Source organism: Mesoplodon bidens, assembly GCF_964165515.1.
Source record: "Mesoplodon bidens genome assembly, chromosome: 5".
Lineage (NCBI taxonomy): Eukaryota > Metazoa > Chordata > Mammalia > Artiodactyla > Ziphiidae > Mesoplodon > Mesoplodon bidens.
In genome coordinates, this window is record NC_138161.1 from 12,850,781 (window position 1) to 12,911,728 (window position 60,948).

At 41.1% G+C, this 60,948-nt stretch overlaps 1 protein-coding gene across 3 annotated transcripts; it reads left to right on the top strand.

Moving 5' to 3' along the window:
- Positions 1–39,191: 39,191 nt before the first annotated feature.
- EPCIP (exosomal polycystin 1 interacting protein) lies at positions 39,192–59,582 on the top strand. 3 transcript variants are annotated; one of them, XM_081235381.1, is made up of 2 exons: positions 39,192–39,245; positions 56,154–59,582. In XM_081235381.1, the coding sequence occupies exon 2, from the start codon at positions 56,213–56,215 to the stop codon at positions 56,870–56,872; it is 660 nt and encodes a 219-aa protein (XP_081091507.1). In that variant the 5' UTR covers positions 39,192–39,245; positions 56,154–56,212; the 3' UTR covers positions 56,873–59,582. The 3 variants fall into 3 exon arrangements, with proteins under 3 accessions (XP_081091507.1, XP_081091506.1, XP_081091505.1); XM_081235380.1 differs by lacking the exon at positions 39,192–39,245 and adding an exon at positions 55,776–55,856; XM_081235379.1 differs by lacking the exon at positions 39,192–39,245 and adding an exon at positions 55,818–55,946.
- Positions 59,583–60,948: the final 1,366 nt, after the last annotated feature.

The window sequence follows — 60,948 nt, forward strand, 5'->3', positions numbered from 1 at the left end:
AAATTTACACAGAGCTGTATGTCAATTATATCTCAATAAAACTGGGGAAGAAAAAAGATTTTACCATGAGGTACCTCCTACCTTCTGGTTTGTGTGTGACACTTTGTCACATGTTATGGAACAGTTGCCACCACCCTTAGGGGGCAGCCCTAGGTCCATAGCCCCTTCTGTGTCTATGCAGAGGCAAACACAACCAAGCAGGTAGGGAATCTTTGAATCACAGCCTGAAAAAAAAAATCTTTTTCTTTTGTATTATTGAAAAAGAAGATATGATTGTTTTCTAAATTTTTAAAATATACTGTAGAGGATAAAATAAAAAGTGAAAGTTTTGTCAACTGACCATCCGCTCTGATCATCCTTCTCCCTTCTGCCTAAGGACACCGCTGTTACTGGGTATGTTAGGTATTCTGAAAGGGATCCTAGATGGTGCCTCATCAATTTCCCAATAGTTATTGGAATCTCCTCTATGATGCTGAGAATGAGCGAAAATGTCCCTGTAACTTCATCCTGGTGAGAATATCTCACAAATAACATAGCCTTTTACACTGGAAGTTGGGAGATACTGATTTTTATCTTGAAAGATTGATTTTTTTAAACTCTGGTAGGATCATAGGGATGCTATTTTACTCTTCATAAAATGGACATGATAAAACTCACCACCTTCTTACCACAGGGCAAGAAGCAATAAATAACTAGGTATCCAGGATAATAAAATCCAGGACAGTGGCAATTTTAGTGACCTCAAAATTCCAAGTTGTTTTCCTTAACCCAATGAAAGCTTTAAAAATTTAAATAGGCAGAAGTTGAATAAACAATCTTTAAGGTCGTTATCTGCCAAAGAAGCTATTCGTAGAGTAAAAGGATGATTTTAATAAGAAATAAAACTCATCTACTGGTCTATTAAGAAAATTCAGCGTGGAGAGATATCATTACAAATGTGAGGGAAACATTGTGTTCCTGCTGGAATAACAGGGACGTGTGTGTCTTAGAGTGGAGCGTGGCCCCTCCATTACAAGGCTCAGAACATAACACAAATCTATGCCCTCAACCACGACAGGGGCAGGACCTAAAGACCAGGTTGCTCCTGGTGTGGGATTCATGGGGTTTGGTGTGCCTGTAAAGCCTTTGTCACTCAGCTGAAATAATAGATAGTCTTAACCAATTTAAATGACCTTAATAAACTCGTAACCCTGGTGTTTTGGCCACTTTGGGATCTGCTGTAGCTGAAGCGTAGCAAACAACCAACCTGCTGGGGGGAAGGTGCTACTGAAAACACACCTATGATTAGTTATTTTTTGGTATCCGTTTAAAGCCCAAACACTGATGCAATTTGGCCCTCTTTAGAGCCAGGCTGCATCAGCCGCTCTCCCCATTAATTAGCGTGAGCACTAAGATGTTGCTAATAGCTACACATCTTGTAAACATGTTGAGTGGACCCCGCCCCTGAAGGCTCTCACTGTTAAGTGATATCTCAGCTGGGGCTGGCAGAGCCAGCGTCTCTACCAGGGAATCGCAGAAAGGTGTGCAGCCTCTGTGTAGAATCAAAACATCGTGCTCTGAGCGCTCCCTTTCTGGTGTGGTTCCCATAGAGGTGACTGCCTTTTGGTAGTAATGATAGTAATACTGAGGAGAATAAAGATAAAGAAGAAGGGGAGGCGCAGGAGACAAAACTTGCATTTACACTCACTAGGGAACATTTCTGATGAGGCCGGGTGGTGGGATTTTGGAAATACTGGTTTCTTGCCCCCAAGGTAAATGGGGACATCAGCCTTGCAGAGAAGAAAGTCTCTTGGACTGTTCCTTAGTCAGCTGAGATAACCGGCCAGCCGCTTTAGAGCTACTAGCTACCAAAACTAAAACCACAGCCGAAGATGATGAAAAACAGGTTTGCAAACAAGCTTTCAGCTAGGAAACTGCTAAGGGAGAAGAAAGGATGAGTAAAGAGGTGGAGAGGCCGCATGGCTGCAGCATGGTTGGTTTGCTAACTTTATGCTTGAGTTCTTTTGTAGGATTAGGTTCCATTTTAGGTGTGCAGTGGAATATGGGGAAGGGTGATGGTGGAAACCAAGGAGAGAGGAAGCCTGAATTTGGGGTAAACTCATCCCTGTTTGTCAGTTTCAGCTGAAACTCTGCCAGTTTCAACACTAGAAGTCCAGTGCCTAGGGAAACCTCTCAGCCCCAGACCAGGACAACTGGTCACCTTCCTGGAGTCACAGAAGTGCATAGTGGACAGGGACCCCAAAGACAATCTCATCCAACTCCATCTTATATAAGGGGAAACTGAGGCCCAGTGGGGTCCATGAGCAGCACAGCATGGGGCTCAGGTCTTCTTAATAAAGGATGAATAGATCCACTGTCTTGTCACGTGGGTAAAATCACCAGAGATTACTAACTGCAAATATGACACAAGACAAAGGACAGGCTCAAAGGAAGTTGGGTTCTAATCCCAGTTCTGCCACTAAATGGGGACCTTGGATAAGATAATTCCCACCTACCAAGCACTCTCCAAGCACAGATTATTTCAGAATCTGAATGATAGTCCTTTGAGGGAGGATTAATCTATCCATTTACCAGATGAAAAATTGGATTCAGAGAAATCAAGTAATTGGCCTAATGTCATAGTAAGAGGGGAGGTTTGAAGGTGGGCTGTTTTGACATCAAAGTAAATATCCTTCCCAGAATGACACTTAACTGGTATGAAACTGCAGGCAAATTCCAACAGCCCATTGCTCCCACTAAACGAATCATCAAATAGGAACGACTGTTGGAAAAGAACTTTTTTCTGTTTGTGCACTGCAATCACAGAGGTAACCCAATCATCACAGAATGCCCAAATGGTTGATAACTGAGGGATAAGTACCTTGCTACTTCCAAGAAGGATTTAGCTTAGCAAGATACACGTATTGACCTGAGCTTTCATTTCTTTTCTTTTCTGAGAAACTCAGTATCTGATAGACTTTAAAAATTTTTTATGTCATCAGTTTCTTATCTCTACCAGAATCAGAATATAAACTCAATGAGGACAAGAATTTTGTTCACTGCTATAACATATATACCTGGCACATATTAGGTTTTCAGTACATCTTTGCTGAATGAATGAAAGAAATTCAAAATTAGACATATAGAAAAGTTAAATACTTTTGCTATACATTTTTATTTTATAGTGTATTCAAAGTTGATTACAAGCTCAATAGAGGAGGAAGTAGAAATTAGGGAAGCAAAGATGTATCTGCCAGAAAAATTTTACTCAAAAAATTATTGGATGGGCTCTTAAATGAATGTGTGTATTTTTAATTTTTGTAAATTAACTATTTTAGTTATACTAAAGGAGATTGCTATTTAAATGAATCAATTTTTTTATGTGTGTGGGGATCATATAATGAAACAAAGAAACTAAATTTTATGGTAAAGTTAAGTCTCACTTCCCTTTGTTTATACGGTGATATATGCATAGGGAGCACAAAGCTGAATGGTGTGATATTTTATAATTATTTTTGCCTTTTGCGTATTTATCAAGTATCTACTGTCAAAACAATAATAAATAAACCGAATTTTTCAAGCTGATTTTTAAAGTAAATCTTTAGATCTTTTCTAAATGATTGACATTTATAAAATTAAAAATTTCTACAAACATATACAAGCACCTCTGTTTTTTCAGCATATATGTTATATAGAGGTTTCCTCTGATACTGTGGATGAAGTGGGTATGCAAAATTAGGGTTTGGGATTTATGAATGAAGCTTTATATCACTTACCAAGTTTTATGTTCCCTAACTAGTTAGCATTTGAAAATGATAACACATCTTATAAATGTATATTTGACAGTGTCGAGTAAATAAGAATAAATCACATAACTTCAAAAATGTTATTAAAATAGCCTCAGCCCTTAAAACACATTTTAGAGGAAAAAGTAAACTCTTATACAGAGTTAATCATAATAAAGCAATAAGTCAGGTTTGATGGCAGGAGATCAGAAAGTAAGCTTAAAAGCAATATATGGTGTTTGGAGTTTCTGTACAAATGTAATGGTCTGAGAAATAACTTTCTGATCGGATTGCACTGCCACTCTGTTTTAGATGTGCTATTAAGATACTGATGGAACATCTTCTTTCTTTGTGGATACAAGAGGTCTAGTACCATAAAGAATTGATTAAATCTGTGACCATTTCAAGACAAACAGTGCATGAAATACCCATACTACAACAAGGAAATGTGTCAAAGCCAGGTTAACAGATGCATGAAGCCATATGAACTCTGCTTCTTTTGGCTTAGTCTTTATATCTCCCTAGAACTATGACTAATCCTCTTTATGTGAACAACTTCAAAGACTCTGATTCAAAACACATGGCACACATATAACAGACAAACTTAGTTCCTGCCAGCAGGTAATCAGAGGCAACAAAAAGTGTCTCTTGATGAGGAATTGCCTTGTTGTCCAAGGCACCACTTCAGTTTATCCAACAGAAATTCGTCATGTCACAGTCCACTGCTCAGAGGCAGAATGAAGCCTGGTTTGCTGAGGCAAAAAATAATATAGCCTATCAGACTTGGAAGTGTTCAATTTCATCCCAGTGTACCTACTTATAGAAAAACCTATTAACTTTTGTATAACTAACTTTGTAACCAGGCACTTTAGTTAGTTATCTTATTTCTAACAGCTTTTCAATTGACTTTTATGAATTTTAGAAATATGTAATAATATCATCTGCAAATAATTCCTAACCCCATATGTATAGGGGTTTTTTGTTTGTTTGTTTCTCTTCTCTTTTGTCTTCTCTTTTCTTATTGCATTGGCTAGTACTTCCAGAATAATATTAAATAATAGTTTTCATAGTGGTCAATATTGTCTTATCTTTGATAATAGGAAAATGTTTTTTCCCATTGTGTCTAGGATCTATTCCTAATTAAAACTTTTTAAATTAAAAATGGCTGTTAAATTTTGATAAAAAGTTCTTTTGGCCACCAAAAATATACTTGTGGGGTTTTTGCCCTGTGACCTATTAATATAGTGAATTTTGATATCAGATTTCATATTGTCAAACTATCCTTACATTCCTATGACTTTTTCATTTTAATAAACTCCTGAATCTTATATGCTAATATTTTCTTTTAGAATTGTACCTAAGGATATACAATATAAAGAAATAGTATTATCCCTCTCCACACTGATGTTTCAATTCTCTTTGGCACTGTAGGAAGGGGGATGCTGTTAATACACCTCTAGAAATTTTTGCAAATAATAATAATAATTGTAGTTCACACTTATATAGCGTGTATTCTGTGACAGATACTAATCTAACAGATTTGCATGTATTAATACCTTCAATCCTCAGAGCAGCCTGTAAAGAAAGTACTGTCATCATCATCATCATCATCTTTGTTTTTCAGATGAGGAAACTGAGCTTAAGTAACATGTCCAATGTCACACAGGTAGTAAGTGACAAAGTCCAGGCAATTTACCATGAAAGTTTATGCTTTGATTCCCTAAGTCACTCATTTATTCAACTGTAACATGTACTTACTGAGTGCCTACTATTATGAAGGCACTGCACAATGAACAAATGCACTGCACAATAAGCAAATGAATATTTAGGCCTATGTAATGAATCTAATATTTATATCCCTTTAGTCCAGGCAGTATTTCCATAAATCTTTCTCCCCAACCTTTTAATATTTCTGTCCTGCCTACTGAGACCCAGTATGTAGACTGAGGGAATATTAAGTTAAGTCCAAGATACTAACTTAGTCTGATGGCATCCTGGCAGATCCTGTGTGGGTGCTCATGGTGACAAGGGAGAACTAAATACCAAATGTCATCAAATATCAGTTTGATAAAGAGGCTGCTGGTGATGCTGCCAGACACAACATGTCGTGTCTGGAAAAGGTAGAAAACTAGCTAGGCTAAGATGTGCCATAAGACACAGCGTGCTTGGTCGGGAGAAGGGTAAAGAACAGGGAGAAAGTACTTCCTCACATCCATCAGCACAAGAAAATCACTGAGTGCAAGTTCCAAACAAAGCTTGAGAGTGGAGCCGTGGCCAGGAGGTGGCTTTCACACCATATGTCTCTTCTCCTGCCCCAGAGCCCCTGTGGCATTTTTGAAGTGTTGGTCCTTGATACCTTCTATTACCTGGTTTTAATTAACCTCCTGAAGCCCCTTTGTCTGGGTGGCAGTGTCAGCTGTGAGGGCGATGAATAGAAGGCAACCCTGTCAATATTTTTTGGAAGGAGCCTTGTGAATGGGCCTGATGAGCCGAGGTTGGGGGGCAGGGAGGGTTGGAAGGAGTGCTTCCTCTTTAATCCGGCATTTAATCACTGGAGCTGAGGACAATGGAGGCTCCTCCAGCCTCCCAGAGCCTAATTCCATTTGGCAAGACCAGCCCTCTTTCGTCAGCCTCCCAAGGAGGCCCCACCTCCCCACACTCCACACAAGATTCACTTCACAAGTGTCATTGAGATGAAACAGCCAGTCCATGGGACTTAGGACTGCGGGGCCCAGGCTCTGCGACCAGCCCCAGCCCATCCTTCACAGGCCTTTGTTACTCTATGGATCCATAATTCCCTGAAAAGCTTTATTTTGATTTCCAGGCATTTATATTTAAAGTTCTCAAAGCAAGTACAACCCAGTGGAGTTATTTTCGACATATATTATTTTTCCTAAGAAAATTACAATTCCACTGAAGAGTTAAGGGTGCCAGGTGGTTCATAGCCATATGAAATTATAAACCCAGTGGCACTAAAATAAAAGGAAACTTCTTAGTGATTTTAATCTCTTCTTTTTCCTTCTAAGTCCTTAACTGCTATGGCTATCTAATTCTATATATAGAATATATTCTATATTCTATCTAATTCTATATAATAATCACAGCAAAGATGGGAGTTTTGTATTTTGCATTTTTTCAGCCACGTGTTGTTGAATATTGCCATGCTACTTTTGTAATGATTGTTTTAGTGTCTAGATATTTATTTCATCAAGCTCATATAGTTAACCTGTACCCTACTGCTGGAGATATATATACAGATATATATACAGATATATATATATATACAGATATATATACACATATTTAACCTGTACCCTACTGCTGGAGATATATATACATATATATATGTACATATATATATATACACAGATATATATACATATATACACATATATATATATATATATATAAAGGGATGTTATACTATAGGCGAGACAGCTTCAGCCCTGGGCTGTCTTTTTCAACAGTGTGATCTGTGTACCTTAACCACTCTGAACATGAGTTTCTTCATCTATGAACTGAGGGTAACAGCACTGTACCTCCCAGGGCGACCATAAAATCAGAGACGATGTGCATGAGAGCTGTTTCTGAGCTGCAGAGCCCACACAAGTGGTAGTTATTATTAGCTTGTTTCCAAATGTTCAACCTTAACAGTAAAGGTTATAGTGAACATTTTCAAACACATAGTATTCAACTTCTTTTGAATTCTTTGCCTAAGACAGATTCCAAGAAGTCTGGTTACTGGATCAAAAATTATGAACGTGAATTTCATGTTATTAGATCTTAGATCTGAATTGCTGCCTGATTTTCAAATGCTTTGAACCAATTTACATTGTAACTGGCTATGTAGCCTTTTGCCAAGGCCTCACGGACACAGCAAATTTTCATCCTAAAACATGTTGGCTAATCACATAAGTTGCTGCCATTTCCATTGCTGGACTACTGGTGAAGTCTGAATATTTTTCATGTCTTCCTTTATGAAAAATAATTCCTTTTGTGTGTGATTGCTTATCTATTTCTCACTAAGTGAGCTTTTATACAGTTTTAAGACCATTTTTTAAAGAACACAAATTCCCCAAGGTAGCAAGAAAGAGACTACAGCATGTAGAGAAACCAACTTGAGCTTTAAAACATCACTTATATACATATTTGCAGGATTCTGTAGTCAATGAGCTCTCAAAAACCAAGAACACAAGTCTCAACTTTTTTCTTGAAATGCCTCCCTCCACTATGGTTTATCCACATCTGATGCCTGACCCTGAATCTTTGGTCCTTTTCTGCAGTGTGGTGTAATCCGATGGTGTTACCTCTATGCATCCCAGGAGATCAGGAAATTGGGAGACCATGTAGCCTGGATTGAGTGAGAAAGTCTTTTTTTTTTTTTTTTAACATCTTTATTGGAGTATAATTGCTTTACAATGGTGTGTTAGTTTCTGCTGTATAACAAAGTGAATCAGCTATACATATATCCCCATATCTCCTCCCTCTTGTGTCTCCCTCCCACCCTCCATATCCCACTCCTCTAGGTGGTTACAAAGCACCGAGCTGATCTCCCTGTGCTATGCGGCTACTTCCCACTAGCTATCTATTTTACATTTGGTAGTGTATATATGTCCATGCCACTCTCTCACTTCGTCCCAGCTTACCCTTCCCCCTCCCCGTATCCTCAAGTCCATTCTCTAGTAGGTCTGCATCTTTATTCCCATCTTGCCCCTAGGTTTTTCATGACAATTTTTTTTTTTAGATTCTATATATATGTGTTAGCATACGGTATGTGTTTTTCTCTTTCTGACTTCCTTCACTCTGTATGACAGTCTCTAGGTCCATTCACCTCGCTACAAATAATTCAGCTTCTTTTCTTCTTATGGCTGAGTAATATTCCATTGTATATATGTGCCACATCTTCTTTATCCATTCATCTGTCGATGGACACCTAGGTTGCCTCCATGTCCTGGCTATTGTAAATAGAGCTGCAAAGAACATTGTGGTACATGACTCTTTTTGAGTTATGGTTTTCTCAGGGTATATGCCCAGTAGTGAGATTGCTGGGTCATATGGTAATTCTATTTTTAGTTTTTTAAGGAACAAGCAGGAAAATCTTGAGAGAGGAGCCAAAATTGCCCTGCCTCGGATCAATGACAGCAGAAAACAGATGTGAGGAGCTGGGCCACCTAAAACATTTAGTGCTCAGCTGTCCTGTCTATGGGGAACTTCCATTCCATCCAGGAGATGGGTGTTCACAGAGTCAAAACTTGGAAATAAATGGCAAAACACAAAACAAAGAGATAACTATAAGAAAACTCAAATGATAGTATTATAATCACAGTATGTGAGTGTAAATATAATGGTATAATATTTGAGTGCAGTGTTAAAATTACAATATTTGAGTATTAGTATATTAGAATAATATCTGAGTATGGCATTATAATATGTGAACACTTGTCCTATAGTATATTCTTTGAGTATGGTATTAATCGTATAACATTTGAGTATTAGTATTTCAGTGTAATATTAATATTATAACATTTGAGTATAATGTTTAAGAATAGCATTATAATTATAATATTTGGGCTATATCCTAGCTGGAGGACTTCACATTAAGGTACTTGAGCCTCAATTTCCTCATCTGTGGGAAGATATTTTTTCTCAAGGTAACATGAGAAAAATGTGTGTTGAAAGATGCGTTTGTAATATTATTTAATGCTTTACCATTTACAAAGCACTCTCATGACCCTGTCTTGATTGAACCTATGGACTCATTTTACAGATGAAAACACGGAGGTTCAGAGAAGTCATGTGAATTGCCTAAGGTTACAGGAGCCAGATTAAACCCAGGCCTAGAAGTCTACATCAAATGGTATTTTATTTTGTATCTCCTAAGTATGTGGCAAGCTTACATTTACTTACGTTGTCTCGTGAAACCCTCCAGCCTCTCCAGATGAGTGGTCAGTCCTACTTAGCCCTGGCCCATAGAATGACACTGAGGCTCAGGGAGATGTAATCGCCCAGGGAGTTGATGGCAGAGCAGGATGAGCTGTGGTCTATCTGACTCCAAAGGCTGTGCTTATTCCACAGCACATCCAGCCTCCCCAGGAGATGATGCATCTTGGTTGGGAGAGAGGGTCAGGAGGCTGTTGGACCCACATGAGGCAGGGGCACTGTGACTTTCTGCAGAAATGCTGAGTGGGTTGGGGACCACAAAGGCCAACAGCTTTTAGCTATAGCTCAACCAAGCAACAGGTTGGTTCTCAAATGTGTGCTCCCATCTTCATAGCACATCATTGAAAACGAAGCCAAAATCCTGCTACTTATTATTTCGTTTGGGGCGGACAACGAAGATGAAACGTGAGCAAAAAATTCTTTGCCATTTGAGCTAATCACTGAAAACAGATTGTTTGCTTGCTCAAGGTAATGAATCTCTTTCTTTTTCTAAACCTTAAGACACACACAAATAAACAATGCACTATCATTATTAGCTTGTTGATAAATAGGTTTAATGCAAGTTTCTATTTCTTTGGTTTTTGCCTTCTGATTATGGTGTACTTTGTAAAACTCCAACAAAGTAAAGTAACAATTAACGGAGTAAAAAGTTTTCGAGTAAAAATGAAAATGTTCTTCTCACCTCATTTAAATAGAGAAAATTTATTCTTCAGGTTTAGGGTTCTGCTTTTTAAAGTGTGTGGTTTAGGACTTCCCTGGTGGCGCAGTTGTTAAGAATCCACCTACTTAATGCAGGGGACAAGGGTTCGATCCCTGGTCAGGGAAGATCCCACATGCCACTGAGCAACTAAGCCAATGAACCCCAACTACTGAGCCCGCATGCCACAACTACTGAGCCTGCGTGCCACAACTACTGAAGCCTGCGTGCCTAGAGCCCGTGCTCCGCAACAAGAGAAGCCACTGCAGTGAGAAACCTGTGCACCGCAATGAAGAGTAGCCCCCACTCACCGCAACTAGAGAAAGCCCACGCGCAGCAATGAAGACCCAACGCAGACAAAAATAAATAAATAAATTTATTTAAAAACAATTTTTTAATACAAAAAAGTGTGGTTTATTAAGAAGGATTTTTGTATTATTCTCACAAATTCCATGTTAATTTGCATTCCTTCCTTTTTCAGGAGATGTAACAACATTGTGATTGTATTAATCATATGAATTAAATATAATATGCTTTGTTATTGACTTTCATTTCATTCCTTAGCATCCAGTACAAATATTAGAAAGTCCATGCTTGAGTTATGATCATTGCAAATGACTGTAGGTAAACATTTAATATTTTAAAAACAAAATCTTTTCATAAGGTTTCTTTTTTTAAAAAAATACAACTAAACTGTTAGTCCTCCCATATTGAAACAGATGCTATTAAAATATAATTGTTAGTTACAAAGGGAAATGGAAGTCATATTAAATTAATATCATATTATAGAAAATTAACTTGAAATCTATTTATATTATCAGTTTTCATTTTATTTACAATTTGATGGCTTTAAAAAATTATGCCACCAACAGACACATGAAAGAATGCTCAACATCATTAATCATTAGAGAAATGCAAATCAAAACTACAATGAGATATCATCTCACACTAGTCAGAATGGCCATCACCAAAAAATCTACAAATAATAAATGCTGGAGAGGGTGTGGAGAAAAGGGAACCCTCTTGCAGAGTTGGTGGGAATGTAAATTGATACAGCCACTATGGAGAACAGTATGGAGGTTCCTTAAAAAACTAAAAATAGAACTACCATATGACCCAGCAATCCCACTACTGGGCATATACCCTGAGAAAACCATAATTCAAAAAGAATCATGTACCAAAATGTTCATTGCATCTCTATTTAGAATAGCCAGGACATGGAAGCAACCTAAGTGTCCATCAGCAGATGAATGGATAAAGAAGATGTGGCACATATATACAATGGAATATTACTCAGCCATAAAAAGGAACAAAACTGAGTTATTTGTAGTGAGGTGGATGGACTTAGAGACTGTCATACAGAGTGAAGTAAGTCAGAAAGAGAAAAACAAATACCGTAGGCTAACCCATATATATGGAATCCAAAAAAAAAAAATTGTCATGAAGAACCTAGGGGCAAGATGGGAATAAAGATGCAGACCTACTAGAGAATGGACTTGAGGATACAGGGAGGGGGAAGGGTATGCTGGGACAAAGTGAGAGAGTGGCATGGACATATATACACTACCAAACGTAAAATAGATAGCTAGTGGGAGGCAGCCACATAGCACAGGGAGATCAGCTCGGTGCTCTGTGACCACCTAGAGGAGTGGGATAGGGAGGGTGGGAGGGAGGGAGATGCAAGAGGGAAGAGATATGGGGACATATGTATATGTATAACTGATTCACTTTGTTATAAAGCAGAAACTAACACACCACTGTAAAGCAATTATACTCCAATAAAGATGTTAAAAAAATTATGCCATTGCTGTACACCTGAAACTTACACAACATGGTGAATCAACTATACTTTAATGATTTTTTTTAATTACGCCATTTCTCCATGTCCATCATTAGTTGAATCTTATGCAAAAACAAAATTTTTTTAAAGTCTGTTAAAACCAGAGATGATTTTGAAATAAATTGAAACAAAAATTTGTTTCATTGTGTCATTAATAGAGCAAGTTACAAAACACAGTTTGATCTTGAACTGTGGATGATTAGCATATGTTGAACACGGTGAAGAACAGTTTACAGAATTAAGTTTGCCCTGGGAAAAACATGTTAAAGACACAATTTTAAAACAGATTTCCTGCATTTTCAACTAGAAGCAGGAGAGGATTTGTATGAATCACAGAGGATAGGACTGTGGTCTCTGGAGCTGCAAACTGTGGCCCTTTGTAAGTTTTATTTAGCATCCTTGCAAATCCATCGAACAAGCACAGAAATATTTTAGATTTTTGAAACAATTGATTTCTTGAGTTTCAAAATATTTTTCCCATATTTCAACAGCCATGAAATTACAAAGAGAATAATAACAATATTCTGCCAAGAAGTGTGGTTTTTGTATGAACATAGTTTTCAAAAACTTTACAGTCAGATTTAACTGGCTGGGCTCAGTTTACGGTGCGCGTGTATGGCTGATGAGTATGTCCTGAAGGAAAAATAAAGTGAGTAATGATTTGTGCTTGTTTGCTACCTGTAACCACATTGACAGCATCAGCGCATAATGCTGGTGACATAAGTAAAATACAGGAGAGCTATGCAACCCTCTGGGGAGAAATCAGAGCCCGAGGAAGGGTAATCTCCCAGCGCCAAGCCCCAGCTCTGCCAGGTTCATTAGGACACCTCGGTCTGGAGCCCTTCACCCATCTGCCAAGGGGGGCTGGGCTTTGCCCACCTTTCCTGGTCCAGCTCCAGAGCTGGGACCACAGGGCTGAAAGACCACGTGCAACAGGCAAACATGGGTGAGTTCTCCGGTTTATCTTGAATGCCCATGGTCTCTTTTCTCATCCTTTGAACCCCTTCGTAGTCCCAGCTCTTGGTTAAAAATCTGATACCCACATTTATGTCCCCCTGTCTTTTTTCTTTTTTTGCGGTACGCGGGCCTCTCACTGTTGTGGCCTCTCCCATTGCGGAGCACAGGCTCTGGACGCTCAGGCTCAACAGCACTGGCTCACGGGCCCATCTGCTCTGCGGCATGTGGGATCTTCCCGGACCGGGACACAAACCCGTGTCCCCTGCATCGGCAGGCGGGCTCTCAACCGCTACGCCACCAGGGAAGCCCCCCCTGTTATTTTAAGTAGTTGGGTTGCTTCTTCTATTTAAATCTGAAAACTTATCTCTTAAATAGATAGAGGGGCTTGAAGCTATAGTTCACTCATGAAACTATGAACACAGATGGGGCCCTGGTGACCAGGCCTGCTAACGTCCCAGGTCTCAAAGCTGCAAAGGCCTCCAGGGGCCATCTGGTTGGGCCTTCAGCTTTCAGTCTTGAGGCAGGTAAGGTGATGGGCCTGGTGACTGCCTAGGTTTGTCAGTCCACCAGGGGAGTAGCATTGGGGGAGTAGCACCGGGGGAGTAGGGCTGGGGCAATGCCAGCCCCCCGACACCGGCCCCACCCCCTGGTGGAGTGAGCTCCTCCCTGTAATGAGCTACACAGCACTTACTTTCTGTGGGTTTCGTGAAGACTAGAATTTCCGTGGCAGCCCTGAGAGGAAACAGTAAAATAGCAGGTGATTACATACAGGCTGTAATCAAACAGGCCAGGCCCTTGTAGACAAAATGAAGAGCATGGATTAAATGACTTCTCAGGTCCTTCTGAGCCCTCCAGTTCTGAGACTCATAACAATTAGGGCAAAGACTGCTTTTTTAAAATTTTTATTAAAGTATAGTTGATTTACAATGTTGTGCCAGTCTCTGCTGTACAGCAAAGTGACTCAGTTATACACATGTAGACATTCTTTTTTTTAATATTCTTTTCCATTATGGTTTATCACAGGATGTTGAATATAGTTCCCTGTGCTATACAGTAGGACCTTGTTGTTTATCCATTCTATATGTAACAGTTTGCATCTGTTAACCCCAAACTCCCAGTCCATCCCTCTCCCTGCCCCCCCCGCCACTTGGCAACCCCAAGTCTGTTCTCTATGGCAAAGACTGCTTTTATTTTTTTTTATTTTTTTAACATCTTTATTGGAGTATAATTGCTTTACAATGGTGTGTTAGTTTCTGCTTTATAACAAAGTGAATCAGTTATACATATACATATGTTCCCATATCTCTTCCCTCTTGCATCTCCCTCCCTCCCACCCTCCCTATCCCACCCCTCTAGGTGGTCACAAAGCACCCAGCTGATCTCCCTGTGTTATGTGGCTGCTTCCCACTAGCTATCTATTTTACATTTGGTAGTGTATATATGTCCATGCCACTCTCTCACTTTGTCCCAGCTTACCCTTCCCCCTCCCTGTATCCTCAAGTCCATTCTCTAGTAGGTCTGCATCTTTATTCCTGTCTTACCCCTAGGTTCTTCTGACCATTTATTTTTCTTTTCTTTTTCTTTTTTTTTTTTTTAGATTCCATATATGTGTGTTAGCATACGGTATTTGTTTTTCTCTTTCTGACTTCCTTCGCTCAGTATGACAGTCTCTACGTCCATCAACCTCACTACAAATAACCCAGTTTCGTTCCTTTTTATGGCTGAGTAATATCCCATTGTATATAGGTGCCACATCTTCTTTATCCATTCATCCGATGATGGACACTTAGGTTGTTTCCATCTCCGGGCTATTGTAAATAGAGCTGCAATGAACATTTTGGTACATGACTCTTTTGAATTATGGTTTTCTCAGGGTATATGCCCAGTAGTGGGATTGCTGGGTCATATGGTAGTTCCATTTTTAGTTTTTTAAGGAGCCTCCATACTGTTCTCCATAGTGGCTGTATCAATTTACATTCCCACCACCTCTGCAGGAGGGTTCCTTTTTCTCCACACCCTCTCCAGCATTTACTGTTTCTAGATTTTTTGATGATGGCCATTCTGACTGGTGTGAGGTGATACCTCATTGTAGTTTTGATTTGCATTTCTCTAATGATTAATGATGTTGAGCATTCTTTCATGTGTTTGTTGGCAATCTGCATATCTTCTTTGGAGAAATGTCTATTTAGGTCTTCTGCCCATTTTGGGATTAGATTGTTCGTTTTTTGGATATTGAGCTGCATGACTTGCTTGTATGTTTTGGAGATTAATCCTTTGTCAGTTGCTTCATTTGCAAATACTTTCTCCCAGTCTGAGGGTTATCTTTTCCTGCTTTTAAATCGAGAACACCACATAGCTTCCTGCTCCCCGGCACCACCTACATTCCAATTTCTTAGCTAGAAAATTCTCTGCTTCCCCCAGCCCATCCCCCATCCCCACCTCCAGCCCTTATGCCCCTTGTCTCCAAGTCTTATTATTTCCTCCTTCAAATTGTTTCTCAAGCCTTTAGCTTCTCCTTCCAGTTATATTATTGCACACGCATCCTATCCCCTCCCCCACACATCAGGGCCACTCTTAGGTACTTAATATGAGACGAGATTTGCCTGCCTAAAATGTCACCTCCATCACGTCACTGCTCCGATCCACAGAGCACCGCCCCTCCCCATGCTCTGGCCTTCGCCCCTGCCCACTTGTACTCCTTGTTGCCTCCCTGATGTCAATCAACCCTCTCCTCCAGGACTCCACTCTCTAGCTCACTACACCCTGCTCGCTCTTGATCAGCTGTTTGTTCACACTGTTTCTTTTCCTGAGAAGTCGTTCTCCTTCCCCAACCTTTCCAAGTGTTATGGGCTTAACTGTTCCCTCGAAGTTCATATGCCGAAGTCTTAACCCCAGAACCTCAGAATCTGACTCTACTTGGAGATTGTGTTTTAAAGGAATAATTAAGTTAAAATGAGGTCATATGGGTGGGGCTAATCCAATATGACTGGTGTCTCCCTAAGAAGAGGAGAGGAGGACACAGACGTGCACGGAGGGAAGAGCATGGGAGGAGGTGAGGAGAAGACAGCCACCTACAAGCCAAGGGGAGAGGCCTCAGAAGACATCCATTTTGCCGATACCTTGACCTTGGAGTTCCAAGACCTAGTCTCCAGATTTGTGAGGAAATAATATCTGCAGTCGATGCCCACCCGTCTCTGGTAGTTTGTTACACAGCCCAGAACTCACACGTCAGTATCACCCACTCACCAAAGGATCCGTTTGAGTCCCACATTCTCTGACTGCTCTTGTCTATTCTGTTCCCCCCTTTCTCTGAATATCATGATGGAACTATTGAGAGTTCAGCTGGACAAGGAAAGACATGAGGATGTGATAGTGATAAGAAGTAGTGACAGGGACTTCCCTGGCAGTCCAGTGGTTAGGGCTCTGAGCTTGCTTCCACTGCAGGGGATGCGGGTTTGGTCCCTGACTGGGGAGCTAAGATCCCACGTGCTGCACAGCGCAGCCAAAAAAAAAACAAAAAAAAAATGTAGTGTCAAATCGATAGCAACAATGGATTACAGGTCCGAGTTGGGTCAAAAATTGTGGGAGTTGGGTGTTCCCAAGATAAGTGTTCATAGTCGGAGATTGGGATGAGCAGGAGTGGCGGTCATGACAAGGGGTCACATCCAGTGGTTTGCTCTTCAACTGGCACTTATTAAGTTGTACTTATGATCAATCTCTCAGAGGTGAGTTGTTAACAATTTTCGAATTGTCCCACTTGTTCGGGCACCTCCAAGTTACCACATTCACTATTCAGTACTTAGTAGCCTCCAGCGGAGCAAGGGAAAGGAGATTTGTCAAAGGGCTCATCGATTCAGGGCTACAAGTTGAGTATGAAGGCTGAAAAACAGAAGATTAGGGGAGCACAGGGAGCTAACTTACACCTACCCCGGCGCCGGACACTGGGGGTACAGCAGAGAAGAAGAAAACCAGTGCCCTCAGTGAGCTTACCTACTAGTAGGGGTTGCAAATGCTCCAGGGGCCACTGGTGACAGTACATCTATTCCCACAGAAAAGTCAAAATAAGGCATGGCACATTCCCAGTCCAGCTCATGAAAGTCTATTTTGAAGTTAGAAATGAGTCAAATAAACCATACATCTTTCAAATACAGCTCTCTTGCAGTCATCAAAAAAAAAAAAAAAAAGACTAAGGTAGCCTTTTATGTACTGATAAGAAATGAATTTCAGAAATGTTAAGAGAGAATCCAGGGACGAAACAGTATGTGTAGTATGCTTCCATTATGTAAAAATGGGCAAACATACACACACACTTGGACTTACACACACACGAACTTGTGTATCAGAATAATTCTGGAAAGTTATACAAGAAACAGGCGACACTGACTCTGAAGAAGGGAACTGAAGGGCCAGGGTGAGAAGAGAACTTAACTTTTTTTTTAATTGGAGTATAATTGACTTACAATGTGTTAGTTTCAGGTGTACAGCAAAGTGATTCAGTTATATGTATATATCTATTCTTTTCCATTATAGTTTATTACAAGTTATTGAATATAGTTCCCTGTGCTATACAGTAGGACCTTGTTGTTTATCTATTTTATATATGAGTCTGGATCTGCTAATCCCAAACCCCTAATTTATCCCCCCACCCCAGCTATCCCCTTTGGTAACCATAAGTTTTTTCTCTATGTCTGTGAGTCTGTTTCCATTTTGTAAATAAGTTCATTTGTATCATACTTTAGATTCCATATACGTGATTATCATATGATATTTGTCTTTCTCTGTCTGACTTACTTCACTTAGTATGATAATCTTTAGGTCCATCCATGTTGCTGCAAATGGCATTATTTCTTTCTTTTTTATGGCTGAGTAATATATATATATATATATATATATATATATATATATATATATATACACGTCATCTTCTTTGTCCATTTATCTGTTGATGGTCATTTGGGTTGCTTACATGTCTTGGCTATTGTAGATAGTGCTGCAATGAACACTGGATGTATATATCTTTTCAAATTATGGTTTTCTCCAGATATATACCCAGGAGTAGGACTGCTGGATCATATGGTAACTCTATTTTAAGTTTTTTAAGGAACCTCCATACTGTTCTCCATAGAGGTTCCACCAATTTACATTCCCACCAAGACTGTAACAGGAGAACTTACATTTATTGTATTTCCTTTTTTACTGTTTGCATTTTTATCACACAGTGTTACTTTTTCAGTTTAAAAAAAACTAATTAATAAAAAGTAAATATCCACACTTGGAAAGAATAAAGTCAGTTTAACTTTTCCTCTCATACTGTATTCAAACCAAAGTCCAGATGGATTAAAATTGTTACATTTTAAAGAATTAATTATATGTTGCAATCATCAATGAAATAATTGATTCAAGCACGAGCTATCAATGGATTTAAAAAGCAAATAGTGAGAGTTTTTTGAGGGGAACAAGAGAGTCACACAGTCTCAAAGCTTCACCCCACAGATTACTTTTTTATTGTGGAAGAAAATTTAACCTTATCTTTGGGTGAGGAAGGATGCTTTCAAGCATAAAAACAAAAAAGACGAAATCCACCCCCCCACACCAACACACATACAAATTAAACAGGTCTGATTGCACACAAATTCAAATTTTCTTTCCCTCAAGAAAATTCCACTGTAAGCCTAAGAAAAAGTAATCTTCAAATTTCAAAAAATAACTACTATGAATATGGCAATGAGTTAGCATATGTATTATATAAAAAACTGACACAAATTGGCTTTTAAAAAATAAGATCACAATAGGAAAATGGACAAAGGAAAAAGATATTTCACAGAACATATGATAATAGGAAAAAAAAATCTTGCCACATCATTGATCAAAGTCATGCCAAGTGAAACGAGATTGCACTTTTTACTTTTCAAATTAGCCAAAATTTGAAATGGGAGAGTACTTAAAGTAACAGGCACTCTCACTGAGGCTGGAGGAAATATAAATCAGTTGAAATGCTCTAAAAAGAATTTAGCCAGTGTAAATCAAGAATTGAAAAACAGTTCATAGGACTTCCCTGGTGGCGCAGTGGTTAAGAATCCGCCTGCCAATGCAGGGGACACGGGTTCAAGCCCTGATCTGGGAAGATCCCACATGCTGCGGAGCAACTAAGCCCGTGTGCCACAACTACTGAGCCTGCACTCCTAGAGCCCGTGCTCCGCAACAAGAGAAGCCACCGCAGTGAGAAGCCCACGCACCGCAACGAAGAGTAGCCCCCGCTTGCCGCACCTAGAGAAAGCCCGCGTGCAGCAACCAAGACCCAAGGCAGCCAAAGAATAAAAAAACAAACAAACAAAAACAACAGTTCATATACATCAACTTAATAATTCCAGTTCTATGACATTAATCTAGATAAATAAGCCAAATGCAAACAAAGCTTTATATCTAAACTATTCATCACATCATTGTTTATAATAGCAAAAAACTAGAAGGCACTCAAACATCCAGTAATAGGGAAATAGTTAATTACAATACTTCCGTACAATAGACTATCTTGCAGCCAATAAAATCAGGATTTTTTTTTTTTTGGTGAGATAATGATAAGTCAAATAGCAGCAAACAAAACCATACAGTAGGACCCCTATTTGGATTTTTTTAAGAAAACCGTTAAAAAAGAATTGGAAGATTAACAATGATCATCTCTGTGTAGTGAGACCATACGTGATTTTTATGTACTTATTTATACTCCTTTGACTTTTCTAGACTTTTAATCGATTTTATAATAGGAGAAAATTTTATGTGATAATGGTAATAACAACATAAAAGCTAACGTTTATTGGGTATTATTTACATGCCGGGAACATTACCTGTATTACCTCATTTATAGATAATCCTGCGTTGGAGGGATTCTCATTACTTCCACTTTACAGATAAAGAGATCAAGCTCAATGTTAGCTCCAGAAATCAAATCAGGCAGTCTCTCTCCAGAGTGCACATGTTTGAAGAATTTTAATTGATGAAGCGAAATGCTCCTGATAATTAAAAATTATGACAATGTTTTTGTAATGAACAGGGAAAAATATTGACATCAAAATGTTAGCAGTGGTTATCTCTGGGGGTGGAATTTGGGATGATTACAGTATTTTTATTTATATTTATATTTTTAAAAATAATCAGGGCTTCCCTGGTGGCACAGTGATTGAGAGTCCGCCTGCCGATGCAGGGGATGTGGGTTCGTGCCCCGGTCCGGGAAGATCCCACATGCCGTGGAGCAGCTGGGCCCGTGAGCTATGGCCGCTGAGCCTGCGCGTCCGGAGCCTGTGCTCCGCAACGGGAGAGGCCACAACAGTGAGAGGCCCGCATATCGCAAGAAAAAAAAAAAATCATAGATTACTCTGATGATAAAGGAAAATGATAAAAAAATATGAAGTATTAATATTATGGGTTAATTCAGAAAACTGACAGCCATGTAGTAGGAACATTTTAATTAGAAAGTATATTTTGAGTTCCAAAAAATTTCAAAATACAGCCCCTTCATAGAGAGGTGGCTGGCTGTGCCATTTTTGACAACCCAATATGCTTATACAGCAAGATAATAGCACTTTTTCAGTACCTACCAAGTACTTCTTTGTATATACCAAAGTGCTAGTGCAATTATTTTTTATTACTTTCCCTTATCTCTCTTTTTGTTATTTTGTAAATTTATTTTTTTTTATTTTATTTTTTTTTTGCGGTACGCGGGCCTCTCACTGTCGTGGCCTCTCCCGTTGCGGAGCACAGGCTCCGGACGCGCAGGCTCAGCAGCCATGGCTCACGGGCCCAGCCGCTCTGCGGCATATGGGATCCTCCCGGACCGGGGCACGAACCCGTATCCCCTGCATCGGCAGGCGGACTCTCAACCACCGCGCCACCAGGGAGGCCCTGTACATTTATTTTTTATTGAAGTATAGTTGATGTAAAATATTATGTTAGTTTCTGGTGTACAGCAAAGTGATTCAGATATATACTTTTTCATATTCTTTTCCATTATGGTTTATTACAGGATATTGAATATAATTCCCTGGCTAGCACAATATTTTGAACATAGAATTATCTCCATAAATGTCTATTGATGAAAAGTGACAATACTACAAGAAATGTTCTGGAAATTTTTTTTTAAATTAATAGGCACAATAACATAAAGTAAGCATCTTATAAGGTGAATTGATTCCTAGCTGAGTCATATTAAGACCTAAAGCTGCACTGCCTATTATTCAGATTCTTTCCAAGACAATCGGATAAAGAAAGCTTGTGAATATAGAACATCAGAAAGAAGGAAAGCAAGATTCATTCTCAAATCCAAAGTTAGGTCCAAAGACACTTCCTCAGAAAAGTATCTGCTTCCTGCTGTGTTTTCACTGAAGTGTTTGCTGTAATTAAGTATACCTTCTCTTCTCTTTCATACATTCTCTTCCCTTCCCTACTTCTAACTCAGTCTCAGTCCTCAGGGGACCGTTAGTATCACTCCTTCCTCAAAAAATAGAAGCTTGTACCACTTCTAAATTGACTTCCTGAGTCAGGAAAGCTACTGAGAGAGCTTGGGCACCTCCTAGAGGAAGCTGGCTAGCCTGTCAATCTGGTTTGGTTTGCAGAGAAACACTGCCATCTAGTGCAAGAAAAAGCAATGTTTCCTTTCATTTTCTTGAGCTAATGGTGGATAAAATATTTATAGCACAATCTCAATTTTAAGCTGAATCACATTTAAGCTTTCCCAGGAAAATGTTTGAACTTCTTTCTACCTTAAAACGTATATTTCAGTGAATTGAAAAAACGCGTGGGACTTCCCTGGTGGCGCAGCGGTTAAGAATCCGCTTGCCAATGCAGGGGACAATGGTTCGAGCCCTGGTCCAGGAAGACCCCGCATGCCGCGGAGCAACTAAGCCCGGGCGCCACAACTACTGAGCCTGCGCCCTAGACCCCGCGAGCAACAACTCCTGAGCCCACGTGCCACAGCTACTGCAGCCCACGTGCCTAGAGCCTGTGCTCCACAACAGGAGAAGCCATCGCAATGAGAAGCCCGCACACCGCAACAAAGAGTAGCAGCAACGAAAGCCCAACACAGCCAAAAATTAAATTAAAAAATTTATTTAAAAAGAAAGAAAAAACACGTAATTGGGTACTTCTTTCCTATAGAAATCACCAGAAACTTGAGCTAGACAGGAAAGGGAATGAGGAGAGAATGAAAGTATCTTTAGTTCATGATTAATTTGCTGTTTCCCTCATTATTACTATTACTTTCCCTTGTTTGTGTACATAGTTTGATTCTTTGTCGAAAGCTTCACCTAACCCAGTCCCATGGACTCAAGATTACATATGTGTTCATGTCAGCAAAACTTCCTGAGGTAATAGTCTGCTCTGGTAATCTCGTTTGGGGCATATGGTATTAAGAAATGACTTTCAAACTAGAGATGAACTAACACAACATTGTAAAGTAATTATACTCCAATAAAAATTAATTTAAAAAAGACAGATGAACTGATGATCCAAAACTCTGAGTAAAAACTTAAGATTTATGGGCTTCCCTGGTGGCGCGGTGGTTGAGAGTCTGCCTGCCAATGCAGGGGACACGGGTTCGAGCCCTGGTCTGGGAAGATCCCACATGCCGTGGAGCAACGAGGCCCGTGAGCCACAACTGCTGAGCCTGCGCGTCTGGAGTCTGTGCCCTGCAATGAGAGGCTGCGACAGTGAGAGGCCCGCGCACCGCGATGAAGAGTGGCCCCCGCTTGCCGCAACTAGAGAAAGCCCTTGCACAGAACCGAAGACCCAACACAGCCAAAAATAAATAAATAAATTAATTAATTAAAAATCACAGCCGAATTGGGAATGATAAGCATTATTAGATGTGACCTATAGGCCTTGGCAAAGCAAACTTTGGAAAGTTTAGAATAGAAATAGAGGATGTGATGGGGATAAAAAAAATAAATAAATCCTGTACAGAGAAAAGTAATAAAAACAAATCTAAATATAATAATAATAAGACTAATATTACTGGTTCAAATTATCACGTTAAAACAGTTTAGATTAAAAATTTAGCTATATTCTATTGACAAAAGATAAACCCAAAACATATGGATAAGAGAATAGTGATGATGAATAAAGATATGCCAGACCAAAAATCTAAGATAGCCATATTAATTATAGACAAAACAACAATTTGGATATAAAATTCAATTTACTAAGAAAACAATTCTAAACTTGAAGGCATCACATAAAATAACATCAAAATATATAAAGCAGGGCTTCCCTGGTGGCACAGTGGTTCAGAGTCCGCCTGCCGATGCAGGTGACACCGGTTCGTGCCCCTGTCCGGGAAGATCCCACATGCCGCGGAGCTGCTGGGCCCGTGAACCACGGCCGCTGAGCCTGCACGTCCGGAGCCTGCGCTCCGCAACGGGAGAGGCCACAACAGTGAGAGGCCCGCGTACCGCAAAAAAAAGAAAAAAAAAAAAAAAAATATATATATAAAGCAATCATTGGAAAACAGGAGATTCTAAAATTAAATGGGACCGCAAAAGTCTAAGGGGAGCCAAGCAATCTTGAAGAAGAGCGAACTGGGACATATTTATAAAAGACCTATTGTAAGGCTACAGTAACTAAGACAGTATGGTACTGGCACAAGAATAAACAAATAAACCGATGGAACACAATAATGTGTCAATAAAGAGACCCACCTATATACAGTCATCTAATTTATGAAAAGCTAACACTGGGACAGTTGAATAAAAAAAAGTCTTGATCCCCACCTCACATCAAATATGAATATCAATTCCAGATCGATTGCAGGTTAAATATGTTTGGTTGAACCACATGAAACTGGTGGTTTTGTAGGTTGACTATCGGTAATTTCATATAACGCAACCCAGTAAAACAATAAAGCTTTTGAAATAGAACATAGCAGGATACTTTCATGTATTGAAGTAGGCAGAGATTTATTAAACTGACACATAAAATGTGATAATAGTAAAGAAATAAAATAAGTGAATTAGAAAACCTTTTAGCTAAGAAATTTTGTTTCTTAAAAGACACCATTTAGGGACTTCCCTGGTGGCACAGCAGTTAAGAACCTGCCTGCCAATTCAGGGGACATAGGTTCGAGCCCTGGTACAGGAATATCCCACATGCCGCGGAGCAACTAAGCCCGTGCGCCACAACTACTAGAGCCTGTGCTCTAGAGCCCACAAGCCACAACTACTGAAGCCCGGGCACCTAGAGCCTGTGCTCTGCAACAGGAGAAGCCACTGCAATGAAAAGCCCACACACTGCAATGAAGAGTAGCCCCTGCTCGCTGCAACTAGAGAAAGCCCACGCACACACAGCAACAAAGACCCAACACAGCCAAAAATAAATTAAGTAAAAAAAAATAATAAATAAATAAATAAATAAGATCATTGAGTGCTAGTCCAAGACACTTATTAAAAAAAAAAAAAAGAAAGACACCATTCAGTGTGAAGGGGTAAGCCACAGAGTGGGAAAATATATTTAAAATACATGTACTCAACAAAGGACTTATATGTAGATTAGTAAAGACCTCCTATAAAGTGATGTTTTACAAGCTAGAAAACCCAATAGAAAAATGGGCAAAATTATGGACAATGATTCATTTCACAAAGAAGATATCCATCAAATAGTTATCAAGAAAAGGTCAACTAATATGTGGCAACCTGGATGGGGGGCAGTTTGGGGGAGAATGGCTACATGCATATGCATGGCTGAGTTGCTTTGCTGTGCACCTGAAACTACCACAACATTATCAATCAGTTATGCTCCAATATAAAATAAAAAGTCTTTTTAAAAAATTTGGAAGAAAAAGGTCAACTAAGTCCACAATGCTATACCACTATATACCCACTAGAATGACAAAAATAAATAAGACACTACCAAGTATGGATAGGATAAGGAAAACCTGGAACCTTCATATACTCCTCGTGGGAGTGTAAAATGGTCCAACCATCTTTGGAAACTGCTTCACAATATGTACTAAAGCTGAAACACTTGTGTACTCTATGACCCAGCAATTCCACCCCTAGGCATATATTCAACAGTGATGTATACCAATGGTCACCAGAAGACATTCGTAAGAATGTTCATGGCCTCATTATTTGTAATAGCCGAAATCGTAATATAAGCCAAATGCCCATCAGTAGAGAGAATGGGTAAATATATTGTGTTGTATTCACACAGTGGAATAATGTAAAGCAGTCAGTGAGAATGAGTCATTCATAACTATTGAAATGAATAGATCTTATAACCATCACGTGGAGTGCAAGAAACAAAATACAAAAATAATGTTTCCATATATATAAGGTCCAAAAACTGGTATAAAATCAATCTAGGGTGTTATAAGTCAGAGTAGTGGTTATCTGGGGGAGGGGGAAAGACTGGAAGGGGACTTCTGAGTCTGGTAAAGGTCTCTTCCTTGACCTGAGTGCTGGTGACAAATTCATATTCAATTTGTGAGAATTCATGGAGCTTATACACAATTAAGACCTGTGAACTCTGTTGCAAAGAGGTTTTATAAACATTTAATAAACATTTGCTTGATCAGTCTAACGAACAATGTGCAAGATCTCTATGGAAATGTCTCAAACTCTATTAAAAGACATTAAAGAATATTCAAATAATGGAAGTGTATGTCATATTCACAGATAGGGAAAGTCATTATCACAAAATTCAAATTCTCTCCAAATTTATCTACAGCTTTATTGCAAGCCTGATTTTTAAAAATCCTTAGGGGGTTTTCTGGGAAATGAGAAAAGCTGGATCTAAAATCTTTAGAGAGGAGCATGGGTCTAGAGTAACCAGTACAGTACACTCCTGGAGAAGAGGAATAAAGTGATATAAAGAATCTATTGGGGGCTTCCCTGGTGGCTCAGTGGTTGAGAGTCCGCCTGCCGATGCAGGGGACACGGGTTCGTGCCCAGGTCCGGGAAGATCCCACATGCCGCGGAGCAGCTGGGCCCGTGAGCCATGGCCGCTGAGCCTGCGTGTCCAGAGCCTGTGCTCTGCAACAGGAGAGGCCCACATACCGCAAAAAAAAAAAAAGAATTTATTGGGATTTAAATCAATTAAGGCAACTTGATATTGGCACAGGGATACACAAATTTGCCGGGAGAATAGTATAGAAAGCAGAAACAATCTCAGACATAGATAGAAATTTTATGTTTGCATACCAATAAATGGAACTGGGAAAATGAGTTATTCACATAAAAATGGATACTTACATCATATCATGCTCAAAATTCGTTATAGATAGATTAATAACTCAAATGTGAAAAGCAAAACTTTAAAATGTTCAGAAGAAAATATTAAGAAATATCTTTAAAACTTCAGATTAGGGAAGGGCTCCTAGGGATCCCAGCCCTAGGATTCACTAGCTGTGAGATCCTGGGCAAGTTACTCCCTGTTCTTTAGTTTCCACATCTGAAAAGTAAGGATATTTGTAGCACCCACCACATAGAGTTGAGAGGTTTCCATGAGGAATACGCAAAAAGTGTTGAAAACACTGCCCGACACTTATTAAGTGGTATATAGGTTCTTGCTTTTGTCATTATTATTATTTGTTGTTGCTGTAGAAGTAGTTACACTCAGTTACAAGGGACAGACATTCTCAACTTGGCAGATCTATGCCTAACAAAGTTCAGAAATTTTAGTAACTAAGGGAAGAAAAGGATATTCAATAGTGGAGGGTAGCAAAGAAGATGGAAAAGCAACAGAAAAACATAATAAAGAAAGGACAAATGAAGAATTTGTGATCCACTCCTATCAAAAGCCAAACATATGTAAGTGGGTTGAATTACTCTATTCATCATTTCATTTAATCTTGATCTGTGTGCATCCCTGCTACTTACCCCCAAACTGCCCCCACCAAGAATAAGCTCCATGGGGGTGTATTTTTGTCTTCTCTCTGTCTACTTCCACATTCTGAAATGCACAGTGCATTGTGGAAATCCAATAAAAATCATTTGATCAAGGGGACAGAATCTCCAACCTTGATGGTGCAAACATGAACCGGACAGTGTGTTCTTTGTCTATTTGGAGGCACATTTTCTGGTAAGATGCTGCAGAAATCAGAAACATAGCAAAACAGAATCTTCTTGGAGGTCCAGTAGACTTTGCAGTAAGTCTTTTATGCTCATCTACTATAACAAGTAAATATCTATGACTACCTAGAGTGTTTTAAATAGTTCTTTACTTTCACAATATTTTTACTACATGTTCATAAAACATAGAAAAACTGCAATGTACAGAATTATGACTCACCTGCCCAAACAAATGACATTATGCAGATACAACATTTTGTGATTTTGCCGCTATAAGGGTGTGTTTTTTCTGCAGTAATTTTACTGTTATACCATGCTTTTTATTAAAAGATTTATTACTGTCATCCTAATTTTATCAGCCAGTTGAACACAGCATTTCCTGCTTTTGCAAGTGGCATTTAAAACACTGAAAAACTGATTTTTAAAAAATTCTGTGAACCATAACCCTTAATTTCATTTCTAACTGACCAAATAGTAACATTGCTTTGTCACCTAAAGCCAGTCAGATTCCATGAGTTTATAAAAACATTATTTTGGGCAAGTCCCACAAATGATAGTTCTATGATCTGAAATATCCAGTGTTTGCTAATTCCTCCCCAATAAACTTGAAGGGTTTATAATAGACACCCAAATCACCATTTGAGAGCTACCTATTAGGAGAAATCAATCAGAATTAGTACAAGGCTGAATAACTAGTGCCGTAGGCCTTTCTTCCCATCCTCTTGACTAGCTGGGCCCTTCTCCCCCTCCCATCAAAACAAGAAGCTGATTTTTGTTTCTGGTTTCATCATATCAGTGTCTGGTTTATAACAAAATTAATCTCTTATTGCTTCATGGATAGCATCTCTAACAGAGATTAAGTTTTTGTCGATAGTTTGACACCTTCTCGAAGAAATTAGATCCAGCGGGTGCGAGCGCCTCTAACAGAGAGTTTGTTAAGGTAAGTGTTGCTGGTAAACCTTTGGGACGGCAGGGTTTAAGGGCTGATTCGGCGAGAATCCAGTGTCACCAGTAGGTGGCATACCTGGTCAGAAATCCATAGGCTGTGGGCATGTATGGAGGCTACAGACAGCTACAAGCGTTGGAAGCAGAAAACTGAAGAGATGCTCATGGTCCAGATAGATTAGCAAATATCAGGAAGTGGGTATTTAATAACTGAGGCACGATACTAACTGAAAATGTAGGCTGTAAGTGAAGGATGGCACCCCAAAGCTGGAGCAGCCCTCCACTTTGAGTGCTACAGGCGCTCTCTCTTGGGTGATGGAGCCCCAGTCTCTGGTCCTCTGGGCCAGGGCTCTCTCCGTCTAGCTGTCGGTGGATTCCAGCCACCTGCCCTTGAGCAGGCAGCCAGTAGATCCCCAGCTTAGCTGAAGGCACAGGCTTGGTGGGGATTCAGGAACTAGGCCCAGCAAGTTCCCGCATCTGGGATACGTGAACCTACAGATACCATTACACTGGTTGTTTAAATACCTGGGCGATTCATCTCCCAGGTCTCCTAAGAGTCCCCTCCCTCATGGATATAGATTTTGCTAGCTGGGCTCTCTGTACAAAGTTGATAAAAAAGCTAATAGGTGTCCATTCCCTTCCCCTACCTTCCCCTGCCTTTCATTAGCTGTACCCTGCCCCAGGCAGTCAAATGCCCACCAGGTTTATACTTCAGTCTCCTAAGACTTTAGGTAGCTTGAGCCAGTTCCTCAGAGCATGGTCACTTCCAAGTTCACTGAATAAATGTAATTTCTGTTGCCTCAAAATTAGACTAGATCCTGAACCATGATCACCTTCTAAATGACCAGCCATCCACTTCTGTGGCATCTCTAAAATATCTCTATGTTCACAGCATAAAGGGTGTCCTTCCATTATCATATTCCAATTTTAAGTCCGCTTCCAGTAAAAAGAGGTGATACTGGTTTTAATGAATGATTCCTGCCATCGGCCCCCAAAAAGATGGAACAGTTATGCATGGGGGCTGCTGACGGTCAATTAATGGATATGCTGTTCCCTGGTTATACTGCCTTGAAGAAAAGGAAACTCCAAACTAAGCCAAATCATGAATATATCCAGAATTTTAAAATATTACAAGCAGGTTTTAAGAGAATGGATGTTGACAAAATAATTCTTGTGGACAAATCATTGAAAGGAATGTTTCAAATCTTTTTAAATTTGCTCAGTGGTTCAAGAAAACTTTTATGCGAGTACGATGGAGAAGACTATGACCCTACTGTAGCTGCTAGACAAGGTCAAGATATATCAGGAGCATCTTCCCTTGTTGTTAGAGTTTGAACAAACCAGCAGTGCAGCTCCTTGGAGGCCAGTTAGACTCAAATACTAATACAGTTCTAGCTGGGAGAAAAGATCTTGGCTTAGGCAATGGGTATTATGAAATAGTGAGATTAATGTCGCAGGTGAATGTATTGAAAGAGCTGACAAATAGGAGAAGCAAAGGATTTCTACTTTGGAAAGCTAAGGAACTTTGAACTGATTGCCAGGAGAATGAGGAAGAAGATTGCCCTGTATTGGGAGTGTGGCAACTCTGTGCCACAGATGAAGCTTTGTGATTCCTAAGGAAGAGGCCCCATGGGAAGGACCAGCAGAGCATTAACAGCCTGGACCAACAAAGCAGCAACATCTGAATGCTTCACTCCAAATCGCGCTTAACTGTAAAACACTCTCCTTTATTATACTTAGAGGACTTGCTGGTTTCTTTCCATAAACAAAAAGCGCTTCTTAAAGTGCCCTTTGCAGCAGTGTTATTTCTTTTCCAATTAGTTTGAGTTGGGATCATTTTTCCTTACAGCTCAGTATTAACATCTAGTGGGTTCATCTCAGAAATGAAGAGGTTGATCTTGGGAGCTCTCCTCTGTGATCCTGGTAAAGGATGATTTCTGGGGAGGATGTGTTATGAGGTGGAGACTTCATAGAGAAATGCAAAGACTGAATTGAAGTAAGCTACAGTGCAATCTGGTTACAGGACATTTTAATGACTTTTACCACCGTTAATAAGAGGGAAAAAAGAAATCCAATGAAAAATGTTCAGCTCTTCATTTAATCTCTCTGCCCTTTTGAACACCATATACTCCTATCTCATTTGAGAAAGAATTTAGGATAAGGTTAATATTTTTGGAATGTATGATAATAGGTTGATATTTTCTTACTTTTTCAATTACTTTTTTAACAGCTTTATTGAAATATAATTCATATGGTATACAATACCCTTATTAAAGTGCAAAATTCAGTGGTTTTAGTATATTCACAGAACTGTGCATCCATCACCATAGTCAATTTTAGAAACTTTTCATCACCCCAAAAAGAAATCCACACACATCAGCATTCATCCCTATTTAACCCCAAGCCCCCAGCCCTAGGCAACCACCAATCTACTTTATGTCTCTATAGATTTGCCTACTCTGGGTATTTTATATAAATGGAATTATACCATATGTAATATTTTCAGACTGGCTTCTTTCACTTAGGTAATGCTTTTAAGGTTTATCCATATAGCAGCCTGTGTCAGTACTTCATCCCGTTTATTGTCAGATAATACTCCATGGTATAAATACACCACATTTTATTTATCCATTTGTCAGTTGATGGATGAAGACAACGTGGGGTGTCTTCACTTTGGGGGTATTATGAATAATGCTGCTATGAACCTCTGTGTACAAGTTTTTGTGTGAATGTGTGTTTTCATTTTTCTTTGGTACACACCTAACAGTGAAATTGTTGGGTCATATGTTAACTCTGCATTTAATCTTTCAAGGAACTTTCAGACTGTTTTCCAAGGTGGCTGCACCATCAATTACTTCGTATCTAAAAAGTTTCTCAGTGTTCCAGAGATTTAATCACACCATCCAATTAAGTTTCTCCTTATTTTTCTATGATATTATATTTTAAATTCACTAATCGCATATGGACTTCATTCAGTAAATTTGAAGTTTGGATTTTCCTCCAAATTCCTCACCAGTGATTCCAGAATCATTGCTGAGTAATCTTTAATCTCCTCTTTGATATGTATTCTCTTCTTTTATATATCACATTTTTATGTTTAATAAATGATAATTCTGAGTTGTTTATGCTGTTCCATTGATCAGTCCAAGTCAATACCACATTATTTTAAAGACTGTAACTTTTTTTTAATAATGCATGTTACTAATTGCTCCTTATCACTCTACATTTTTGGAATATTCGTTGTTTATTATGTCGTTTGAACTTCAGAAAATTTGTATTTACTCCTTTGAAAAAAAATTCAACGGGATTTTATCTCTATTGCATTAGCTCTGTAAGTTAATTTGAGATATAATTATTTTTACAATATTTAAGTCTTCTACCTTGAAACATGCAATTTCTGCAGGAGAAACTTCAGAACAAGTCTTGAGTACTTAGTGACTTGTTTCCTCTATGAACTAAAGGAAAAAGAAGAATCAAAAATGCTTCTGAGAGGGCTTCCCTGGTGGCGCAGTGGTTGGGAGTCCGCCTGCCGATGCAGGGGACACGGGTTCGTGCCCCGGTCCCGGAAGATCCCGCATGCCGTGGAGCGGCTGGGCCCGCGAGCCATGGCCGCTGAGCCTGCGCGTCCGGAGCCTGTGCTCCGCAACGGGAGAGGCCGCGGCAGTGAGAGGCCCGCGTACAGCAAAAAAAAAAAAAAAAAAAAATGCTTCTGAGATCCGGGGTCTGAGTGACTAAGAGGACCTTAATACAAGCTGACAGAGTATTGCTAAAGGCTATCAGAAAGAAGAGGGAAATGTTTTCAATGTACTTTGGAGGACAGAAAAACAGTCCATGTCTCAAAATTATGAGGAGATAGATTCAGCCAAACATACTAAACCATTTTACGTAGTAGAGCTCTCCAAAAATGAAAAAAAAAAAAAAGCTGCTGTGTGAGAAGGTAAACCCTTCATTTCCGGAGGCATTCGAATGAAGATGGATTACCAAGTATCAAGATGACAGCCCTCCTATTTCTAATAGTTTGTGCTGACTACTTGTTCTCCGAATGGCCTTCGTATAATTGAAACAAGGAACTGGAATTTATGAAGAAGAAACATAAAAGAAGATCAGAGTCAAGGATGGGCTTTGGGTAGTGCTCAAAGGAAGGAGAAAGAAGAGACAAAAGAAGAGAAAGAGATGATTCCAATGATGAAGTAAACACTAGAGAAAAATCACAGACCCACGGATGATAATGGGGGACCAAGGAAAGGCTGGCTCATAGTCAAATACAACAGAGAGGCTTAGAAAGTAAAGTAGTAAGCTTTACTTTCTAGTAAAGCTTAGAAAGAGTCACTAGATTCAAAACTAAAGTCATAGGACAACCTGGCGAGTGAAGGTCCAGTAGATCTATTTGACAATAGAGTCATAGCTGAGTGACACTGTAAAGTCAAGTGAAGGTTTATTTTTTCCTGTTGAAGAGGTTGTGCACATCCGAAGTTCAAAGTCCAGACAATACAGATTTAGAGACAGAAAGTACAATAGGCCCTGGCATTTGTAACGTTGATACTCATGGTTCTTACTGTTTGTCAATGACCCCACGATCCAAGGCAAGTAGTAATTTTTAAATGTTGCCAAAGCACACACTGGAATCATGTCTGCTGTGAAAGTGCTGTGCAGGAGTGAGTCACTTTTTTGGAGAGCAAGCCTAGCCAGCTGCCCAACATCTGTATCATATCATGGCTTTGTTATTCTCTACTAATCTCTGAATAGGCTGTAACTGTCATGAAGTGGCAGGAACTCTTCTTCTTCATAGATCCAGACAAGCTCATGGATAATGTGGCTATTACGGTGATGTTCTATGACAAATTACTTTAGTCCAGGTGACGCTTGAAGAAGGTGGGGTTTAGGGGCACCGACCCTCCTCGAAGTAGAAAATCCTAATATAATTTAAGTGGACCCTCGGCATCCACAGTTCCTCCATATCCTCCATTCACAGTTCCTCCTCCACAGTTCCGCCCATAGATTCAACCAACCATGGATCGTGTAGTGCTATAATATTTACTAATGAAAAAGAATCCACGTGTAAGTGGACCCACGTAGTTCAAACCATGTTGTTTAAGATCACCTGTACTTTACAAAGCCACTGAAGTGACTGAAGACATCACCATGATGTTCTGGATATTCTCTCCATTTTCTGGGGGTAATCATACATGAGAGATACTCAAAACAGTGCGATTTTTGAAGCTCTCAGGACACATTTCTTAAAATTATTAAGATTCTACTTACTGGAAGACGTGAGGCTATCACTGTAGAAGAAAGCTCTCTCAGGAAATGGGAAGGGCTGGTTTTTAGCTCAGAGAAGGAAGAATTTGGAAAGAAGAATAAAAGGTGTGTCTCAGACATTTTCCCCAGAGAGCAGACATCAGAAAAAATTGTATCTGCATGTCCTTTATTGTATCTGCATGTGATCTCAAGAAGGAGTAAAAGAGAGTGAAGCAGTGAGAAGCTGCACAAGATATGTTACTGAGTTGCTTGATCCCATGGACCTCTTGAGAAGCCATATGACATCGTATCAGGACTGCCAGTCTGGGATGAGAAAGGAGGAAGCATTTATCCAGCAGCTCGCATCCCTCACTAGTCAAAGAACACTCCAGGAAGCATTAGCTCTCCAGCACTTCTGGGTTGTACTTATGAGGATGCTGAGGGGTGCCTACAGAGTCCCAAGCCACAGTGAAAACAGATAAGTCCGAGGATGGGAGGCAGGAGGTGCTGGCAGAATGCCTCCATGTGCAGTTGGTTGGGTGGCTGGAACAAAAGATAAGTGTGCCTGAAAGGATCTGAAGCGGTACATGAGAGGTGCCTGATCCAAGATGTTTGTGGTTTAAGAAGACGTGTGTTGGTGTGAATAGGATGATAAGAAAACTCAGACCAGGTCCTGGCTCCTCTCAGGGCAAAAAGATGCCAGGCGTTCTTACAGGAATGAGGATGCTGTGTTAGGAATGAGTATTTGCTGTAAGTAGAGAAGAGTTGTCAAAACCACGGGGAGGAGCAGACTGAAAGGATGATGGGATAGGGGTAGGGGTCCATCTGATGCCAAGCATCATGAACTTTTTAATTTTAATTTTTTTTTTCTTTTTGCGGTACACGGGCCTCTCACTGTTGTGGCCTCTCCCGTTGCGGAGCACAGGCTCTGGACGCGCAGGCTCAGCGGCCATGGCTCACGGGCCCAGCCGCTCCGCGGCATGTGGGATCTTCCCGGACCGGGGCACGAACCCGCATCCCCTGCATCGGCAGGCGGACTCTCAACCACTGAGCCACCAGGGAAGCCCCATGAATTTTTAATTCTTTGCACTTTCTCCATGAGTGCCTTCACCCTAAGAGTAGGAAATGAGAAAGCAGACTCTGTGGGTTGGGTGGAGTGGTCTGGGGCGTCTAGCAATGGTTGGGTGGGGAGGTCATCAGAGTGGTGGAGAGGGCAGCATGGAAGCAGCTGATCAGAGAATCAAGAGTAGGTACAACAGACAAAGTAAAACCAAGGCCCCAATGTATAGAGGTTTCTGTGACAAAAGCAGCAGAGCAGGAGCATGGGAGAAAGAATTAAAAAGGAAGCAGTGGCATCTGGAAGGTGGAACAGAGCCGTACGCTGATGACAAAGTCTACAGCACGCTCAGTGCTACCAGGTGAAGACATGAGTGTCTGTATCCTGCAGTGAATTGAGTAATATGGTTGTTGACAGCGCCAAGAAGGAGTTGAGAAGGAAAGAAGGCAACTGACATGGTTCCTGAAGTTGTCCAGGACAGAATAAACAGTATTAGATGATACTGGTGATGATTTGGAGGTGGCTAAGCCAGTGGTAGTAGAGACCTCAGATGATAATACATAGAAGAAAGCCTGTTGGAAGCGGTGGGGTATGACCTCATCATAAAGGAGTTTAAGGAGCCAGCACGTTAATGAACAATCAAAGCAGCTGCTGAAGTTTAAAGACAAAGCAAGATTTGCTTCAATAAAGACTTACACGAGCACTATTTCTCCAGGACGTGTTGGAGAGGTAGATGTAGATGTTCACTCTTACTTAATACACTGGGTATCATTTGAATGTGCTAGCAGGAGCCTGCATTGCTCTTGTGATGAAAAACAATGAAAGAAACAAAATTAGTCAACGACAAAAGTAGGATTCAAGCCCACAGGGAACAAACACTTTTCCACCACCCCCTTGACGCTGCAGCTGAACAGAACAGGCAGTGGAATGGTTTCTTTAGTCTTCTGAACACTTATCTTTGCTAAATCAACTTAAACCATGTGACCCCATTAACACAAAGAGCAAATGGAAGTGAGTGTTTCAGAAAGATGGAGAGATATATAACCTGTGGTAAATGTTTAACATGCCACCCACAGAGATCCAGCCATATTTCATCGGCAGCTGTCTTTTTTTTGGACTTCAAGTTTCCAGGGAGGAACCCACCCCTACACTCTCTGTGCCTTCATTCCAGCCCCTGACTCGGCAGGAGGTCCTGGAAAGCATCCATGTCATAAAGAGAGATGGTGACAAAGGGTAATGATTATAATAGCTACCATGATTGAATGCCTCCTCTGTGCACAGTTTAGGCTCAATACTGTGTGTAGTTTATCCCAGTTAGTCATTAAAATAACTGTGAGCAGGTAATATTAACTCTGTCTTGAAGACTGGGCGGTACAGAGCTGCTGTAGGGATTCAGCAATGTCCTCAGGGTACCAGCCTCCTTCACGTTCCTGCTCTGTCCTCAGCGATAGGAATTACTCCCCCAATCTGTGTCCGTGTTCAAGCAGGAAGAAACAGCAGAAGAGGTAGTACCAGCAAACTTACCTTGTGTTGGCCAGAACTAGTGTTTCATTCAGGGATCTTGTCGATTAGAGCCAACAGAGTCCACTTTATCTGGTTTAAACACAAGGAGTTCCTTAAGATATACAGAGAGTTCTTAAATCATTGGGGAGGGCTGAAAAGACTTTAGTTGAACTCAGAATGCCACCGTAGAATTGAGTCATCAAGGGAGCTGCTTCCCCTTCCATAATCAGGCAGTTGCTGAATTAAGAGGCCATCTTCTCCTACAGGAAACCAGTGCCACTGTCATCGGCTCCAAGGCATCTGCCACAACCTGGAAGCAAGTCAATCAAAAAACACCCCCCACAGCACTAGCTCCCAGACTAGGCCAGTTCTGCCGAGACCCAGGCCAGCAACAGAGATGCTCATAACCCTTCTCTGGCTCCCCACTGAACTCAGTTCCCAAACAAACGCTCGTGGTCCTCTCTCCTTGTGACTCAGTTCCAACTCAAGGATAAAGGATCAATAAAACTTAAATCATGTGTGGAGCCCCAGCTGCCATGGCAGTTGAGAACTCTGCAAATTGACTATTTTGGTTTTCCAATCTCTGTAGCAGAGGCAAGTGAGAGAGAAAAGTGTTGGCACAGAGGTTGAGTGCACCAAGGCATTGTATTAGCCACAATTTTTCTGGAAAGTTGGAAAAGCTGGTGTATGGACATTCATCCTTCCCTTTGTCCATCCTAGGCATCCCGGCCACACATATCATCTCATTTAATCCTCACCTCAACCTCTCAATGACATATTGCTATCCCCACTTTATAGATGAGGAAACTGAGGCTTATAAAGTTTAAATAATAATGTTCAATATCCTTTCATAACCTCAGTGGAATATAATCTGCAAAAAAGAATGACTGGATCACTATGTTATACCCCTGAAACTAATGCAATATTGTAAATCAACTAACTGCAATAAATAAAAAATTAAAAGGTAATAATGTTCTAGAAGGTAGCAGAATCAAGATTTGAACTAAAGTCCATGTTCCACTAGCCTCATGTGGTAAAATTAATATGTTTGCTTTGCTGAAACTAAACACCAACAATAATGGATTCTCTCTATTCTTAATTCCCTTGCTTCTAAATATGTATCACTGGCTTTCAAAGAACACTCGTAGGTGCTCTCCCATCTCGAAACCTTTGCTCCAGCAATTTTCTTAATTGCCTGTGTTGCTTGATCCCATGGACCACCAGAGAAGCTTGATGATGTATGTGTCAGGACGGTATGAGGTGAGAAAGGAGGAAACATCCATCAGCTCACATCCTCCATTGCCCAAAGAATCACCCCATGAGGCATTATTGCCCTTTTGCTCCCATATCCGACTACTCATATCCAGCCACCCTTTCAGGCCCAGATCAAGCACCTTTCCACAGAGACTTCTCCAGTCTCCCTGCCAAAATGTAGTCCTGCATTTTCCAAATTTCCTACATGTTTTCTTTGTACCTCCCTTCAAACATTTCCCACATTCAACATATATAGTCACTCCTTTCACTTCCTTGAAGACAAGAATGATGACATTTATCTCTATTGTCCTTTAAAGCTTCTGGCACAATGCAAGAGTGTAGAAAGGGTTCACCAGATGAATAATAAACAAATGAATAAATTTCCCTAGGGAGGTGCTCTCTGCTTTAATGTACTGGATAATCTGTATCTGGGTAATTTAAATCAATTGCTCTAGTTTTTTTTTTTTTTTTTTTTTTTTTTTTTGCGGTACGCGGGCCTCTCACTGCCGCGGCCTCTCCCGTTGTGGAGCACAGGCCCTGGACGCGCAGGCCCAGCGGCCATGGCTCACAGGCCCAGCCGCTCCGCGGCATGTGGGATTCTCCCGGACCGGGGCACGAACCCGCGTCCCCCGCATCGGCAGGCGGACTCCCAACCACTGCGCCACCAGGGAAGCCCTCTAACGTTTTTAAGTAGAAAAACTTTTCTCCATCACCATCATTCACCTGATTTCTTCCGTAGTGAGCCGTCATCAATTAATGTAATAGAATGTTTTTTACATATTTATTTGATTTTAACATTTTTATAAAAGGAACTAAAAAAGAGAGAACAAGACAACACCTTTGTTTTTTGTTGTTGTTGAAGTATAGTTGATTTACAATGTTGTATTAGTTTCTGGTGTAGAGCAAAGTGATTCAATTATACACACACACACACACACACACACACACACACGTATGTTCTTTTTCATATTCTTTTCCATTATATGTTATTACAGGATATTGGGTACAGCTCCCTGTGTTATACAGTAGGACCTTGTTCTTCATCTGTTTAACATATAGTAGTTTGTATCTGCTAATCACAAACTCCTAATTTATCCCTCCTCCTCCCCTTTCCCCTTTGGTAACCATAGTTGTATGATGCTATTTGGGGGGGGGGGTTGTGGGATCTTAGTTTCCCAACCAAGGATCGAACCCGCGCCCCTTGCATTGGAAGCGTGGAGTCTTAATCACTGGACCACCAGGGAAATCCCTGGTAACCATAAGTTTATTTTCTGTGTGCGTGAGTCTGTTTCTGTTTTGTAAATAAGTTCATTTGTATCATATTTTAGTGCTGGCTTTGGCAGCACATATACTAAAATTGTATCATATTTTAGATTCCACAGATAAGTGATATCATATGATCTTTGTCTTTCTCTGTCTGACTTACTTCACATAGTGTAATAAACTCTAGGACTACAACTTTGGAGTTGAAATGAGTTCACTTTCTCCCTGGAACAACCACAATAGGACAATTTTTATACTAGTTCAGGCATTTGCCATAAGTAACAATTCATTGGGCCAAAATGAGTGGAACAAATCATGATAGTGAAAGCATCAAGGAGTCTCCATGCTCTGCGCTTAATTCATTCAATTTCCTGCTAAAGTAGAATTTCTTGCATTACTGTTAGCCCTTCAGGTCAGCATAGAGCAGCAGTCTCCTTCATTTCTTCTGGAAACTTTCCACTTTGGAACTCCCAAAAGGGTAGCCAGCAGTCACCAAGGTGGGTTGTCTCCCACTGTGTGGTTCATGAAACCGGTAGGTGGGCAGCTTCCTTCTGGTTGCCATGGAAATGACCAGGGTCACTGGCCCTCTGAAAACGGAAAAGAACAGCAAGTGCAAGAACAGGCATTCCATCCTTCCTGCCTTGCAGATTATACCAGCTGTCAAGCCAGAGAGAAGCATCAGGCAGAGGTCTGGGAGTGGCGGAGCCAGCCTTGCAGTGGAGCTTGAGATGTAAGTAATTTCTCTGTTCTTTTTTGAAAAGCATGTCTAGCTTAACAGTTTTTAATAGCTTCATAATTTCTGCTGCATGGCAGGAAAGTTCTGTGATGGTTTGAAGAATCACCATCGGCACCACCTTCTTCTTGTAGCGTTTGCATTTCCTGAATATAACGCATACTTATAAGTCACTTTCACCGTGAAACACTCCTTTAAGATTCCAGGCATGTGAATTGCTCTTTACTGAGATTCTGCCTTTAAAAGGAAATGTTTTCAGTACATTAAGCAAAGAATGAAATGGTCTTCTCAGTCCCTAAATAGATAAACTCACTTAGGTTAATATTATATAACAAATATCGCTGTGGAATCTGAGCTTCCTGTTTCTATTTTTAAATCTGGCTAAAATAAAATAAAAAAAGAAAACAAAAAAATCCGGCTATATTTTCCTGGTCTTTAATGCTAAATAACAATTAAATGAAAGAGATTTGTGTCATATCTCCTTTCCCTACCGTGATCACCAGCAAAACTAGGAACTCTCAAAACATTGGCTTTTATTGTTTCTTCACTCTGATTTTATCTAATGGTATTATATTTACTGTTTATTTACACACTATTCATAAGAAAACATAGGAAGACAAGAAGAAACCAAATTTAGATGAGCATCAACATTTGGATTGGTTAACTTTTTAAAAAATTGGTCCTTGTATTCAAAAGTGAAACAAACACGATAAGTACTGTAGTAAAACAGTGATGGGGATATTTTAATCAAAACCAGTAATCCTTACACAGTTCTGCATATATTCATTGTTTAATAAATATGTTTTGGGGCAGTTTTTTAGCAATAAGTATGTTGGTGTATATTGAGGAAAGGAAATGTTTCAAAAGAATTGTGCATAATATTTATAAAAACCTGTCCTTAAAAACTACCAAAAATTTCAGACCTCATTTGCCTGAAATGTTTTTTAATGAAAAGGGTGATATTTCACAAGTTTTTTACTTTTATTTTTATACCAAACAATTCAATGTAATGCATTATTTAAACATAATGTTTGAAAGGCAAAAAAGATTTCTCATCATGTTGTTTGACAGAAATTGGGCATTTTCTGAAAATAACAGATTCAATACAGTATCTATGGAAATGAATACTTTTCAACAGTTGACATAGCACTCCCAATTTTCTTTTTTGCATCAATATTTTTATTGCTTGAACCTAGTATATGATCCACTTTTAAAATTCAGGGTCTATGGAATTCCCTGGCAGTCCAGTGGTTAGGACTTGGCACTCTCACTGCCAGGGCCCTGGGTTCGATCCTTGGTCAGGGAACTAAGATCTCATAAGCCACGCAGCGCAGCCAAAAAAAAAAAAAAAAAAAAAAAGAGGGCTTCCCTGGTGGCGCAGTGGTTGAGAGTCCGCCTGCCGATGCAGGGGACACGGGTTCGTGCCCTGGTCTGGGAAGATCCCACATGCCCCAGAGCAGCTAGGCCCGTGAGCCATGGCCGCTGAGCCTGCAGAGTGCAGGCTAGGCCCGTGGGCCATGGCTCACGGGCCCAGCCGCTCCGCGGCATGCGGGATCCTCCCAGACCGGGGCATGAACCCGTGTCCCCTGCATCGGCAGGCGGACTCTCAATCACTGCGCCACCAGGGCAGCCCCAACCATTTCTTTTTTAAAAAAAAAAAGTGTTCTGATGCTTGTGCATAATAGAACTCACTTCATTCCTTTTATTTCCCGTTCATCTAGTGTGAGGTTTCTATGCACACTTGAGGTTAGAGGCCACGGAGTCTAGTAATAGAATCCGAGGCACGGAACATCATGTGAGTAGGAACTTGACCCTGGGGTGGGAAATGAAACTGTAATATCCACCATGACTCCTTAGAGTATATTTGGCTGTCTGGGTTCAAATCTCAGTTGTTTCCTTCTGGCTCTGTGACTTTGGCCAAGCTATTTAACCTCTCTGTGTCTTCATTTTCTGATAAGAAAATGGGGCCATAATATCCCCCTTTACGATTATTGTAAGGATTAAATGAAATAAAACATGTAAAATACTTCATACAGTACCTGGTACAAAAGAAGCACTTATTAAATATTATTAATCTTTGAAAAATATGTGTAGTTCTTAATTTCAGTCATTTTTCAACACACATGGAACTCCCACATTTCTTATTTGAAAGTACATTGCCTCTTATCGACGACCGTTTTCTATATTTAGCTAGTTTCGCCCTGGGAACACAGGGCTGAGGAGCAATAAAGGTGTGTGTAGTAAAATGTTAATACAATAACATCTGTTCTCTATCTAGTAGTCTGAACTCTCTTGGGAGTCAAGAGTTGTATATTTGACGAGTTAAGTCTGAGGTGTCTGTTAGCTATTCAGGTAGAGCTATTCAAGTGAGATGTTGGATACATGAGCATGAAGCTCAGGGAAGGGGGTGGGAGCCATTAGTCATCAGCATATAGATAATAGTGAAATCCAGGGGTTAGCATGCAATCACCAAGGGAGTGGATATACACAGAGAAGAGAGCCAGGCGCCAAGCCAGGGGCATGCAAGCCAGGAGCATGTGATGTCAAGGAAGAACAGAAAGGTCTTTGCTCAGGAAGGAGGGAGCTGGCAACCATGTTGAATGCTGGTGAGAAGTCAAGCAAAATGAGAAGAGGACATTAACCATTGGTTTTGGCACATTTGGGGGGTGGGGGTCACTGGGAATCTGATAACAATCATTCCAGTGGAATGACCCTAAGAACAGCCAGCTTAGAGTGGCTTAAAAAATCTAACATAAAACAGGCACTGGGCTCTCTGTATAATTATAAATTTGCTTGCAAAAGATTGGTTTTAAATGTATTTTATGGTTAACTGATGTGGACCTATAAGAGGTCTGAGGTAGGCAAGCACTGTCATCCATGAATCTAGCCTACTAAAGATCCATGAAAGATGTGAAGACAGTTTAAGAGATGAGGGGGGGGACTTCCCTGGTGGCACAGTGGTTAAGAATCCGCCTGCCAATGCAGGGGACATGGGTTCGAGCCCTGGCCCGGGAAGATCCCACATTCTGCGGAGCAACTAAGCCCGTGCACCACAACTACGGAGCCTGCGCTCAAGAGCCCGCGAGCCACAACTACTGAACCCACGTGCCACAACTACTGAAGCCTGTGCCCCTAGAGCCCATGCTCCACAACAAGAGAAGCCGCTGTGATGAGAAGCCTGTGCACCTCAATGAAGAGTAGCCTCCACTCGCCGCAACTACAGAAGGCCCCTGCGCAGCAACGAAGACCCAAAACAGCCAAAAATAAATAAATAAAATAAAATAAATTTTAAAAAAAGAGAGAGAGATGAGGGTGGTTTCTTAGCAGATGAGAAATAGAAAACACTCCTGACGCAGGGGGCAACATAAGTAGCATGAGGGAGGCATCACACACACACAAAAGAAGACAATACACACACACACACACACACACATCCATGAGGACTTGTTCTAACAATATTCCCTGATGCCGTTCCATTCCAGTTTTGATCCATTTCCCATAAAATGATCACTTCTCATTTGCATTTCTGAACTGCCTTGGCTCCAAGGTCATTAGGAAGCCAGGATCTTCTCTGTGTCCAGGAGCTTTATGGGATTCCTTTGGAGTCATGCCTAGTCACCATTTCATGGGCATTCAGTTTAGCCCAAGTTGTGTTGACCATATTATCCACTAGAGTTCTGCTCTTGTCACAGAAATAACCTTCAGTGAGTCATCGATGAGGTCAGGAGGCATTCTTTTCAAATAAAATTCTTATGTTAGAATAGTTTTAGACTTACAGAAAAATTGTGAAGATAGCACAGAGAGTTCCCATATACCCTGCACCCAGTCTCCCCTATTATTAACATCTTACATTACTGTATTATACATTTGTCACAATTAATGAACCAATATTGATACATTATTATTATCTTAACTAATATCTATATTTTATTCAGATTTTCTTAGATACCTAATGTCCTTTTTCTGTTCCAGGATCCCATATTACCTTTAGTTGTAGGCACATAAAAACCCTAAAAAATCTTCCAAGAAAGCAACAAGTTTCAAATTACCTTTGGTTCCAATATTTGTAACTAAAACCACTAAAGGAAAAATTTAACTCTTACTTGTCTAAAATCTAATGGTTGAATACAGACGAAAGGAAAAAGCTTATGGCTTACATCTCAAGGAAATAGTTTAAGGTATTTTATGGGCTGTAATAATGTACAACTGTAAGTGGAAGACCTGAATCCCTTTTTATTGTTCTGGAAGCAGATAATTAAAATATTAAAGGTCTGCCAGCATTTTTTGGTTTCTCATCTCCCAGCAAAGGGATTACTCAGACTTATTTTCCTTGGCAACCTCACACTCATATAATACAGGCCCAGCAATTTGAGCAAAGCTCTCCCTGAATTAGTTTCACAAGACTGGATGCTTAAATGTTAGATTGTGGGGAAGTTTGCAGCAGGGGTTATTATAATCCCTCAATGGAGAGCAATTAAGGCAATGGCTTCTGATGCCCACAAATATGTGTGAGATCAATATACACTAACTCAGCTCATGCCTCCCTTAAGCCTGGGGAAGCCATGTGGAGTGAGGGAGAAGGACAGTGATCTGGGGTCCTGACTCGGGGTTCATGATCCCTGTCCTAGGTGAGTGTGTTCCACCCTTTGTCCCCATCAGATTCACAGAAAAGTTCCAAGGCAATGCAAACTTAGTCGATGCTCACTGGTGAAGTCACAAGAGGTTGGGGATGCCTCATGGGTCTTTCGCCAGATGTCATTCGATGACCTTCAAGGAGACTCACAGGCAAGGCATAAGATATTGAGCATAAATTGCCACCCTCTCACCAGTACACAAAATCTCCTTATACTTCCTCTGTCATGGCTGAGCCACATGCTGAAATTCCTGCTAAAGAAGAAGATGGATTTTGCTTGCTAATTTGATATGATACACTCCACAATTCCAGGCGGTAAAAGGTAAAAGAGGAAGTAAAGGATCAATAACATGCCTCTCTGACTTAGCTAATATAGGGATTTATTTGGATAGTATAAATATTTACGGAGTGCCTCTATGAGTCAGGCGCTAAGGACTGGGGAACCCATGGTCAACGTGAAGACCAGGGGTCTCTCACATCAGAAATCTGACTGACACAGCGTAGCAGGGGCAATTGTTCCAGCATCCAATAGACAAACTCATGGGCGAAATCAACATTCAATTAAGCTGAATGCTTTCAAAACATAAAACGTCTGCTTTTCAGTTAGTTCTTTTAAAAAATAGCTTCATATATATATATATATATATATATATATATATATATGAAGCTATTTTTTAAAAGTATTTATTTTCTTGGCTGCATCAGGTCTGAGTTGTGGCACGCCGGATCTTTGTTGCGGTGCTCGGGTTTCTCTTTAGTTGTGGCACACGAACTCAGTAGCTGTGGCACGAGGGCTTAGGTGCCCTGCAGCATGTGGGATCTTAGTTCCCCAACCAGGGATTGAACCTGCGTCCCCTGCATTGGAAGGCGGATTCTTTACCACTGGACCACCAGGGAAGTCCCCAGTTAGTTCTTAATTATCTTAGTCTAGACGCTTTTGAGCACTTTAGTTCATTTCTATCATTAACCACGTTTAATCTGAAAGCAGTAATCCAATTGATACTTGAAGAGATCCTGGCTTCACCAACCAGTGGGCACAAATAAGGTTTAATTAATATTAATCGCTTGTATCTAGTTGGTTTGTGCTCCCATCTACCTGATACAGGTCCTTGCCTCCTTCCCACCCCCATGTCTACACAATAGAGTCTCCTCTAATCATTTCTTGGGGTCCCCAGGAGTGCCTCACCTGTATTCACAAATGGTCCTTTCATGTGCCTCTGTCCCCAGCCACCACTGGATGTTGACTGCCCCCCACATGCCACTGCCATGGGGCTCCCTGTTACCTTGTTGCCTGGAGAGCAGTGTCTGGGGACATCCCAGTCTGTCCTCCAGGAGAGGCCAAATGACGCTATCTGCCCCTCATCCCTCTCTGTGCCAGAGCTGGGCTGCCCTCAGTGCAGAAGTGGGGAGAATGACTCTGTGCCCTGCTCAGTGTCACACTTTCTCACCTGGGCAGGGGCCACTGTGCCCCGCATCTCCGAGTTTTTGAGAGCCGTCCATGCAGTATCTGCCTACAACTCCACTGGATTCAGCCCAAGGCTTTAATTAGTCTGGGTTAAGAAGAGGCAAGTCGGGCTTCCCTGGTGGCGCAGTGGTTGGGAGTCCGCCTGCCGATGCAGGGGACGCGGGTTCGTGCCCCGGTCCAGGAGGATCCCACATGCCGCAGAGCGGCTGGGCCCGTGAGCCATGGCCGCTGAGCCTGCGTGTCCGGAACCTGTGCTCTGCAACGGGAGAGGCCACAGCAGTGAGAAGCCCGCGTACCGCAAAAAAAAAAAAAAAAAAAAAAAGAAGAGACAAGCGCTGTCCCGTCCCTCCACTCATTCCTGCCCCAGACCCTCACACATCATCTTTATTCTTCCTTCTTTTTTCTCAACAATTCTACATATACAAATAAGCACCTGAATACGGTCACCCTGTGAACTCATAAGACGTGTCCAGATGCACCTGTTCAGACTGGGCTGGGTCCAGTACAGGGCGGCTACTCTATGACAGCTCCGAGCTTGGAACTACAGAAGAATGGAAAGGAGTTTAGGACATTGTTACCCTAAGAGCTTATGATCCAGTCTAGTGAGAGTAATAAGACACATGACACAACTAGTGAATACTGCAGGGCTGTGAATAAAGAGGAGCTAGTGTGTTTGATCCAAAAGTGGTTTGATTGGGTGGTTTTGTTTCCCCATAATTTCTGTATTCCTTTCCTATCACCATTCTAACAAATTCCCACAAACTTAGTGGCTTAAAACAACGCAAATTTATTCTTTCACATTTCTGGAGGTCAGAAGTCCGAAATCAGTCTGACTCGGCTAAATTCAAGGTATTGGCAGGGCTAATCCTTCTGGAGACTCCAAGGGAGAATCCACTTCTTGCCTCTTCCAGCTTCGAGAGGCTGCTGGCATTCCTTGGCTTATGGCCACATCACTCCAATCTCTGCTTCTGTTGTCACTTTTTCTTCTCTCTCTCTTCCTGTATCCCTCTTAGAAGGACCTTTGTGATTACGTTGGGTCTACCCAGATAATCCAGGATAATTTCCCCATCTCAAGGTCTTTAACTTAATCATGTATGTAAAATCCTCCTTGCTTTGTAAGGTAATATTCATAGGTTCTAAGGGTAAGGACATGGATATCTTTAGGGGCCATTGTTCAGCCCACCACAATATCCAGCAAGCACAGTAGAAGATCAGAAAGAAAGTATTTTGTTTTTGTTTTTGTTTTTTTGCAGTATGCGGGCCTCTCACTGTTGTGGCCTCTCCCGTTGCGGAGCACAGGCTCCGGACGCACAGGCTCAGCGGCCATGGCTCACGGGCCCAGCCGCTCCGCAGCACGTGGGATCTTCCCAGACCGGGGCACGAACCCGTGTCCCGTGCATCAGCAGGCAGACTCTCAACTACTGCGCCACCAGGGAAGCCCCGGAAGAAATAAGTCTATCTTTATGCACAGATTCCTTTCCGTAGAACCTTCCCCCGTCTTTTTAAAGCAATATAGACTCACAGGAAATTCAGAAACACTGAAAAACAAAAGTAAAACTCACCCATAGGAGAAGGAAAAGCTTCTCCTTTGAGTAGAATGCCAACTATCAATAATACATAGAAGTAATGAAGGAGTTAGAAAAATCACTATTTTGCAACCATTATAATCCTTGAGTGAGGAGCTTTTTTTTTTTTCTTTGCGGTACACGGGCCTCTCACTGTTGTGGCCTCTCCCGTTGCGGAGCACAGGCTCCGGACGCGCAGGCTCAGCAGCCATGGCTCACGGGCCCAGCAGCTCCATGGCATGTGGGATCTTCCCGGACCGGGGCATGAACCCGCGTCCCCTGCATCGTCAGGTGGACTCTCAACCACTGCGCCACCAGGGAAGCCCAGAAAGAAAGTGTTTTGATCATATTCCATACTCTTGCTGTCTCTGTAAACATTTTACACACATTTAAATTAGTAGAAATGGGAATTGGACAGTTATTTCCATTTGCCAGACTTGCTCACTAATAATTTCAAGGCCTCGCATTCCTCAGAATTTACAGGAGGACATTTGTAAATTAGGTTCAAGAAAAAACGATACAGAAAGATATTTTTGTTTTATGCTGAGCCTGTTCTCTGTTCAAATTTTCAATGCAAGCAGTGCATTAAATTAACCATTACTTTAGATTTTGGGGAAGGTGGCTTTGGGGATGTTCTAATATCCCAAATATATATATATTCCTATTATCACTATAATTCTGACATTACAAAATGACATAGTTTATGAATAATACTATAGTACTCTGTGTATTATAGTTGCTTATGAGGAGTAGTAATAGTACTTAAGAACAGCACTAATAGACTATATATTTTGACATGCACCTTGCTTTACTCTTATTATAACCTTGTGTGCTAGGTATTATCGTTCCCATGCCTTATTGAGAAAAATGACTCAGAAAAGCTCTTTGGCCCAAAAATATTCAGTGAGTTTAACAATCATAAAAATGCTTTAAATTGTGTCCCCTGAAGACCCGAATTGCATGCTTGAAGCTAATCTGGCCTAAATTCCAACTTATGGAGACATGAACTTGTATTTCCTCTTTTTCTAGATGAGGAAATCTATCCGATGATAGCCAATAGTGTAGGTCTTACTGTATAAATCAAATGAGAAATTGATCCCATCAGAATCACAGCGAACCCCGCTTCCTGGCTCTCACGACGGACCATGTGAACTTTGATGAAGGGGAAGTGATTTTTGTCAACAGAGACTTAACAAGGCGGTGACTTCAGAATCCCTTGGAAGGGTGTGTGAAAATTCAGTGGCTCGTACCAGGGACGGGGAGTGTGCCGTTGTGGAATGTGAAGAAGAAAGAAAAGACAACACTTCTCCTAGTAAGAAAACATGGGGGAGAAACCCAAATTAGCTTTCAACATTATAAGCCTTGAAATATTAAGCAATCAGAACGTTATTCCTCTTTCCAACATCATCTTACGTAGTGCTTCTCTCTAAACTGCCTCCTGCAGTGCACTTGTGGAGCAGGGCCAAGGAAAAGGAAGATGCTAAAAATCTTTTTGTTTCAAAACATCATTCTCAAGGTCCTCCACCTCAAGCCTTCATCCAGCATCTCTACGAGCGTCTCACCCACAGAACACAGAGTAGCCAACATGTCCTCCCTGGCCTCCACGGGAAGGGTGATGGCACAGCCACAGCCGAGTGGGAACTGGGCCTGAGAACAGGGGGCCACACAATTCTGGGTCCTAGAAAGGAGTCTCAGCCCACACTTCTCCTGTATTTCTATTTAACCCTCGCTATCCCTCTAACAAGGGGCAAGGTAGGGATAAGGCTTAAAGCGCAACCCCCTTGGGCAAGAATGTGTTTACTTAAGTCTGTACTAAGGCGTAACCAAGTGATATTAGACCCCTGTATGAGTGGGGTTTTAGCACCAGGCATCTGAAAAGGGTGGATGAGGGGATGACCAAGGCATGAAGAGGAAGGCACAGCAAGGGGACAGCAGAGCAGGAGCCTCGAGCTCATTCCCACCTCCTCAATCCCACTCTCTTGTGCTCTCTACCCCCTCAAGGATTCCAGAGAGTGAAATAAATTTATCTGGAGAGCCTGGAGTCAGCAAATGGAGAGAGATAAACCTTCAAAGAAAACACAAAAGAAAAGTGTTTTCTCACTTAGAACTCACTGTTTTCTGGTCTCTGCCCCTCTAATTCCATCTGCACCTGGCACCTCCATGAACGTCCTTAAGCACAGATCTACACGGGTCTCCCCTGCTTACAAACCTTCAGCGCCTCACTTTTGCCTCTTGCAGGGGCCTCCAAAGGGGGTGTGTACATCCAAGGGAGTACACGAGCCAGTGGGGTACAGCTGACCATACTCAAACTTCCATTTTTATTTTTCATCTGAAGTATTTAAAATTCTACTCTTCGTGTATAGTATAATTGTGGTATTTCTAATACCTTTATAAATTAAAAATTATATCTACTGGGGAGGGGTTTTATTGGTGGGGTGAAGATCAGAAGCGTTTGGAGATCAAACCGCTTAGCTTGGCTGGCACAGTCCCGGCCTCATGGCCCCAAGACATGCCAAGTACTCTAGTCTGAGATTTTTGCTCAAGCAACTCCTCTATTTATGCAGCACCTCAGCTTTCCTCACCCCATCCCCTCTCTTCTCAGTCCACACAGCACCATCTCTGGGAGCCTTTCCCATTTCTCCCTGCCCAACACTTGGTCTGTGTCTTTAATAAGCACTTGCCATGCACATCACCTTATAGTTAGTTGCCCAGTTGTTTGTTCCCAGAGTACATGCGATGTTCCCTGAGCAACCCATTAGACTCCAGCAGTGAGCGAGGCCATCTTAACTGCTGTCCACGTCAGCAGTGTGTGCCCTTTTGACAAAATACACTCCAAGAGTATGGGTACACGTCTCACTTTGTGGGATACACCTAAGATTCCAAATTGTCTCCTTTTCAGGAATTCCTCTCATTTTCACCACCTCCAAATCTTCAAGGATTTTTGCAGGGACACACTCTGGGGATTACATTTGGGAGAGACATCCTCACTTAGCTCCACAAGTCCTGCTTCAAAGTGGGTTTCTTGGGATGTCCAGACGCTGGATTTCTTCTCCCTTTCTTCCCCGTGCTGCGTTCAGATTTATATTTCAGACTGTCTGCTTCTTGCTGGAGCATCTCATCAGTGTCTGCTTCTCTTCTCCAGTTTCTTCAATGGAGTCTTTCCCTTAATTCTATTTGCACTTAAAAAAATCACTTCTAATTTCCAATTCAACTTACATCTGAATTAAAATCTGAAATCACTCAATTTTTGATTGCAGTAAGGATTTGGAGAGTGTCACTCTATTTTCCCACAATCGTATGTCTTGTCTTTTGTGTTAAGACTATCAAATTCAAAGCATCATTCTTCATGACATTTCAAATCTGTTTCAGGCAAATGGTCCAAATGCGATCCTCCCGCTGACACAATATCTCCTTACTAGTAATACCTTCTTATAAACAAAACTAGTCCAGTTTGAAACATTCCTTTTGGAGCCAAGTATAAACATTATCTACATTTTGGGTGTAATCCTAGATTGAGAAGGAATCTGTGTGGAATTTGTTTTGAAGTAACTGATGTCTGTATCTGCTCAATTCAGGAGTCTTTGCTTTCATGCAGCTAGCTGCTAGTATTAATTGCTCTCAGAATTTCTCCAACTGAGATTTAAAAATAATATTTCAAGTGAGTCTGAATAGGAGCTCTGGTTTCTAAACATGTTCAGTGATTCAATGATCAAAGATTTAATGGCCATACCTTGTTTTCAGCATCTTGCCTGAAAAGCTTAGGTGGACTGACACCACCTGAGCTTCTTTTGTCATGGTTGCATAAAGCTGTTCATTGTATCTCACAACCTAGGTATGTCAGAAACTTCTAGTGCCCACCAATACCCACATTCTCCTCTCCTCTCCTGGCCAAGTGCTGGGCTTCATTTCCAAGCTGCTTGCAGCCACATGGTACCATGTGGCTGAGTTCTGGCCCATGAAATGTGGGCAGAAGATACTGTGGAGGGGACTTCCCTGCTGGTCCAGTGGTTAAGACTCCCCACTTCCCCTGCAGAGTGCATGGGCTCGATCCCTGGTCAGGAAACTAAGATCTCGCATGCCGCACAGTGCGGCCAAAAAAAAAAAGAAAAAAATACTATGGAGGACCTGAGAGCCCTAGAAGTTGGTCTAAATAAATAAATAAATAAATAAATAAATAAATAAATAAATAAAGCCTGGGTCACTGAATGACTGTGGAGCGGAGCACACCCTCCCTGCCTACACCCCCCTTTTAATGGAATTAGGCTGCATGTAAGGGAGAAATGAACCTTTACCCTAGTTTCACTGTGCATTTGTTCATTAGTAGGCAGACTCCAGCATGGCATAAGCAGAATGGCCACAAAGAAAACCCACGCCCCCTGCCCCTCCCTTTGCCTCTGGCCCTCCCTATGTCCCAACCTTAGGGGTGTGGAGGGGGCTTATATCAGGACACAGTCTGCAAATCTCAGTGATGGAGCCCACAAAAAGCTGGGATGCTGAGAAATGATCTGTCAGAGGAAGTCAGAGGATTCCAGCCCCACAGGACCCCTCAACTGCCCCTTCCCACTGCCACCCCTGCCAACCTCCTATCCTGTCAATCCCTCTATCCTACTTTTGATTTTAAAAATTCTGGTCACTCTATGCTAATTACGTAGGTAATTTTCCTTTTATGTTTCTCACTCAAGAAATATTTCTCAAATCAGATATTATGAACTTAACCACTCCCAGGCAGTCCTAGGTACAGACTTAATATCCCATACAAATTGTTATTATAATTATTATCACATTACTCTGTGATCATTGGTTCCAGTGTGTCTTTGACTGGGGTATAACCCCTTGACGAAGCTCTTACTAGCTTGATTTTCTAGCACAGTGCCTAGCACAAAGCAAGCGCTCAACAAATGTTTACCAAGTGACTGAAAAAAGCATAGTGTACCAAATGTCAGTGTACCAAGACACTTTTTTTTTTTTTTTTTTTTTTTTTTTTTGTGGTACGCGGGCCTCTCACTGCTGTGGCCTCTCCCGTTGCGGAGCACAGGCTCCGGACATGCAGGCTCAGCGGCCATGGCTCACAGGCCCAGCCACTCCGCGGCATGTGGGATCCTCCCGGACTGGGACATGAACCCACGTCCCCTGCATCGGCAGGTGGACTCTCAACCACTGCACCACCAGGGAAGCCCCCAAGACACTTTTAATTGCTTCTTATAGATATCCCAGTTCAGATTGGCTTGAGTAGGGAAAAAAAACTTGGCTCATATATTTTTAAAAAATCAAGGAAGAATGTCAGGCGTGGCTTGATCTGGGTGCTGAGAAAAAGATTGTTAGGAATGTCTCTCTACTTCTTGTCTCTGTTTTCCTCTGTGTTGGCTTCATTCTCAAGCTCACCCATTCTGGACACAAGGCAGTTACCAATAGATTCGTATTTCCCTTCTACAAGCTGAGCAACCCCCAGAGAAAAAAGTGTGTTTCCCAACAGTGCCCCCGCTACCATGGCCAGGAGCAGGTCAAGGGGCAGGGGCAATGTGATGTATCTGTGCTTACTCTGCTTATGCCAGGCTGGAAGTTGCCTACAGATGAATAGATACATAGTGAAAGTAGGGTGTTCATAATCCACATTCAACAAACCTGAAGAAAGAAATCCATGGTAAAGCTGAAGGAGATCCTTAAAAAACTAAAAAGAGAGCTACTGTATGATCCAGAAATCCCACTCCTAGGCATATATCTGGAGAAAACTATAATTTGAAAAGATACATGCACCCCAGTGTTCACTGCAGCACTATTCTCAATAGCCAAGACATGAGAGCAACCTAAATGTCCATCAACAGAGAAATGGATAAAGAAGATGTGGTACATATATACAATGGAATATTACTCAACCATAAAAAAGAACAAAATAATGCCATTTGCAGGAACATGGATGGACCTATAGATTGTCATACTGAGTGAAGTAAGTCAGACAAATACAAATATCATATGCTATCGCTTATATGTGGAATCTAAAAAAAAGGGTACAAATGAACTTATTTACAAAACAGAAGTAGAGTCACAGATATAGAAAACAAACTTTCGGTTACCAGGGGATAAGGGTGGGGGGGGATAAATTGGAAGTTTGGGATTGACATATACACACTACTATATATAAAATAGATAACTAATAAGAACCTACTGTATAGCACAGGGAGCTCTACTCAATACTCTGTAATGGTCTATATGGGAAAAGAATCTGAAAAAAGAGTGGATATATGTATATATATAGCTGATGCAGTTTGCTATATACCTGAAACTAACACAACATTGTAAATCAACTATACTCCAATAAAAATTAAAAAAAAAACTGTAGGAGAAAAATGTCCAACTAGCCTCTCTGTGGAAACCCCATCAACTGGTTACCAGGGATACTTGTCCCCCTCTGTAACCCTTCATGAGGCTTCAGGCGTCTGGCCTCCCTGTTCTGGCCTTCAAGTTCCCTGATGTCCGGAAGGCAGCGCCCTCGCTGCTGAGGCCCAGCCAGGGCCTTGACTGCTAGGAAGTTGCTCACAAATCCCTTTGGGGATCTCCAGCTCCACTGGAGAGCTCCAAGAAATCCATATCTTTTTCCCTTCTTACCCCTTGTCTTCTTCCATGCACGCCTCTGAATGGTAACAGCACCTAAAAGAATGAGGGAGACACTTTTGTCACCAGGTTCCAGCTGATGTATAGATGCCCATCCCTCCCTTTCCCTCTAAGGCTGGGGTCAGAGCAGGCCATTGATACTGATGACAGTATTCCTAGTTCTGGGATGACGGGGTTACTGGGACATGAAGTCCTAGAAACCTCCTGTGGAATCTGGGACAGGTGATCATCTAAAATTATCTGTATTTAATAAATTATGCACTGTTCCTGACTAAGTGGGGTGTTTGCCACCACATTCTAACACTATTTAAAACTGTTAAGCCTCTCGTTCAGGGAGAATTCTACATATTTCTCAAAGCCCTTTCTTTTACTACAAAATGAACTAATGAATAAATCCTTTAAGAAAACCCTGTGCCATGGACCTAGAGATTGTCCTACTGAGTGAAGTAAGTCAGACACAGAAAAACAAATATCATATGATATTGCTTATATGTGGAATCTAAAAAAATGGTACAAATGTACCCATTTACAAAACAGAAATAGAGTTACGGATGTAGAAAACAAACTTACAGTTACCAAGGGGAAAGGTGGGGGAGGGATAAACTGGGAGATTGGGGTTGACATATACACACTACTATATGTAAAACAGATAACTAATAAGAACCTACTGCATAGCGCAGGGAACTCTACTCAGTACTCTGTAATGACCTATATGGGAATAGAATCTAAAAAAGAGTGGATATATGTATATGTATAACTGATTCACTTTGCTGTACACCTGAAACTAACACAACATTGTAAATCAACTATACTCCAATAAAAATTAATTTAAAAACCCATTTGAAAAATCCATTTTTAGAAAGAATAAAAACACTACTTATACTTAAAAAAAAAAAGAAGAAAACCCTGTGCCAACTTCAAAATAAACACAAACACTATCGAACACCTTATCCAGTCTCCCGAATGGATTTTAGCCTACCTCTCTCCTGTGATCCTATATTTGTGTGTACATTCAGGAGAGCTTTCTCGGTTCAGCCTTCCTTGTCTTCCTCTTTTGCAGATGAGCCCTTGGGGCAGGGTCCGGCTCTTGCTCTTTTTTTTTTTTTTTTTTTTTTTTTTTGCGTTACACAGGCCTCTCACTGCCGTGGCCTCTCCCGTTGCGGAGCACAGGCTCCGGACGCGCAGGCTCAGCGGCCATGGCTCACGGGCCCAGCTGCTCCGCGGCATGTGGGATCTTCCCAGACCGGGACACGAACCCGTGTCCCCTGCATCGGCAGGCGGACTCTCAACCACTGCGCCCCCAGGGAAGCCCCTGACCCCAGCATTTTTAGCTCCGCCCCCCACCTTAGGTTCCACATGGACTTACTCTGCCACCTTGTAGCCTCATCTTGCTCCCTGAGGGATGCAGGTCTGCCCGGCTTCTTTCCTGCTGTTACCATCCTCTCTGGACACATGTTTAACTCCCTGGAGTGACCGTCCATCAATCCTTCCTTACCATGCTTCCTGCAGGGGGCCATCACTAGCTCTGGACTCCCCTATTCAGAGGTCTTATCCCCAGTATCTTGCCATGCCCACCACCATATGTATAGATGCACTGAACTGTATTGTTTGGTCTGTATGTTCAGTCATCAGCTGACTCAGGAGAAATTTCCTTAGTTTTGCAAAACTGAAATCTGGTGCCCTATTTCATAATGTGAGGCTTATTCCAATCACACCATAAAAGAAGACCACACATCTATTATATGCCAGGCACTGTAGGGCATTTTCCCCCAAACTGGACATCAGGGCTGCTCTTTAAATTAAACATGCATTCCTACCTTATTTAGGTCATTTAACGGTGCTTATAGATTGCTTCCTTTTGGAGCCCTATAGTAAGTTATTTAATAAAGTCAATTTATAAAATTTGTTCTGGGAAAGGAGTAGAGAAATCAGGATCATTGTGATTAACTGGTGTGTGATTAATCTTTTCATTGTCGAGTAACACAGTTAAAGTGGATTCTAATACTGGACTAGGAGACCAGGAAGAGTATGAATGGTCCTACAAACAGATTAATATGATCGAGGGGAGCATGTTTGTCTAGTTAGAAATTGAAGTTTACCATTAACTAAATGTTTCACCGGTATTCATGCTGTGTTCACAGGTAGCACGTGGGTAGCTGATTCCGACAAGGAACTGTTTGTCTCCTGAACTCCAGGAAGTCAGATATTGAGGGGGGGTGGGGGGTGGAGATATGTGCCTGTTTAGAGAGTAGACAGGTATTCAGTACTGGCAACGGGAAGTTTGGAGGATGTGCGCACTCAAATCACTCCAAATCCTTGCCCACAGACAGGCTGCGGTAGGTCTCCTGTCCGGCATCTGCTCTTGCTTACTTGTTGGCATGTTAGTCTCACTACCAACAGACATCACGGGGAGTTTTACAGCTCAGGTGAGCAGAGTTCATGGGATTGGCTGAGGCCTCCCAGGAGGTTCTGAGAAAAGAGCATTGCCTGCACTTGGGCTCCTAACGTTGCCTGCCTTTGCTAGAAACTGCAAGAGAGAAAGTTTAAGACGGGTTATTCAGGGGGCTCCTTTTCCGGAAGCTGCACATTTCTAATGAGAGGCTGTGATCACAGAGCTGCACATTTTCTTTCAGGTGAGTTCCAATGAATCGGCTCATGAAGGGGAAGCTCGCTGGCCCAGCCTGAGACAAGAATGGCACCACCCTCTGGGTGCAGCTTCCTTGTGATCGGTGCACTGGGAGTCTTTGCACTTGACTGCTTCGCGACAGCTCAGAAGAACAGCACACTAATTTTCATGAAGGAAAACACCATTCGGAAGTGCAGCTGCTCTGCAGACATCCGTGACTGTGACTACAGTTTGGCCAACCTGATGTGCAGCTGTAAAACCGTCCTGCCTTTTGCAGTCGAGCAAACCAGCTACAATGACCATTTGACCATCTGGTTCACAGACACATCTGCCCTGGGACCCCTGTTGAACTTCACGCTGGTCCGGGACCTGAAGCTTTCTCTGTGCAGTGCCAACATTCTCCCCACTGAGTACCTGGCTATTTGTGGTCTGAAGAGGCTTCGCATCAGCACCGAGGCCAAGCATCCCTCCCCAGAGCAGAGTTTACTCATCCATGATGGTGGGGAGAGAGAATCCAGAGAGAAGCCCATGTTGTTACACCAAGGCTGGCAAACCTGTATGTATATCTCCTTCTTAGATATGGCACTTTTCAACAGGGAGTCATCCTTAAAATCATACAGTATTGCAGACTCTGCCAGCGTGGCCAGCAACTTCCCCTACTTTTCCTACTTTAAAACCTTCCCAATTCTAAGCAACAGAAGCTATGTTGTCACATTCATTTACTAACATTGTAACTGTGTCCAACCTTTGGGACCTTTGGCACATTTCAACAAGGAATCTGTGAACAAGGTCATGGGTATTCCTATCCTCCACTTCACTTCACCCCCAGCCCCCATTCTGCCGGCCCTCTCTGCTCTGCTCATACCCATCCATGGTAAAACAAAATAAAAAGAGCCAAAAACCCTACTTGATTCAGTCCAGAAATGAGCCTTGAGGGCCAGCTAGAGGCTAGGTCCTTGCTACTTGGGGGCAGGTGGAGAAATGTCAGATCAGAAATGGAGAGACCAGTACACCCCAGGAACTGCTTAGTGGAGCTCAGCAGAGGGGATGACCCCCAAGAAAGGCGTCTTCCTTCAAAACATTGCCTTAATTTTTTTTTTTTTTGCTTCATTTTGTTAGAGAGGTTGGAATTCCCCTAAGTAGAGAATGATAGACTTCAGCATTTTGAGACCGTGAGTGCCACAAAATGATTAGGTTCTCTTAGACTGGTATTTTCCAAATATCTTGTTAAGAATATTCACATTGAGAAAGGGTAGTCTTGTGAGTGTGTTCAGTGAGGGAGGTTTGAAGCTTGGAGGATAGGGTGGGACCTTAGGACCCAATGAGGGCACTAGGGTCCTGAGGAAGGGATACAGAAATCAAAATTGGAAGTCACAAAAGCCAAGTGCATTGGGTTTTTTCCTTAGAGCAAGGCCTAAACCCAGGGAAAGTTTTCCTCTTCTAGTCCTTCATGTCCTTCTCTTGTCTTGCCTCCTATCTTTGGCCCCGCTGTACCACTTCCCCCTTTTTCCTCTCATTGTCTTCATCCCCCTCCTCCTCCTCCTGCTCCAGAAATCAGAACTTAGATTAATACCGGGAGAGCTATGTTTGACTACACTAGGGACTAGCTTGGGAATGTAACAGTCCCTTATAACATTACTCCCATGGGTAAATATGCCCAGATTACTAATAGATAATTAATGAAAGAACTTTTAGCACTCGGTCCATTTGGAAGTTTAAGACTGGAAAGCCAAGATACTTTGTATGATGGGGTTAACACAAAACGGTTTTATGTGCATTGATACAAGGAACTCACACAACATATTTCTTTTTTTAATTAAATTGACTTGGGGATTCCCTGCTGGTCCAGGTCAGGATGCCACAGTCTCACACCTGAGGTCCCAGGTTCAATCCCTGGTTGTGGAAGTAGGATCTTGCAAGCCATGTGACACAGCCAAAAAAATAAAAAATAAATACATTTAAAAATTAATTAAACTGACTCATCATCGTACGAAAAAAATCTTCTCTCCCAGAGACCCAACTTACCATCAAAGTGGAATGTAAAGAATCTGTGGCAATTATGGTATAAATGTCTAAATTCAGAGTGCAAAGAATTTGAAACATTACTGAATTTATGATATCATAATAAGAAATAGTTCTATTATGAAATGACAGGCTGTCTTGGAATTGATGACTTTACATCACATTCATCACATTTTTCTCTTAACCTTAACACAGGGTGACTGAAATAACCTGAAATGTCTACATTTGCTTAATTGGTGGGGGATTTGGCCATTCGAGCTAATTAGCATGCATCTATAATGTCAGTGTTTAAATTAGGCCAAAACTAAGACCAAATATGAATTTTAATAGAAAAATGTAATGACCTCATTACTGACATTGTATTTGAGAGGTAACATTAAAGTGATGGAAAAGAAGAAAAACAGAGGGAGAAAGAATGGCAAGAAGGATACAAGTGAAAAGATTAATAATAAATATATTTACTGTCATTAGTTACTGAAAATGTAACAAATTGAATTTTAACAGATTTTTATTAATAAAGTATAAAATTAACTGATGTTAGACATTATGAGCATCTTAATGTACATATCTCCCATTTGGTGGCTTTTAATAGTTTCAGAGCCCTTTCACATGTGTTTTAAGTGATGCTTATAAGAAATAATTGTGGGTCAATGGGACTTAAATCAATAGAGGAGGAAAGCTAATTAAGTTATAAATCAAGCCTGAGGTTGCCAGGTTTCCAGACTGAAATGCAGTTCAGGTTGTGCTGACAGAGGACAAATAAGCATATACATGGGGAAACAGGGCATTTGGTGCTCAGTCACAGGGTTGGGAGGACAATAGGGAGTGGTGGGGATTGTGGCAAGCTGAGCATGCACATCCACCTGAAGGGTCCACAGCAGTGCAAGCTGGCTGAGTGTCACTGCCATGGGAGAATACAGCAGGGCCAGATCTGATCCTTCAAGGGAATTAGGAACTCCAGGTGATTTGTAAATGTTGGCACATTATTCTGCTTTTTTGTTTGTTGCTTTAAATACCACTGTGTGGGTCAGACTATGTCAGTGGTCCCCATGGAGTCTGGGACTAGCCATTTGTCACCTCTGATCAGTGGTGTGCTAGTAAAAGTTTAACCGCCAGCTCTCCCCCCAAAAGTCTGTGTGTAGATATAAATGTGCATAAGTTTATTATAAATTTTATTGATAGAAAGGATGTGTAGCACAAAATTTACAAATGACAGTAAAATGTGTAATGCTCTTCATTATAAACTCTGTACGCAATTAACTCTCAAAGAATGCTTTAGTTGATTTTTGCCAAAATCTTGTATCCAAAGCCAACCTAGGGTGGCAATTGATGAGCAAGTATAATTCTGGCATAAGTGTTGGTTGATATTTTCATTTATGTTAGGAGTAAGAGGAAAGTTAAACAATAAAGACGTATGTGGGAATGTCACTTGTTAGTCAATGATGTAAGCAACTTCTTTGCTGAATCAAATAATTGGTTTCAAATACTGGAGGAAATCTTCCTCAATTTAGGGGACTAGTCACAATGTAAGGGCTACGGACATGATACATTTTTAAGTTTAGTCTGCACTGTTAACATTTTTCCCAACACACTCAACAAAACAATAAATAAAACCCTGATATGTAGTGTTTTTAAAGACATTTTAAAGACATATTTCTTAGCTTTATCCACTGAGAGGGCCAAGAAGCAATGACACTCCTGTAGCAAAAAGCACACCGATACTTACATTTTGGTTCCTCAAAACCATTCCCCATTAAAACAAACAAAAAAACAACAACAAAGAAAATAGGACCCCGGGACTTCAACGCCCGGAGCCCGTGTTCGATCCCTGGTCAGAGAACTAGATCTCACGTGCTGCAACTAAGTGTTCACGCCGCAACTAAAAGATCCCACAGGCGGCAACTAAAACCTGGTACAGCCTAAATAAATAAATAAATATTTTTAAAAAAGAAAATAGGGCCTTGAAGAAATAACTGATTCCACAGGGCTAGGGTAGCAAAAATTTAAGGGTGAGCCTGGAACATCTTAATGTGACAGAAAGTAAGAAAAGCTCAATCAACTGATGGGGACATATAAAAAAATATAGAAGTCAGCTTAAAGAATTCCACTGGTCACAAAGGGACCATCTGAGCATCAATATGATCAATTACCAGAGTGGATTTTAGCATATTGACTTGAAAAAAAATTCCATGAGTTAGTACTGTCAAAACAAAGGAAGGAAGGAAGGAAGGAAGGAAGGGAGGGAGGGAGGGAGGGAGGGAGGGAGGGGAGGGGAGGAGAGGGAGGGAGGGAGGGAGAAAAAGAAAGAAGTGGGAATGGGGAAGGGAAAGTACTACTTTACAGAAGAATGGCAAGTAATACATATAGAAGGAATAATAGAAATACAAAATCACCATTTTGCAAACACCACAATAATAATTAATTCTGTAAAGAATCATTAATGGATGCTAAAATGATTGGATGAAATATTGTCTAAAAGTATTATCATCCTGCAGATTATTTATAAACCACAAATGGCCCCTTTATGATGGAGAAAGGTCCCTAAATGAGTGACTGAACTTACTGGGACAAATTGGCATCATGGGCTGCCTGATGTGATACACTGAGAAGGACACGTTACCTATGTAGTATTCTTGCCTAAAATGTTAAACCTGCATCTAATCCAAATCCAAATTGAGGGACATTCTGCAAAAACAACACATAAGCAAACCAAAAAAACTGGCCTGGACTTTGCAAAAATATCAGTGTCATGAAAGTTTTAAAAAAGGGATGAGCTGTTC

Bases quoted from the DNA above. Each gene is read 5' to 3' on its own strand.
- EPCIP (XM_081235381.1), top strand. From the start codon at position 56,213: ATGGCACCACCCTCTGGGTGCAGCTTCCTTGTGATCGGTGCACTGGGA.